Source organism: Charadrius vociferus, unplaced genomic scaffold (assembly GCF_000708025.1).
Source record: "Charadrius vociferus isolate BGI_N301 unplaced genomic scaffold, ASM70802v2 scaffold188, whole genome shotgun sequence".
In the NCBI taxonomy this organism is placed as follows: Eukaryota; Metazoa; Chordata; class Aves; order Charadriiformes; family Charadriidae; genus Charadrius; species Charadrius vociferus.
Genome location: NW_009649706.1, coordinates 85213 through 157301, shown reverse-complemented (window position 1 = coordinate 157301; position 72089 = coordinate 85213). Strand labels below are relative to the sequence as shown.

The 72089-nt window shown below is 37.2% G+C and overlaps 1 protein-coding gene across 1 annotated transcript; it reads right to left on the bottom strand.

Annotated features, from left to right (window-relative positions):
• Positions 1–11633: 11633 nt before the first annotated feature.
• JAK2 (Janus kinase 2) lies at positions 11634–62019 on the bottom strand. The gene is made up of 24 exons (XM_009890655.1): positions 61947–62019; positions 57242–57492; positions 48194–48317; positions 47289–47406; positions 46343–46488; positions 44651–44972; positions 42159–42278; positions 38734–38891; positions 36756–36867; positions 34841–35027; positions 33260–33387; positions 32611–32745; positions 30963–31050; positions 28729–28856; positions 27782–27920; positions 26305–26456; positions 25082–25232; positions 24221–24357; positions 22834–23023; positions 21785–21909; positions 17335–17507; positions 15984–16101; positions 14088–14201; positions 11634–11855 (listed from the first exon to the last, which is right to left on the bottom strand). The coding sequence occupies exons 2-24, from the start codon at positions 57459–57461 to the stop codon at positions 11748–11750; spliced, it is 3393 nt and encodes a 1130-aa protein (XP_009888957.1). The 5' UTR covers positions 57462–57492; positions 61947–62019; the 3' UTR covers positions 11634–11747.
• Between the last annotated feature and the right edge of the window lie 10070 nt (positions 62020–72089).

The following is a 72089-nucleotide window of genomic DNA, read 5'->3' as shown; positions in this document are numbered from 1 at the left end:
AGTTGGGCCCATCCTGACGGTGATATTTATAGGGTGAAGTAGTTGGCTGCTAGTCAATAATAGCGGTGAGATAGATGTCTTCATTTTAGCTCTGGTATCTTGCTCTGTACATTGGTTATCTTGCACATTCAGGTTTCAAAAACCACCTTTCAAAACATTTTGCTGAGGCATCTTCACCCACTTGTATGTGAGCCAGGAGCTTTCCAGCTCGCAGGTTCACCACAGGGCATGAGGCCGGTTGCTCCTCAGTCAGCCTGAACCAAAGTACAGCTGGGGGTCGAGCGTGTCTGTAACAGCTAAACAAGGAATGATTCAGAGCGGGCTTGCTAAGCTGTGTGTTTCCACCCCCCAAGCCGAGACTGCAGGATCGATAGTTACCTGTGGGAATTCAAAGAGGACATAAGAATTTTCACGTAGTAGGAAAAAAATATAGAAACCCTTTAAAAAGTGGATGGAGAATTACAGATCAGCCAGTCTGACTGTAATTCAGGGGGCAAGAGGAAATGCAGCAAACAGTCGAATAAACAGCATGCAGGTACTCAGAAGATGATGAAGAATAACCCTCACAGATTTAAAAATAAAAAATAAAAATAAAATCTTGTGGTTAGGTAAAGGTGTTATGTATCTCGGCATCAAAATTGACAATCCTTGCAAATAACCCAGAGTAACACAAACTGAACTAAACTATTAATAAGAGGAGTACTGTCAGACCCTCTCAGTATGATATTCCAGCCATTTATCAAAGGTGTGCTGTGAAGGAGGAAAGACAGACCAGAGTTCAGAGCATCCTCTCCTTAGTCTAGTACTGTTTGACATTTTCATTAATTGCTTGCAGGAAGGAAGAGAGACAAGGAAGATGCAGAAAGAACTAGAGAAAAGATGCAGAAGAATTCACAGATGGTATTAAGGAGGAAGGGACTGGAATTATGTTGGAAGAGTTCAGGATGATCTTAAAATCTACAGAAATTATTTCCAAAGTTAAGGAATAATCAAAAGCATAAATACAGGGAATGTCCGGCTATACAGAAGACTCTGGGGTTGTAGATGATCACAGAATGAGTTAACAATATCATGTTGTAAAAACAGGCAAATATCATACAGGGATCTATAAATGAGAAATTTAACTGCAAGATAGGTGAAATATTTCTTCTGCTGGGAATAAATAAGGCCTGCAGTACTACGCCCAGTTTTGCACACCACAATTCAGGAAGGAGGAAGTCTGTAAAACAGTAACAAGAATGATCAAAGATACAGAAAAAAGGGCTTATAAAGAAAGAATGCAGAAATAGTGGTTCTTTTATATAGAGCAAAGGCTGAGGCAAGAACTTGCTAAAGTCTTCAGCTATGTGAAGGTAGTAGTAAAGTTGAAAAAAAGAAATTTTACTCAACCAGCATATGACAAAGAGCAATGTGTTTAGACTATACAAATGTATTTTAGAATCTGAAAAGATTTCTTAAGAGTAAGGAAAAGTAATCACTGGAATAGACTTCCCGTAGAGGTTGTGGGATCCTCACTGCATATTAGATAAATATTTATCAAGAATAACTTCAATATGGCAGGAGACGTAGATCTGCAAAGACTTAAAAAAGCCTCTAGTCCATTTTACAGGATCTCATAATGATGACGTCTTTATAAATAGCAGAAAACTATCATTTCGGGGCACCTAGTAAGTGGTATGTGGTATGATAAAAGGACCTGATTATGATCATCTGTTTCAATCTCTCTGTCTGTTAGTCTAAACTATACATTTATATTGAAAAGGTACTTATGTCAGTTCCTTTAAAAGCCACTTGACAGCCCTCACATCTAAGGAATTTTATATTCTCTCACTTTGGGAACTGTCCTGTGATTTCTGAAAGATTTGAGAAAATTTTCTCTCCTATCCCCCATTTAGGAATTCATTTTGCAGTGGGCTTGCAACCTGTTTGGTCCTTAATGCAGAGGTTCTTTTAGCCTTTGGAAACCTTTTTTTTTTTTTCATTTGCTATCAAAAGCATCCTTTTAAATAGCATCCTTTTAAATAGCAGGATCTTTGACTAAGTGAATAGAGGGATTCATGTCCTTACATCAGATGCTCTTCTGTCGAAGGCTGAAGCCAAGCTTATGTTTAACCTTAAATTTTATTCAAGGCCTTTTCAGAGGTCCATTAAGAGGTAAGAGCCTGCATGTACTTATTTGTAAGCTCCACACTCCCCATATAGAAGCTGCTGTACATGGACTAGATTTTAAGTTTGATTTACCTTTTTAATTGATAGATCAGTATTTCTGAGGAGAAGCCACTTCTAATAGTGACCTGACTCAGAGTTTTTAATGACATAGTTAGAAAAGCCCATTGATCTGATTAGAGCTCAATCAGCTGTAGCTCAGGCAACGCGTCTAGCATCCAGATTTAATAGCTGTTCTTTTCAACTCCTCTTGACATGATTGTTTGGCTTTTGTTGTGCTTACCAACCGAGCACACTAGTGGGAGACGCTGATTGACCAGCCCTGGAGCCCCCGGGCCCCAAGGGCCCAACAGTCCCAATACAGGAGGCTGAAGTTCCTCTACGGCAGCCTCTTTTTTTTTTGTTGTTTCATCGTTCAAGTTAGATATACTCAATAATACACTAGATGAGTGCTAACTGGAGTTCTTGTTGCGGGGGAAATTACTGCAATTTTAAATGAATTGCAATACATTTGAACTATATACTCAGTTATACTTAACTAATTTAAATATCTGATTTATTAGTATTTAATTTCTCAATGAAGTTTTACAAAAGCTCTGTAAAAATTGTCATATATATAAATATAGAGACTAAAGATAAAATGAGTTGTCTAGGTTCAGTAAAACAGTAGACAAGATTATACTGGCAAAGCAAAATCACTAATAGCTATTAGATTTGTAGAATTTTTTTTTGTTTTTAAGAAATCAGTAATATGAGGGCAGCTATATTACAGAGCAAATGAAATATGATGTTAATTCTCTCCTACCCTGCAGCATTCAATCACACTACCCAGCTAAAATTGACTGTATGTACCTAAAATACATACTGAGCACACACTTCGAACTTGAATGGAATTTTTTTGCTATCCTTGTTTAGGTAGTCTGACTTGCAGCAATTCTGATACAACTCTGCAATAATATCCTTTTTTCCTTCTGACATACTTAATCCAGCTTTTGTTTCTCTTTTTTGGGAGTTGGACTAGATGATCTCCAGAGGTCCCTTCCAACCCCGACCATTGTGTGATTCTGTGATTCTCCTCACATTTCCAGTTCTTCTGAGAGCCTTCTACAAGGTGGCAGGTGTATTTATTTAAGTCATCTGACATAATTACATTCTTATTATTGCTTATTATTACAAAGAAATAAATTATTTGAGAGATCTTGTTTATATAATCAGATTTACTCCACAGATGCACTAGTTCAAGACCCAAGCTTGACTGAAAATTTTAAGTTTTCCATTCCATTATCTGTGATGCAAGCAAAGTATGTTTGACATTTTCCTCTCTGTTCAACCATGCAATTTGAAGATCTGAAAATACAGACAAAAGAAAGCGAGGTAAAGATGGTAATTTGAATAAAAAGGTCTTTTGGAGAGACCAAAAATTTTGCCTAGGTGCTTAAGGGAAAAGTACAGATAAAGATTGTTGGAGTTTTCATTCTAAACTTAAAATCCTTAAAACTGGTCCTTAGGTGAATCTTAGTTTTAAAGCAATCTCAGTTTCATAGACGTCCTTATTTCTCAAGTGCCTATGCACTCCTGTGGCTTTTGTTGGTGCCCCAAAGCCTTTTTTTATTAGCGAAAGGCTTGATGGCTGGTTCAGGTGGCAAAGCCTGATTCAATACCAGGAAAGTGTTCGTTTTCCTCCACAGCACCTGATGGCTCTGCCCTCAGTCTGGTGAATGAGGTTGGTGATGGAAAGCACGCACAGAAATAACAGTATACTTCTGTTTGGGTGGGGGTAGGTAACATCAGACCATTTGACGTTGCTAAGCTTAATGTATTCCATAAACCGAACATGGGACAAGATTTTCACTCACTCATCTCGCACACCCGTATGCAATCACCTGGGGCCAGCCCCAGGTATCACCCCTGTGCGCCAGCAGAGTTGAGCCCAGGGGATCACCTCGCTCCTTCCCACCTGCCTCACTGTAGGGCTCCTAAGTGGCAACCGAGGTCCAACCTGGAGCAGCTCCACCTCAGCCACATCCTGCCTCTGCGCGGTGCTGGGTTTCCATGTTCCCTTTCACGTGCCTGGGCGCCGGATGGCACCACAGCACGCTCATGCGCTGCTCCCCTCACACCCTAAAGCAAGGCTTCGCCTTTGCCAGCACAGTCACAATCCTGGTTGGCCTGCTCCAGATCTTTGTGTGCTTACCAACCGAGCACACTAGTGGGAGACGCTGATTGACCAGCTCTGGAGCCACAGGGCCCCAAGGGCCCAACAGTCCCAATACAGGAGGCTGAAGTTCCTCTACGGCAGCCTCTTTTTTCTATATCATGTTGTTCCTGTAACAGCATGGCTGCCCAGACACCTGCAACGTGGGATGGCTTGTGTAAGGCGGTTGTGATACCCCCACATCAACTTCCTTGTAGCCTTAGAGCTATACACCTTACAACAAAGTAATAAAATCTTGATTAGTCCTGAGAAATTAAGAGTATAACCAGCACCTTGCTGACGTGCAAGTGTTCTTTATTCAGAGCTTCTCGCAGATTTGAAATTTAATTTGCATCTCATAAAGACTTTTCAATATTGGATACCATTCTGCTTTCCATTTATCATTCATTTCTTCTGCTAAGAAAGTAATATTAGTGAATAGTATGGCTGCAAAAAGTAGGGAAGCACGATTCCAGCTATCCATCATCAAACTATATGCTGTTGTTCTGAATACAGTCTCACAGGCCTGAACTCTAGCTTATGCTCCCATAATCTGCAGTTTTGGGTCAGAGGCTCAGATATGCTCTCTATAGCTTTTGCTGATGTTCCCTAGCAATTCCAATTCAGCTCTATTAGTTCATCTTTTTTAATGATAGCATTACAAAAAAATGAATTACCTGTGCCACCTGCCACAACCTTCACTGCAGTCACGGTGTAGAAGGATGCACTGCAGAGGCTGAGCCCAGTGCTCACAAAAGGCCTCTCAGAAACGTCCCCTCCTCGATGCTCCTGCAGATGCCCGGTTGTCACGCAGCTGCTCAGAGACTCAGGGACCCTCTTCCCCTTACACCTCCAGTCGTGCCCAACAGATACAGCAAGCCTTGCTCCCAGAGCTCCAGATTGTAGGTGCCTTGGGATCTGTGTGTGCATTGACCCGACAGCAACAACCGTGAGCCAGAATTACTGCGTGCGCAAACTCCCTCCGAAACCCCCTTGCAGCACGCAGCTCTTGTTTTCGCCTGCTGTGACAGCCAGCACTTCTGCCACCGCGGGGACTCCCCACGCAGAGCATCCTGCCCACTCTCGGGTGGACGCTGGGCAGAGGCAGACCCTGGCTGCCCTGGGCACCGGCCTCCAGCCGGCACCAGCAACTCTGGCACGACGAGGCAGCACCGGCAATTACCGAACGGCCCAGACATCCTCCGTTCAACTTCGTGTTTCTTCTGTTACGTGCTGTAAAGCTTCTGGATTAGCATTACTCCAAATGTAGCTCAAACACTTTTTTAAAGGCATTTAAGCAGCACTACAGGTCAACAGATACTCCAGGACGTAGGAGTTTAAAAAAATGACCTCGTTTACAACTATGTCTGGTCTTTAACATCTTAGCTGCTTATTCCAGATTTAATTCTTAATAACAGCTCCATTACCACCCAGACTTTCAGCAGCGATCTTACTTTGTTGCAGAGACCACTATTTGACTTTTTTTAGTAAGCTTACATGGATGTGAGCTTCTTTTTTTATAAGTTCACTAAAAGCTTCACATCTTTGTAACACAAAAGGGAAAAATACTCAGAGGAAACGTTAAGTGATACAGAGTTGTTTCTAGACATGCATTGCTTTGGTTTTTTGACCAATATTCAATGAGCTGAAGTTTTATGGCACAGATCCATATGGAAAATGCAACTGAATACACAGAAAAAGAGATACACAGCCAATTAACTACTGCAGTCTTGCAGAAGTTTAAGGTAATAACTAAGTTTAGTATGTTATTCAGTATTTCTTGTTCCCTGAAAAAACCCCAACCAACAAACCCAACCCAACAGTTCATCAGAATTCAATACTTGCTGTGCTGCAGTATTAATTTAGCTAAAAGTTCTTCAATCCTTTCCACTCCTGGATGTTTCTGCTCTGCTCAAAATAATTAGCATTTTAAGCTTTACCTTGTTGTTCTGCTTTTATTAGTATTACTTAGCTATAACCTTAGTATTTAATGTTTCTGCACTTGCTCATAGTGATTGGCATTATGAGAATATCTATTCGTTTGTCTGCATTTCTAGGGCAGACTTAACTGTGTCAGTACTCTATAATAGACAAATACCTGAAATAGTATCTGCTGTCTCAGTTGCTTTATACAACTAACGTAATTAGTTTCTATTTGTTTTTTCTTTTAAATGCCTCCCCGAAACCTTCCTGAAATTATGACGTAATATTTTGGGGAAATCTTTGCAAATACTGGACATTCTTATTTCTTTCTTTATTACTATCCACAAAGAAAGTTTCACTTAGTCTGATTGCAGTTTGATGAGTTTCTAAACCTATTTCAGAATTCGTTAAAATCACTATGAATATTTATCAGAAAGTACAAGTGGAACATTACACTATCGCATAACATGAAAATTAATTGAAGGCTATCTCGTCCCATACTTCATGACATAGGAAAAACATGATTCCTCACATTACTACATCTCCTACAGTATTTTCTTCTTCAAAATTTCTCATTTTCCAGAAATCTCTTCTCTAGAATGATTAAAGATCGCCAATTGTCAGTAGGTGTTGGGAGGAACAGCAGGAACACTACCTATGATAACCTTTAAACTTCATTGGGATGGTATTTTGTTACATAAAAGAAAAAAATACCTTCAGGCAACCATCTCTGAGAATAAGATGCCCTTTACGTCTGGGAAAGGGTAACAGAACTAGCTTAATTTTTACTTCCAGCACAGTAGAGTAGCATAAGTATATATTTGCATCCTTATATTCATATGCATATTTTCCATTTTGCCATCATCATTTTAAAAATTTAACAACATTCAACTCTGTTCCAAGGTAAGTGGTGGCAATTTTCATGTAAAATTCCAGGAAAGTCATATGAAAGGATGACAAAGTAATGCAAATCAAGAAGTGGCTTCATAAGAGATTGTGTCAGAAATTCTAAAGAAGTCTGGTAACAGGCAACCTGTTAGCGGTCCCTGTCTTACAGACTCACTTTCAGTATTTAGAGAGAAGCAAAGGGAAATTTTTAATCCCAAAATAATTAGCTTAATGAAATTTTTTTAAAAAATAATAAATTTTAAAAAACCCCAGCCTTGTTGTTAGGGAGCACCTAATATACCACCTTTACTTTGGTACGTGCAAGTTCCTTCCAAAAGATAAACACTACATACAGGTACTGTGGGAAGGTCACACAGCTGTATGTGCTGTATTCTACCCCTTTAAACAGACCAGCTCTCTTCAGCAGCGATTTAAACACCAGAAACTAATTTTAGGTATTATATAAAAGAATTTTTTAGGTATATATATAAAAGAAAATCTTGGCAGGTAAGTGCCATTCATTGTATTTAGTTATTTTATTTTCACTATCCAAACTCAAAAGAAATGCACAGTTAAGTTTCAGGTATTGATACACAATTTTCTAAAAAATACCCCTTTCATGTTCTCTTCAGTAAAGCATGAGTTCAAATATTTGCAGTCCATCCATAAGTAGCAGGTCTTTTCTCCCCCTCACCCCCATCCCGCCCCCACCAAAGGGACTTTTCCAACTTTAATATAAAGTATTGTAAACTTCTTATTCAAAAAGCAAAATCCAAAATAAACTTCTTAGCCAAAAACCTTTTCAAAATTGCTGTCTGGCATGGTACAACCTTAAGCAGTTTCTTTTGGTATAGTAATTCTTGTATTTTTCGGTCAGGTTAGGTCTCTGAGTATTTTAGATTTAAGGCAGACAATGCACAGCTTAGAAATGGATTAGCACATATTTGTCATGGTATGACATTTTCAATAGACATCAGTTTTTCATAAATCATTGTGCATTTCACATTTCAGAAAGCTTCTTCACTGTCGAACATCAGCCTCTTTCCGTCAGTCCTGTTGTTCTTCTATGTTTGCTCTCAGAACTCTATCCTCCAGGAGTTTGGGATCACACATTCCTGAAAAGCTTGCTTTCTTTACAAGAGATACATATCTTCATACTTCAAACAGTAACGTCTTTTCCCATACATGTTAAGGAAGTTAGTTGGTCAACACCTCAACTAAATGCAACAATGAAAAATCTTAAAATCCGGAAAAGAATTAAAATAATTTTTATGTATCTTTTTACAGTTGTATTAATCTGTGCATTTAGTAACAATTATCTCAACTACGGAAGCTTGTAATCAGTACTAGGATTTGACAAGAATATGGGTTTCTGAATTTTCATTCCTCCTCTGGCTTATTACATGACTGTTGCAAGGCTGTGGAATATATTTAAAAACTGATTTTGAAGCTTAACATATTCATACTGATAGACAACAAGCCAATATACTACACAATACTCGTTTGCAGAGATAAGATACGTTGTGCACTTACAGAAAAATTCTTTCACTTCAAATATAAGTGCAAAGTAGTTAATATTTTAATTCTACATCATAGCAGCAGTCAGGTATGCATAAACCATCACTTTTTCTACAAGAAAAATCACAGCATTTGGGGTAGCATAATGATTACACTGAAGTATGATAAATGCAATGCCAACTGAAGAAAGTTTCTAAAACAAAGAACTGAGTCTGTTAATACAAAGGCTATATAAAAATACAGCATTATATAACACTACTATAGATCTGAGAGCTTTCAAAATGCAGTGTTTGGTTTTTTTTTTTTTTTTTTTTTTTTTTTTTTTCTTAAAAGGCTACTACAATTAGCAGTAGCAAATTCAGCAAAATCACTGCATTTACATCCTTAACAGCTTTTTGAGAAAACCATCTGGTCTGCTCCAGGACCTAAACATTGACACTGTAGATGATTACACATCCTCTGAGAGTCCTAAGCACTACTTGGTCCTATTCACCCAGCTAAGAACACTCATCCCCAGTGATCAAGCCCTTTGCACGGACAGACTTGTTACAAAAGACTGTATGTTCCTGACCAACAGCACAAAATTATACCGCAGTGTAAAGGTATGGCTTCCTCTAAAAATTATAAAGTATTAAAGTAAATAAAAAATAATTCCATAAGACACTTAAAAATTATCCTTGAGTTCAACACTATATTTATGCAATCAAATAGACTAGGTAATCAGTCATACTGTAGTAGAACAAGAAAAAGACTTTTTATTCACTTGAAAAAATAGCAGACTGGAAGATCTCTTCATTGCATTACACAAACTTCCCTGAGATTTTTACATAAATTATGTTTAGTCTACTATATATTGGAAACCAGTTAGCTACTGAGTGTCATACACTGCAAATTTTATATAATTCCTGCATATCTTATCCCAGCTAAAATGCTGCTTCAATGCTTTAAAGCTTTATCTTCTTTTGTTACAAAAAATACACACACACAACTGAGACTACAAATGCAAAGACATCTTTTGCACAAAATTTTAAATCTTCAAAGCAATGTATAGAAACACAGAAAAATAGATGTTAAATTGAACAAAGCACTTCAAAGTTCTTTGCAGCTTAAAAACTGATTGTGAAATTAGTTTAAAAAATTAACTATGCAAGTGCTCGGTGGCAAGAAATCCAACAGAATTATTATTAAATGCAGTGAGCAGAAAGAGGGCTGATGCTGCCCTCCCTATTTAGCAATCTCCCATATTATAAAAATCATAGTTTTGTATGAGTCATTGTGGGAGAGAAACATCATAGTGGTACAAAACATTGCTATACTGGCACTATGTTACACCAAGTAAAGATTTTTTTTTATTTTTTAATTTTTTTCAGTTGAGGTACTTAAACTTCTGATAAGATGGATGTAGTTCACCACAAATCTTAAGGAGGCCCCACAGTGAAAGCAACTCCTCTGTTTCACTGCGTCACTGCCCCAAATTTTAAAGATGAACACTTCATTTTAAATACAAATCTGGATGTCAGGTCAGTTTGCCAAGATGTATATCCCCATAAATGAACTTCTCTCAGCAAAAGTCCCAGAAGAACAAGCATTGTATTTTGCAAACAATAATGCTTAAGTAAAAACACAAAAAAGATTATATGAACTAAAAATAAACAAAACCTGCAACTTTACTGCTTTATGAGATTATCCCCATGTATTACGCCTGAAGGCAAAACCGAAGAGTTGTCTTGTCCATAAATTTTTGTTAGACTTATTTCAAAAGTCGAATTATACAGCATAAGTAATCTATTCAGGTAGCTCTGATCTCCTTCCAGTTCTCAGTAACTGGGACCACGTCCTTCTCCCCTGCTGAGCGTGGAGCAATTGTAATTCCTCCTTCCAAATGGCCTTATGTTGGGTATCACCACAGAAAGAAATAGGAGGTAACTCAGGCCACTTCATTACAAAATAGCCTAGATGTGGTTGTGACTGGCCGTATCAGATACTGGGCCATAAGCATTCTTTTTTCTGCCCTGGAAGGAAGGTATAAGGTGATCATCTTAACAGCAAAGCCAGGAACTGTGAAATGGAGGGCATTTTCTAGATTTTTAATTCTGCTTGAAAAAGTTTCCAATTTATACACTTATGACTGCATGAAAATTACAAAGATGGAAAGAATAAAAGAGCAGCATTTAAAAGCAGTATGTTTAGCTTTTTCATGTTCAGAAACAAACTGAAGACACTGCCTTGTATAAGATGGCTTCATTTCTACTTGTTATCACTGTATCTTCAATTATATAAAGGGAATCTAATACTTACTCAACAGGGAAAAGAAGAGTAAGAAAAACTGGATAACATGTTTGTGTTTTCATTTTAAATTAAAATTTTCACATCAATGAGTAGGTTTTCTGGCTCTCCAAATTAAGAACAATTTGCTCCCTTCCCCTCAAAATACATACAGTACGTCACACAGCCTAGTATATCTCTTTGCATATATTGCTGGCTGAGAACTGATTCAGACAGGCACGTTAAAAGTTTCTGGGTTACATAACCACTTCTGTTGTGTTATACAGAGAAGCCATTTCTGCATCAACAATGAAAAAATAAAACTGTATTAACAAACACAAGCCCTTGTGCAACACACAAAACAGGGTGCCAAGTCACTATATACTCAGTGTGAAAAGACTAGAAGTCTTTTCTGTGCATCTCCGTTTCAACAAGGAAATACACTGTCTTTTCAACTCTTAATCTCAACACATTTTAAGTCACCTCTTTTTTGCATTGCCAAGTAAGGCAAATAATGGTGTTGTAGACTGACCATATATTAGGTTATTTTACTTAGAAAAATAATTTCTCTCCCTATTGAAAATTTCAACATGTTCTCATAGTAACAAATATATCCTGATAAAGAAAACCAGCAGGATTCCTCAGTATGCAGATTGAGATAGGGTATTTGCCACACAGATTTTACTTCCAGCAAAGGTAAGATGCACATGTGTACATATGTCAATTATACACAGCAGATCAAGTACATTTTGTTCTGCAATCCAATACATCCTCTGAAGGTGGGACAGTTTTCTCATCCACCCATGTTGTCCCTTATATGATCCACTCGCTGAGCAAGATCCCTAAAATTGGGGCGCTGGGTAACATTATTGTTCCAGCATTCTTTCATGATAGCATAAATCTGGAGAAGAAACAAAGAAAATCAGTATTAGGTAAACATATGCTACAAACAGTTAATAGTTACTTTGAACTGGTCCAAAGAATACCCAACTTAACTTCAGGCTTCCAAACAACAGTAGCATAAGACTGTGCCTGAGGTGTTGCTAAACCGATCAGTCTATCTGCTTGATCCCAATGACAGCAAGAAGTGAGGACAGATAGCTCTGCAAAAGCCCTTACTACAAACAGAGATATATTTTTTTAAAGCTAGGATGGAAATTCACTCAGCTAGTTTTTGAAACTTTTAAGAGTCTTGCATTATTTTGTCAAGTTTTTATCTTCTTGCTTGCTCTTATTTTTTGGAAAGCTCAGAAATGTTTAAAATTACAAATGCTTTACAAGTCTGATTAAAAATCAGATTTACAAAGATAGCAACTCTAAATTAAGCTTTCCTTGCAACATTAACATACATTTCTCCACATTTGTATACTAAATTCTGAATTATTCTTGATACATTATCAGAAATAAGCCAGAAAAGTTACTGTGAAAACTGACCCCACTTCTAGAAGTAGATTTAAGTGATTTTTGGAAGAGATTTCCATTACAATAGGCGTTTGACAAAAGTTCACTCTTTTTCCAAACATGTACCTGATATCTGGTCACAAAACAACTTGCCAAGCTCTTCACCCATACTCTGCTCACTAATTTAACCCAGACCATTATTACTAACTTCTCATACTTCCAACTATTTTTTACATGTTGCTTAAGAACAATCTGCACAGCTCTGAGGAAAAAAGCATCATCAGTTCCTTACTTCTCAGCAAATCGCAACTTCCTGCGTTGGCTAAGCTGCTTTAGACCCAAGTCTCAAGCAGCTTGTAAGCTACAGACATCTAGAAGATTTAGTGTCTGCGATAACTGGCCTTTTAGGATCAAAACGGGAAGAGCACAGTTTCTGACAAGAGAGAGACATTTCCATCTTGCTTTGATATCTGAAGAAATGTCAGACATTAAAAGCTTTGCATAAGTTTGGATACAGTTACAGTAAAAGAGATTACGTGTTATCTTATACATTTGACATTCAGGTTATCTACAAAAAGCCAAACCTTTGCAATTCAACAACTGCTGTACTCACACATATAATGCAATAAAGGTTACTTCAGAGACTTTTCTTCTGATTCTCTACAGACTATTTCTTCCCCCATGGCTTCCCTGGCTCACCTGTACCATTCTTTCTCTTCTCTGCTAGACCACTTAACCCTAATCTCTACTCTGTCTCCAATTCTGAATGGATTATTTCTTGAATTATTGCCAAGTGTGCTTGATTTGAAAGGGATGCAGCAATTGATCTGAGCTGCAAGTTATACATGTTAAAAAGCATACCTATTTTACTTAATTCTTTCCCTGGTGATTCACCTACCAAGCCCCGCCAGCATGACTCAAGATGAAGTGCACCCTACTCTGAAGAATACAGAACTACAAGACCTAGAAGTAGTATGAAAGTATTTTTTAAAACATCTGGAGGATTAGCAAAAACAAAAGAACACTGAACTACTTTGTGTGCTCTGAGGATGGCTTTACATATATATACACACTTCAGCATCTATGAAGAACATGAATACAAATCTGAAGGCCCTGAACATACAAATCTGATTCATATACTTAAGCGGGCTTACAGTCTGCAGGTAGCTATTGGCTGACAATGCTTGACAGTGAATAATATGCATGATAAATGTGGGTACTCCTATGTTTGAGGAAGGAAGAACAAGAGAAGGAAAATAATCAAGATAAGGAGTTCTTTAAATCTTGGATTAAATGTGAAAAACCTTACATAGATATTAAGATACTTCTGCTAAATGTTACAGACTTCAAAAGAATTCGCACTTCACAGCTTTGAACAATAAATCTCTATATGGGACTTCCATGGAAAAAGTCCTATATACTAATCTCATTGCCTTAATAAGTTTGTATTTTTCAAATAGAAGCCTGAGCGCCCCAGTATAGCAGTCAGTCAGAATAGTCCTACTATAAATACTTAGAAAGACTACATTCTAGGCTCCTGAGGGAATGCAATCTAAAGAATCCAAAAAGAAATGTGATTATACTCACCATGCAACTAATAAAATAACAGCACGGCCATTCCACTTGTATAAAAACTTCAATAATCGAAGCAGAACGAAACACAAATTTACGAGGTACTCATCCTGACTGAGCACCTTCCAGACTACAGTAACATATTAATACAATACTTCACCTCATCGGGGCATCCATCCGGTCTTGGAAGTCGTCCATTATTCTTCAAAAGCTCAATCAAATGAAATACAATCATCTGCCCCTGTTTATCATTGCCAATCATGCGCATGAATTCCTGAAAAAGAAGGCCAACTGGCATAAATAATTTTTAAAGGAAAAGAAAAGATGCTGCAATATTCTTACCAAGGGAAAATTCTTATGAGAAGAATAAACAATAATAAGAATAAATACAATAGTATATAACAATGATAAACCTATAAATTACAAGTCCAGAGAATATATCAATAATCAGATTTTTTTTGTGTGTGGATACATACACAACTTCAAAGTAATAGGTGAAAAATCTTCTTAAAAAAAACGCTGATCATCAGCTGATGATTAACTAGTTTTAAAAGAATAAACCAGGCAGCTAATTCTAAAGAGCTCTCTGAAACATTAAAACAAGATCCCAATCCTTTGAAAAGTCCCAGTCAAACAGAAAACAGACAATACCATACTTTTGTATAAAAAAAGGTTAACAGGATTAATCAGTAAATACAGGCCAGAAACAGTAATATAATTAAAGCCAACAAAAATGCCTTCGATAAATCTTGCTATCCAAAAATCAACATAAACCAAAAAGTAGATTAAAATCTCACTCAGATTACCAGAGATCAAAAGTAAAAGAGGAAGTACTCTTAACAGAAAATAATTTCTAAGCACAACATAAGGGAATTATTTTCCTCCAATGCTACAGAAATTTCTTTAATGATCATGAAAATGTGCAACAACTGTTGGTAGAATGTGAAAATGGCCAAAGTTGGGGAAACGATGTATAATTAAAAACACTATGACAGTTAAACAGACCACTTGAGCTAATCTGTAAAATTAATTTTTCTTGATGCGTACCAATAGGATAACCAACCTGATGAAGTAGTGAGGGCACATGTAGAGTTGATTTATTCAAAGTATATTCCACTTGAGTGCATGATTGAACTCTACCACTTTCCATGTCATAATCCTTCTGAAGAACTCCAGGAGTTTGCAATGTTTATGTTATTACACAGGAAGAGCTGCCCCTCCCTTTAGAGTTCTTCCTTGATAGCTTAATCACTGTATCAAAGGACTAACAGGTCCACTGAGGTCAATGCAGAGATCCTCCAAGTGCATTTTTGCCTGTCATAATTGTTCTCAAAACCACATTTGCCAGGACTGAGACACCGGCCAAGGGTGAGGACAGCTCCAGTAAATATGTAAGGCTCAACTCTCCTCTGTTATGCTTGCAGAGGACTGCTAGGTATAAATAAGAACACGAATCTCATTTCCAACTGCAGAACTGTTATTCAGCAGTCAAGTAGTATTTTTCTCCATCCACTGTAAATTTGTCTTCAAAGGTGCCTTTAAAAAGTCTGCAAAAAGCCACTCCCTTCCTTTCTTGAACTTCAATAACTTACTAACTTGGGTTTTGGTAACATAACAAAATAACTTTAAGTTACCCTATTTAAATCAACTTAACGTTAATGTATTTGATTCAGCCTTGATTTGGAATGGCATTAAAAATACACATCATGTTGCAATGAAACAGTTGCATCTGGGATTACTCTCCACAAATGACAAGAAAGAAAATCTATAATGAGAGATTCTAAAATCTTTTCCAAACAGTAAGGAGTTACAGGATGGATAAGATCTGTACAGACTATAAGGTAACTTTCAGATCTCATTTCCTTCTTATAGCTTGATACTAATACTTTTTAGCATGTTGCTTTTTCTGATTGGATGCTGCCTCATAAACACTAAGGCATCTCTAGAAAAGGATCCATAAATATCAACCTATTTAGGTATAGGAACACTCTATATATTTTCAAAAATTTAAATAAACAAATAAAAAAACTCTGAGAACCATTAACTATGTACTTACAGCTGGTGGGCTTTTGCTCTTGTCAATATACGTGAAGAGTTCATACAGGACCACACCAAAACTCCACACATCTGAGGCCACAGAAAATTTGCTTTCTGTCAGAGACTCTGGAGCATACCTGCAACACATGGTAAAAGCAATGTTGTTCTGTGTAACGTGTCTTTTTGGTTTTGAAGATACTTGTTTTAATAAGACTGATTTTTTTTCAGCAGTAAGTGTTCTTTGTTCAGAAGCATTAGCACATTCTAATTTCCTTCCACTATCTTCACTACTAACTATTCTTTTAATAATAGTTAATTGACATTGAAAACACAAACCACTTTAAACAAACACAGTTAGTTATAACTATATCCTAGTTTGTTTGCTGTCCAATGAAGCTGTAGATATTTTTCTTATCTGTAATTCAAGTAAACATGATTTTGATGTGATAAAGCCTGGAAAGAAAGCCGATTATAGCCAGTAAGCATCTTTCCATCACTTTCAGTAAGCCTTGAACGGTGTACCAGGTACTTCTGGACTTAAATTTTACAGCTCCCAATAACACCTACTAAGACACCATTTTATATTTATTCTTTAAAGATGACATTTCTACAGTGCCTAAGGCAGACTAAAATAGAGACTAAAATCACATGTATGGAAAGGCATTTTCTTTTGCTACCAAGATATAAAATGCTTTTTATCACAGTTATCTGCCAGCGTATTTTCTAAGGTATTTCTACGTCTTTACAGTACAAAACTGAAGTACATATTTTGTATTCTGAATACAGTCTACCAATTTCCATTTCATAATCCTTCAGTCTCTCACAGGGTACACAAAGTATTCTTTTCCTTTCCGAGCTAAGTGCATCTCGTTGGGAGCATCACTGTTGTCTTGGAGTAACTTAGGTCTTCGCTGGAAGCTCAATGCCCACATACAGACATCTATCCAAATATTCATTGCTAATTACAGTCTGTGGGATTTAACTCCACTTGGTCAACAGAGGGTCTATCCAACAGATCTCAGCTAGAAAATATGAATGACCAATGTTTAGGGAACTGAAAGGTCCAAAATTTTGAAAGCATCCAGGGTAATCGTCCCTTTCAGATTTCTTTTATCTTTGAATATCTTTCCTGTTGCATTCTATTTCTTTTAAATATTCTGGTAATATTTAGGGGGGTGTTGGAAAATATGTGCAGAAGTCCTATAGTTAGATGCTGTTCTGTAAAGTCAAACACCATGCATGTGACTTTGACAATGTTGGGCAACTGACTTGGAGTTTGCACTTAAAAATTCCACAATATGCAAAACAATTGGCTGAAACTGCAAAAACTGAAAATATGTCATGATTTCATATACCAAAGTAAGACTTACCAAAATATAGGGCTTTCACCAGGTTCTTTTACTTTGTAGTATTCCTTGTCTTGTGGCAAGACTTTTGTTAATCCAAAATCTCCAATTTTAACTCTGTTCTCATTCTCCACTAAGATATTTCTGGTTGCTAAATCTCGGTGAACATATCTTTTTGTACCCAGATACTCCATGCCCTAGGTGAAAAGTTCACAAACACAATAGGAAAATACCATTAAGCAGCTGGACTTTTCCTAAAGAGATGAATTAATCTCAAAGTTAAAACCAAACACAGATTGTTACCAAAAATCAGTGTGCTTGAACATTTGTAATTCTCTAAGCAGTTACTTTTTCCCACGCGCAGGGACTTCCCTTAACTGAAGGGAGATAGACTGAACATCTCTCAGAGCCAAGTGTTTTTTAACATAGCTGGATAGCTGTTACATCTCATTTCTGTGGCTAAATGCAGTTTGACAGTGACAGACAGAAGGAAAACAAAATTTGGGCTAAACCACACAACCCAGATGAGAAGACTCTCATATCTAATAATTTAATCTTTTTTTTTTTTTTTTGCACTTCGTACGTCTGCTTTCCTGACTTCTTTATGAAACTTTATGTCATAATTCCTTGAATTTCACAACTATTCTCTGACTGTATTCCCACCTGTCCTATTTGTCTGTCTTATTTCTCTTCTGTATGGACCACTATTCACCAACACAGTTCTGCTTAACGTTGTATTTCCATCAGTTGCTGTAACAAAACATTGGTTGAAAGCCATGTCCTCTTTTGCTACTTATTTCTTACCTATGCACGTAATTTTTTTTTTTTTGCTAACAATGAAATGTAGAAGCAGCCGGTGTGTGCAATGGCATTACTAAAAAAAGGTGGTCCTGCTTACACAGCAATAAATGGTGGACAAAAGTTGACACTACACAATGTCAAGAGATACCCAACTCATACATGAAAGGAAAAACAAAGCAAGCTGTCAGTTTCAGAGTTTCATAAGAAAGCATCTCACACAAATTATGCTAAGAGCATTGTTGAACTCAAAAGTGTTGAACGTCGACATACTATTACTGCCAAAAGGATCTCCTTCTCTCTTTAAATGAGAAATCTCAGAAATAGTTTGACTCCAAAGTCTAACCTTCCTCTTAGACTCATTACCTCCTAGCACCGCGAGGTGGCATTGCTGTTTACTTGCATCCTGTTCCAAAACCGTTCAAAAATTCCCAGTTTGTCATTACCGACTTATCCACTGCTATCCCGAAAAATACCAAACCTAGCTTTTTCAAAGTGACACTCCTGGGTTTCTGATACAACCAGTCTATGTAAACACTAAGTTTTTCTTACTACTATATACTGTACTGAAAACAGTCCTAAGGTTTCTCCTATCATAGTAATTTTTCTGTTAAACAGGTATTTTCCAGGCTAAGAGAAATACTTAATTGGAATCATGCAAATTCTTAGTGGAAATCATAATCCGGTGGCACTGCTCTAACAATGGAGTTGAGTATAACTATGTGATTCCAAATGTTTCTATCATTAAGGTTGGGCTCTCCAGTAAGGACACTTGAAGCACTTTAAGCATTTAGAAGTGGAAAAATAAATATATTCTTAGCCTGTTCTCCTATCAGCCAGCATTAATAAAATGCAGGGCCAAAAAAGCAAAAAAGAACATCCCAAAAATCAGATGCTAAGAGAAGTTAAGTTACTTATTTGCCGTTCTATTGTCAGGATTCTTTAAAGTTGAATGTAGAGTCCTATTGCCTCTCACCAGACAAGCTATATTAATGGCACAAACTGCACCAGACGACAGCTGCACTAATTTGCATCTACAGAAACATCACCAGTAGCAAATGCCATCTCGAAAATGCTGCTTCTCACAGTACGAGATACACACGCAAAATATCCTTCAAGTCAGGAACCCTTTCCCAGTATAGTAGCAAGGAACCAAAACACAGCAAGCAAGCAAACACAATCTTAAACCTCAGTTGCAGGCACGCCTTCATTTCACTCTCATACATTTGAGAAAAGAGCAGCAAGGCAGAGGGAGAAAGCTTTTATATTAAAACCCCCAAAATAACAGTGATAGAAATGCACAGCAGAGAGAAGGGATGTGACATGCTGAAAGAGAAAACATTGCAAGAGCAGCAAAAACGGCTAAAGGAAAGCGGGAAATGTGATCAGCTAAAGCAGAAGGAAAAGCATTCAGATTTCATTTTTGTAATATTAAGTACTCACTATGTTTTTAACTAAGTTCTCTTAAAGAATGCTGCAGATTGGAGCAAAATCTTAAAAGTGATCAATATAACCTCTGCTTTGCAGGTTGCACAGCAACACCAGAGCAAAGCGAGACACATACACTATAATTCTTAGACTTTGCTTCCCTTAGAAGTGATACTGTATGTACCCATGCTTTGTCACATGAAAGCAGGATGTTTTCCCGCTTAAGTATCTGCAGGAGATATATTCTAAGCTCCCTTCCTCTTGGTTGGTGCTAGGTAGTTAGGAAGCAGTCAGTCATTTCATCTGCTACTTTGATTTTTCATCACCATCCTGAAGATCTGTAATACCTCAATGCTTCTTTTATATATGTGCACGTACACACACATAAGCATTAAGAACCTTTTCTTTGTACCTTCTGAATACAATTCCTTTCCCAAAGTTTCCTTCTATACTTGCGCTCCCCGCAAAGGTGCAAATCCACCTTCCAGTCCTTCTATGTTAGACCCCTCTGTCTCAGAAACCAGGGTCCTGAGATATGTTGCTGCTATTGTTCCTTCAGGCTTTGGATAAAGTTTTGGATAAGGCCTGAAGACTTATATGCAAGTTTCATAGCTTCTTACGAAAGTGAACAGGGCAGGCACATTACAACCCTTCAGGAAGCAGGCTGAGATGGCAACAGAATAAAACAGGTAAGTGGTTGCAGCCTTTTCATGTTCAAAAATCCCTGTTGCTTCTTTACTCTATGAAAGATTCACTGCCACCATCCTCCTAGGTGGCTTAGATGCTTCCAGCTCTTTGTTTGAAGAATGATTGTGTTCAGTGACTTACCAGCACTGATAACTGTTACTTTGTTGCAGAAATAATACTGAGAAAACTTCTTATGCCTACTACCAGAGATCGACTTCTTGTTTTGGCAACACAGATCAGAGAACTTTTGAACCCCCTCTGACTGGGTGGTCACAGGTTCAATCCTTCCTCTCTGTGAAAAGACTGACACTTGCCACAGACTTGTGAACATTTTCTGTTTTGCAACCTCATTGCACGTTGTTTGCCCATCACAGAGCTTTTGCTGGAGACCACCCACATAGCCTTGCCCCAGTGAAGCACACGAAGAGGTGAGATCAGCTGCTAAAGGTGCATGCAGCATCCTTCTGTACGTGCCCCAGGCTCAGCAGCTAAAAGGTTTACTGAGTCAGCCCAGTTTCAAGCAGGGAACTATCAAGCTCTGTTCACCACGGTAAAGTCTGAACGCCTGGAGAAGACCTCAGCTCTTGCAGGGACTCTCCTGACCGATTCTTGCGAGGCCTTTTCTGCAGATATTGTAGAAGGAAAGTCTTCTGGTCTGAATGCGTCAGGGCACAATTACCAAACATAGTAAGTGCCGGTTACAGACCCTGAAGAGTCCTCATTAATCTGATGTAACCTGCTGTTTACACATCTTTGATGAGGGTATTCGGGAAATGAATTTAAACCCCCCCCTTTTTTTTTTCTTTCTTTCCTGAAACTACCAAACATGCAATGAAATCTAAAGCATCCACAGTTTCTTTTATCTAAAGTATAATAACAGAATTAAACTAGGGTAGGCATAATCTCTGTTTCTGAGGAAATGACATATCACAATAAAGGTTACACGTTTGCTCCCCTTTTCACAATTTTATGAAAGATGTTCAGTACAAACCACTGAGACTAGCAAATAATTTATTACAGCTATGGCCATTTCTATGGCCTCTAGCTCTTCATACAGAAATTGGGTATCTTTGCTGTTTCAGCTAAATAAGCTAATATTATTTACATTTTAAAGTAAATTTCTTAAACATACACATGCTGTTACAGTACTTTTAGAGTTGAATGTCCAAGTTCTGAAAAGTCAGTTACAGTATGTCAAGAACAGTTTGCTTGGGTGACTGTATTTTGTTTCAGCCTTCATTAGGGAGAAATGAGGTTTTGATTCTTCTGAACGAAATACAAAGCTAAGAAAACTATAAAATAAACAAAAATAAATGCAGTATATTCTGCCTCAGCCAGTAGATCAGCCAGTCTCAGCACCCTGTATGAAGATACTCAGAAGTTTGTCCAGTTCTTGATCACATGAAAACGTATTGCTACTTTTTTTAGGGTTATGTGCTGCTAGCAACCCAACAGTATTATAAAAGATACACCAAAACGACCAGTGATGGCTGTTTTGAGATAAATGAGACCAAAGAGACAAAATTTTGTTGAAAAATATTAATCATCTGAAATTTCCTACCTTGCATATCTGAGATGCATACAGCAAAAGCTTCTTGTGGTCCAGCCTCTCCTTATGTTTCTGCAGATAATCTCGTAGACTTCCATATGGTAAATATTCCATAATTAATCTCAGATTCCTACGACCTTTAACAGCAACAAAAAATACACAATATTTCTGTCATCTTCCAATGACAGGTTTTGAAATGTAAGTATTTATGAATGTCTATGAATAAAGTAACAGAAAATAGTCTTAACAGCAAAAAAATAATTTATTATATGTACAACACTATGCAATTTTTCATATATTAGTTAACTTAATTTGTTCAGGAAATGCCATTTATTTAAACAAAACGATAATGTGGATATGCTTGATATATGGAGCATCACTAATCAGGATCATCTCATCAATACTTTAGCTACTATTGCTAAAGCAAAGCAAAAGTGCCACACGTGTATATCTGTGCTTCTGTAATTCCCCCTCATCGCTGAAATGAAACTCAGAATGGCAACTGATATCAACTGGTCAGCAATTTTACCATCTTTAAAAACTTAGGCTGATTTTGAACCCAATAGTCTTCTTTTTACAACAAGGCCAGGCTGAACCCACGCTTTCATTCATGAACTTAACAGAATCAACAATTCACTCAAATCCGTCTCTGGAACTTTTTCCTGTTCAGTCTTTTACCAATTCTTGTACAGCCTATACAGTAATATCCACTCTGGGACATTACATTAAGCAAACAACAACAGTTACAAAATGGTTGCATTTTACTACTTAACCCTAAGTGCTTTCCTAGGAAGACTTTTATTCTTTAAGATAAAGAAACTGGGTAACTAGTCAAAATGTTACTTTCTCTAAATCAATCAAATTATGCAGTGAGCTGACTGAATAAAATGTCCACCTTGTAGTGAGTTGTATACAACAGACACTACCTTCCTTTGGCTTGTACTCTCTAAGCTCTGGTAAAGTTAGGACAAATCAGTGACTTTTGTGAACACTTACCTCTGAATTTCTCAGTATGCACTACCTCAATGTATACCTGAAAGTGTATTCAATATAGCACATACCTGCGCTGTAGCATACTCCTTTGTATTTAACAATGTTATCATGTTGCAGAGACTTAAGTATTTCAATTTCTCTTTCAAAGTCCCTAAGGTGCTCTTCAGTGCTATGCTGCAGCTTTTTCACAGCCACCACCTCCCCAGTATTATCCTGCAGGGGGTCATACCGGCACATCTCAACACTGCCAAAATTTCCCTAGATCAGAAATGGAAATACTTGAATTAAAAACAAGTCCACAACATTGTCTCTTTCTTAGTACTTGTTGATATTGCTTCAGTGCTCACTGTATCAGCATTAAGGTGACCACAATTAATTATTTTAGGGAAAAGGCACAAAACATCCTTGAGAGAAAACGTGCAGGATCACAGGTAGCAGTTCTATAAGGAAGTGAACAGCACGGAAGTAAAGGAGGACAAGGAGAGGGGGTGATGTCCATTCATTTTCTCCCCCTTCTTCACAAATTTCTTCTTGTAATTCTAAGCTGTCAGTTGGGATAATACTTTACCTGCACTTACAAAACCCCCTACTTTTAGGTTCCTCTTGGTTCTTAATTCTCCTCTGTTTCTTGGTGGTTCTTCCTCCGTTTGTTTCCATGTTCTACCTTCTTCCCTGTCTCTGCTTATATTTTCTTTATCTTCCTTTATGCAGCCATCACCTACCACTCTGTTCCTCTCCCTGTGCTATGCTTCCATTTATAGTCAACAAACAACCATCTGCAAAGAGAAGTAGTTTTGCTACTTCACTTTCAGGCTTGCTTTCACTAGTACTTGGAGTCCAAATATAGCTATCACGTCAATAAAAACCAGCAAGGAACCATTCTGAAAAAGTGGTACTTGGGTGAAGATCTGCTAGCTGCACTTGGTCATCTGTCTAGGCATGCTTTCACACAGCCAGGCTGCAATGACTTGCAAAACTAGTAACCAAATGTTGACTTCTAAAGCCTAAACAGTTCAAAGCCTACATATATCTCAAAGACATTACTGAATTTAGGGACTACATATTCCGACTTCTCAGAAAATGCATGCACAAAAAAGCCAACCCCACTAGTTCTACACAAGACTGCTCTGGAGCATTTTAAAATGTTTGTTTAGTACGTGGTATTCAAACGAACAAAAACGATTATGTCAGATGCAGCTCTGCATTACTGAAAAAGATTTTAGCCTTTTGTTGTGACTGGATTCATTGTAGATGTCAGCTACCTTTCTTGCATGTAATGTTATTGTGAAACTGAAAAAAGATCCCAAAGGAACTGCATATTGTGGTCAGATATAACTGAAATTATTAATTTCTGTAACAGAAGTTTCAATGTAAATAATGTGCACGGGGTCATCAGAAGACAACTGAAAAAGATAGTTCTTTCCGACACAATTAAAGAATGTCAAAACACCTTACCTTGCCAAGTTGTTGTAAAAACTTAAGATGCCTTTCTTCAAATTGTGTTGGGTCCCGATCTTCAAAAGCACCAGAAAATCCAAGTGCTCCAATTCTCATATTTGGCAACATATCACTTTCCGTCAATAGTTCGTAATCTGAGGGGCAGAAGGAAGAAGGGAAAAGACAAAGGGAACAGGAGGCACAGAGAAGTAGAGAGGAGAACGAAGACACTTATTACAATCACAGCATGTTCTACCTTTGCTTGGCATATCCCAAGTTCAGTAGCATATTAAGCACTTCAATTTCTATATAGGAATTTGCAGTCAAAAACACAGATGTATTACAAAAAAGCCAAATGACTTGTCTTGACTTAAAGCCAGCCTTGCTTTAAGTTCCCCATTTTCTTTTTTGCAGGCCTATTGTGCTTCAAATTTAGGAACTATCGTGCAATAACTCCACTATTGCAGTGGGGAGAAATGTAAAATTCACAAGGGTTTGTGATAACATGCATCTTCCACTTGGAAAAAAGAAAGAAACCTGTTTATTTTATTGAGAGAAAAAAGAAAGACAGTCATGACAGTCACAACAGTCTGACTGAATAGACAGAAACATAACGTAATTGGTTAAAAGACTGCAATGTTTGGGATAGACATTAATCAAAACCAGAAAACTGCTTTTAACAATAATGTTATTTTTGTTCTCTTTTAGAACAAACTAAAAAAGCAGTAACATAGTGTTCTTACAAACTTAGATTTCTGGGGCTGCTTTGGAGGGTGGTTGTGGGTCAATGTACCAAAAAGCAAGGCACCATGTGAAAATGAACCAAGAGGAATCGGGGTTCTTTTCATCTAGTGTGTTCTTGTCATATCACAGACTCACCTGGAGTGAACAAACTATTCAAGTCACGTATAATTGCTCTAAATGAAGGCCTGAAATCTGGCTCATAATCCATACAGTTGTTTATAAGGTTTGCTAGTTCTGTCCAGTTGGGGGCAGGAAGCTGGTGCCTATCTTCATAAAACTGTAGTTTCTGGAATTAAATAGATAAAAACCATTTTAACATACAAGCACAAAGAGGTGCAGAAGCATTAACATTCTCACCAGAGCAACCAAGAAATACAGCTCTCAACCTAGGCCTGTTATCCCACCGAACATACATCTGACCAATTTATATCAAAAGCCAAGGCTGACAATGTAGCAAGACTAGAGTAATTTACAGTAATCAGTTCAGAAATTCCCAGTCAGTTACTGGTGGAAGATAAGAAAATAGAAAAAGATAATGGGAAAGATGGTGTCTCCTTTGTTGGTAATTTCATAAATCCTCAGCTGGATTGGTCCAGCAGAAAATTCTATCCACCTGTGAGCGGGCTGAGCTCCTCCAGTTGTAAAAAGCTTCATGAGTATTACGAAAGAATGTGGACTAGTACTGGAGAGGAGGCCAACTTCTGAAATACCTAGGCATCTATAAGCTAGGTCTAGTTAGACCTTGGGGCTTATAGTAAGAAATGATCACAATACCTGAGAAATCAGATCAGGCTTTGTGAGAAGGTAACAGTCCATTTATAAAAATACTACTACAAATCTTTTTGTAGCATAGTAAAGGAAATAATCTTTATGCTTCCACCTAAGACAGCAAATACATAAGAAATAATATTTTTATGGAATGTGTTTCCCTTCCAACCCCTGCCCCTAGGTGAGACAAAGTTAACATTTCTGGTTTAGCTAAAATAGCAGAATTGTCTGCAACACACAAAGCCTTACTGTATTTAACATGTTTAATTACTAGATTAATGCCAATTAAAATCCATATACATTGTGAGGAACACTTTTTGTTTAAAGTGATACACTTGCAACAAAGCAACAGAAACATGAACAAGATAATACTGGCAAAGCTGTACTTTGTCCTTATAAAAATCAAAACAAACAACATAAAATCAAAGCTCAAATCATCACTTCTGATCATTATCTACCAGTAAAAGTGTCCTTTTCCTACAGTGGTAATAGGCCACACCACTTTACGTGCTTATATATTTACAACAACAGATGTTTTAAATTAGAAGTGTCCAAAGAACTGTTATGACTGCAGACCCAGTAATACTTACTCTTGAAGAATCCAGTGCGCTCAGAGGTTTGTCTCCTCCACTGCAGATTTCCCACAAAGTAGTACCAAAACTCCATTTGTCTGTGGCCAAGCTTAGTTGTTTGGGATTCTCAACACATTCAGGTGGAACCCATGGTATTCTCTCAAGAAGAACTGTACAATCACACAAAGGAAACATCATGTTAAGACGAATAATAAAACCAGAAAATTCCGTAACATATTTGATTTAGCCAAAATTACATAGGTATTTCACTCTGTAATGGGCTTTTAATACCTTTCCAAGTTTCTGTTCCTGCCTAAAAAAACCACCCCAAAACAACAGAATATGTACAGAAATAATATTTATGAATCAGAGTGGAGGACCATTAGTTTTATTGTAAAATGAGTGTACTGTTATAAAACTTCCTTAACATCATTTCCACATTATATTTTTGCTCCAACTTCTGTATTTCCCCCGATGTTACCAAGATTTAGTTGCTGCCACAAAGGAATTAGATGGCAAAGAGTAAAAAGTACTTTACTCATGGTTGGCACATTATGGCACAGCAAAAGGCGCCATAACAAGGAATTTCAAAATATTTGATTTTTAAACATTTTGATACTAATTGTAATAACAAGTTAAAAGATGGTATTGTACTGATGTAGATTCAGAGCTCCTTAAAATGAGAACTCAAGATTAATGTAGGCTTCTCATTTAAAAAGGGAACGTTTAAGCAGTTTATTGGAAAATAACGACACTGCATTGCTTATAGTCTCTTTGATGCATTATTACTTTGTCATGTATAAAATTACCAAGTATAAAGTGTGTTCATTTTTCCAAAATGATTAAAAACACTGTATAAAGACTAGTAAGGTTACTTCAGTTTCATTAGCATAACAATCTTGCACACACTTTTCATTTCGTTTCATTTAATTAATCTTGCTGTTTATAAAGGATTAGAACAGCCCCAATGGCAGATGATAGTCCAGTATTTTTAGCAACATCAAGTGGCGATGCTTCAAGTATTCACCAAGAAATGCATTGAAGATCATTTTCAACTGCCAGGCAGCATTTTCAAAAGCGCATTTACTTTCAACTCTGAAAGCTTCTTCAAGCTATAAAATACAACAATTTAATTTCAATCAATAATAGGATACAAAGTCCAGCAGCTAGCTGCAAATGCAACACTTACTCATGGTACATTAAAGCATCCTAATAGTCCTACCAGTGAAAAAAAGAGAGTTGAAAATGAGAACAGGAGGAAAAAACCCAACTCACACAATGGAGAACTGTGGCTTTATTTCCTGTAGCTATTTGCTGATAAAGAAGATACACTCAAAACTGCTGACTGGGACTGCAGAGATTATTTTAAAGTGACAGATGGATGCAGGAACTTACTATAACAGAAGTACCTTAGATGGTGGTCAGAAAAAAAACCAACCCAAATTTATTTTTCAAGTCAGAAGCATTAAAGAAGAAAGCTGACACCAACACTTACTGTCTCTTGGCAAAACTGTAATACTGATGCCAGGATCACTTAGTTTTATAAATGGAAGGTTTCCAGACTTCCTGTCTTCCTCTCTGATAAGCAAGATATTTTTTGCACAGACATTCCCATGAACAAGGCCTTTATCCTCCTATGAACAGAAATGTATCTTTTACATACTGACATTATGGTTGAAGAGGTATCTAAAAAGTATTAAAACCCCAGTACTTTACAGCATGAGGGAGACATCAACAAAGAAAATAACGATCGTAAGTTAAGTTGATCAAATCTCAGACATTTCATCAGTTTCTCTCAGAGTTACGGTTTCTAGCCAATTTTCATTCATTTTAATTATCTACCTACAATTTCAAGTTTAAAACTATTTGATGTACATTAACTCAGAATAATACTGATCCATCAGTATGATCTATTTAAAATGAATACAAGAACATTTAAACTCTGCTAAAGGGAAGCTTCATCTCATCACATAGCCCATCTCAAACAACGGCCTTTATGTTGAATTTAACAAACTTTAATGTTGGTATCTAATGCACAAAAAGAATATACTAGCAGTTTGAACAGTACAATGTTCTCCCTTTCCAGTGGTTAACTACTAACACTACTAGGAAATAGTTTACGTTCAGCATGATGAGCTGAGGTGGGAAAACCAGGAAGGATTGATTCCTGGGGTGAGTAGGGGAAGAATTTTTCCTGGAAATAAGTTTTTATTTCACACTAAAACATAAAGCATTAAAAAAGAATGGGAAGTTAAATTATAATTTGTGCAAGATACAAAGGTCTGTCCTTGGCTATCCACTAATTATCTGATATATGCCCAGCCTATTTTCAAATACCCTCCAGCATTTCAAGTAGTAGGGTAACAGCTCAGCCATTCTATATGTATTAACCTGAAACACTTGAATTCAGCCATTAACAAAACTGACGAATAAACTACTTACCAGAAAATGCATGGCTAATGCCAACTGTTTGGCTACTTCGAGCTTCCACAAGATATTGATAACATTTTTGTTCTTTTTCAAGTATGTGTCCAAGGATCCAAATTTTACATATTCTTGTACAAGGATGTCTGATTGAAAATGGTAAACAGAGTAATAATTAAAACCAACACCAAATAATGGAATTTCAGGACAGATTCACTACTCCAGTACTACTCATCTCTTTCTTTGATAACTTGTTGGTGAGCTAACTATAAATTTGAAGCTATATGACATGAGTACTGCCACAAATACTCTACGTTCTTCATACTTCTTCAGGGTGTGGAAGTTCACCTAATTTCTTCTCAAATGCAAAATTACTGGATTTAATAGTTTTTTAGCAAACAGGTTTCCACCTTAAATCCAGTGAGCATCCTTCTACGCTCACTTGAAAGGCACAATAAATAATGTAAGTTCTAATAAAGCATAGCTGTGTGCAGCAACATCAATGTAGTGAGGCGAATAACAGTCAGGTCATTTACTTCACAGTTGTTTAAAACCTATATTCTTAGTGAAAAAAGATGATGTTTTGTTGACAAAACATGCTATTCTTGGAAACAGACTAATATTTGCTCTAAAATATTGGTGTATATATACGACATATGCCTCCATACAGTCATCCAGTGAATAACCCGAGAAACAAGATCCATTTCATAGTACTGCACAGTCTTCATCAGTTTCAATAAAACAACTTCAAATTGCGCGACTGAATGCTTGTCTTCAGCTGCAAGATGCTCACAGTGCAGTGCTTCTCATTTAGACTCTAAAGACACTGGAAATTACTGGTATTATATTTGGTTGTAACAAACCCCCCAATTTTTATAGCAAATTCATTTTATAGACAGCACACTTCTTTTTTTATTAAAATTATGTGAAGCAATTTTCATCAAATCTGTACATCAAGTGTGTAACTCAGGAAAAAAAAAAACAGCCCCTCTTCCTTTTTCATAGTAACTGCCTCTTACTAAACTGTAGTAAGTCTCTTGCCTTCAGAAACAGAACTGTCTACAGAGGGCAACTGTGATCTAAAGGAGAAATAAGTAACCATATACATATTTGGATAATTTTTTTTTTTAATTATACACATGATCTCCCTGAAATTTTCTATTTAGTCACTGTGCATGGCACAACAAATAAACTAGAAAAAACACTTGTGGGCATTTTTGCAAAGAAACTGGTGTAACAAGTTCTTGGCCAAACATGGTGCTGTGCCTTTTCCAGCCTCCTAAGAGAAGCAACTCCTGACACAGAACCCACCCTCCCTTTTGCAAATTCCTTCTCTCTTAATGCAGGCAACTGTCTATACAATATGCTTATACAATTATTATAAAATGCTTCCTTTTTGTTACAAATTTCTAATCATGGGAAAGAAAAACGGTTTTAGGGCATTCTGACATTTCTGTCCAAAGACTGAATGAAAAGGAAAAACTGCCACAGTAAGACCCAGCAGTATATATTTGAAGATAGCACACACAAGCATATGACAACCATCCAAAATTAAGATTTCATTACAAGATGTTATAAATCTATTTCAGGTATTCTAAAAAAAAAATCCTTATTGATACATAGTCACAGTGCAGTAAGCTAAACTGAAACCCATTTTATTTCTGTAGACAATGCAAAGATTTTACATCTGTTAACATTTTGTAGCGCTTCTGTTGAAATAATGGGACCTTATGCTTTCAGAATGGGTTCCCTAAGCCAAACTTCCCAAAGCTATATGTGCTCACAATCTCAGTATATAGGTGGGACAAGGTGGCAGTTTCTGTGCTCCTGATCATAGTAAATGGAGACTCTCTTGGGTAGGCAAGCACTTCCCTTTCTAGCTAACCGCAGCTGATACAATGTAGGGGTGCAATTTTTCTGCCATTTCAAAAGCTCATTTCAGAAGTTCTGCAAAACTTCTCAGAAGTGAGATTTTCAGACAGAACAGACTTGACTGCAAGTCATTTACAGAGGTTACTATTCACACTGACTGTATTTACGTGATTTTTACCATTTTCTTTGTTATCACCATACTAACTAGTTCTCAGACACCAAGACTAATATTACTGCAATGTGAATATGTATTGGTTGACCAGCTGGTGCAATGGGTTGTTTTGTTTTGGGTTTTTCCCTTGCTTTTATCCAGAACCAATGGCAAACTCTAATGACAGCTTTATGAAATTAGTACAAAAGGATAATTAATTTCTACTTACTCTCGTCTCCACATACGCAGACTCCATAATTTAACACCAAATGTTTGTAAGAAAGCTGGCTCATCATACTTGCTGCCTCAAAGAAAGACTTTGAGGAAGCGGAGAGAGAGATTGAGAGACAATAAATATCAGTGAAAACAAAACCCCAAAACATTACATGATTTCTACGAAATTTATTAAAACACACATGCATTTTTTTAAAAACATTCCAACTTCCCTCTCACTGCAAATACTCTGTGTAACATATTTTATATTGTTTGTGGTTGGTTTAGGTTTGGGTTTTTTTTTTTTAAATAACTGATAAACCACATTCCAGAGAGGTCAGCAATCTCTTTTTCTGCAGGCAGGTGTATCTCCACATTTTAAAAAGAATCTTTTCTTCCATGTGAGTTAACTAAGTAAAGTAAACCACAGACAAATTGATGACGCGCTATTCAGTTTCCAATTTATTCTTTCATAATGCACTATTCAGTTTCCAATTTATTTCTTCATAGCACATTATTAAGTTGAAAGACACGAAGTATTACATCACTCATCCACTACTGGGAGACCTTACCTAACCTTGTCAGGGAGGTTTCAGGTACTTTTATTTCTTTAGACTTTTTTTTATTCTCTTCAGTGTCATCTCCAACTGCACTTGCTTATGCACTGATTATTCACCCAACAAAACAAGGTCAAAATTAGCACATTTTTCTTCAGGTATCCTTTTAACAACTGATTTTCACCCAACTTTAGAATGTAAGTATATTACCCAACTTACTAAAATTAAAATGTGGGTTATAGTTTCTTTATTGTTTTCAGTTGTCCAAAGCGTATGCCTACATTGCTTATGAATATTAGCTATCTGAAATATCTTTTCCTTTTTTCCTTACATTTTCATATATAATTAAGTAATTGAAAAGTTCAGTAAACAATGAACTGATTCTCTTGGCTTGCTGTAAATACAGCTAGATTAATTAGGAATTTGATACAATTATATAATAAAAATGAAAAACAAACAGCTATATAAAGTTACACTAATATATTAAACACTGCCATATCTTGTTAGTCTTCAAAATTAAACTCTCACATTCACAGTCTTGGGCTCAATTACATTACCAGTGTATTAGGTTTTGCACAAGGGCATTTCAGGTTTGCTCACAGCTTCAAACAGTGAAAAGTAAGTGAATATGGATGATTCTACATAGAGCAAGTTTCTCATACATAAATACTTCTCATTTTTAATGACTTGATGTGAAATGTTGATTTTACTGGAGAATCACTATGACTCAAAAACATTGAAGATAGTCTACCAAAAGAAAGTAATTTTCCGTAAATGTTGGTGCCTCTTCTGTACATAATGAATTTATGGTTAATATGGTGGCTATACCACCCCTCCTGTTGTACTTATATCGTACAAAGAAACTATTCTCTGGCTTTCAGTGGGTAGCTCTGAATTCTCTGATGGATGATGGGGAGAGGGGAAATACAGTACACAGGCGTACTTCCCAAAGCCAGTCTCAAATCTATCCTCCCAGTGTCACAAGGCCAAAAATGAGCTTGGTTCAACATAGAGCTCTCTACCATATAACAAATACTTGGTTACTATAAGAAAAGTCATGCTCAATATAGCATGGTCCAACATATAGCAGTCAACAATCACACCTACCTCAGAGTAGTTTCTATGCACTTTATCCAGCACCTTCAAAAGAACTTCAGTTTGATGGAGCTGGCCATAGTCTCCCACTTCTTTCCTTACACCTTTGAAAATCTTAGTAAATGTGCCCTGTCCAAGACTCTCCTCCTAAAAGACAGGAAGGATACAGATGGGAAAAAATCAGAAATCTCTGCCTGTTTTGCAAAAGATCTCTTAAACAACCACTCTAAACAATGCGTATGCAAATATTTACAGCTAGCACACCTCTGGAGTCAGACTGAGGGGACGAGGAAGCAACTATATCAGAAACAGCTTAAATCTTTGATCATTTTTTATTTGACTCCTCAAGGATCTCAGAAAATAACTTGCTGCAAGAGCCAAAGAGGAAGAAATTGCTGTTATTAAGATGCATTTAGACATCCCTAGAAGTAAAGAAAACAACGGCTATTGCAGTCAAAAGGACACTTCTTAGTTAAAAAAACCCAAACTAATTATTTGTATTTAATTTTTTAAATATCCTTTTCTCTCACAACTCTGAGTAAAGATTACAGCAAAACCACCTAGCTCAGATACAGATCTTTTAAACACATACTGAGGTTTTTAAAACTTAGTGTGTATGAAACCAGCCATCTGCAGTGGAAGAAGCAACTAACGGACTTACGAATATCAAGTCCTCATTCCGGATTTTGTGAAAGACCATCTGGTTGACATTATTGTGTCTCTGTAGTGTAGGTGATGAAGGTACATCAGAAACACTATTGCTTCTGAAGACTAGGAGATTCGATTTATCTGGGAGAAGAAAGCGTAGGGAAAAGAAAAGCAAAGTAAATTTGTAAAATATAAAATTAAGACAATATTATTTCAGATGGAATATTAATAAGAAGCTGTTAATCCAACAAAAAGAAGAGATCACATTGAGATCAGTTTATTCAAAAAGCCACACAGTATTTCATTAAGCAAATTCTAAGTCTGATTTTACTAATCAGCAAAAACTTTCAGGTTCACTCAGCTATTTTAAGTTTCTTAACTACTCCTACTTTTGACAAACACTGAAAATATTCCTGCCTCCTTTCACATTTTAACTTCTACCATATTTGTAATAATAATCAGGGATGGGAAAAGGGGATGTAAGTCACCACCTTCTTTTATATTATGAGGTCATTGTGTTAAAGACATCCATAACTTTCTGATGCCTCTTTAAAACTTGTACATATTTTTGCTTAAAATCACTTAAGTGATCCTCATTGCCTTATGTTTACTAGGGTAATTATTCTTCCAGTGGTTTTGAAAAAAAGGCTCTCCACAAAGCAGAGCAGGTCTGTTAGTAAAACTAATGCTGATAGGTACATATTTGTGGGTATATGGGTGCATGCATGTGCGTTTATATTAATTCAATAATTTATAATTCTGATGCATATACATTTTTGGTTTTGTTGGAAATAAGGTTACAAAATTATTCTCAGTAATGTGCATATGTATAACTGTCAAATCCTTTCTATGCTTTTGAATATGTTGGCTAACTTCAATCAAATTTAAGAAAGTTAAAAGTGACACCAAATAGTCTGTTCTCTCAAGTTTTTCTTTAAATAGGGACTTGGATAGAGACAAAGACTAACTAATATTAACTGTAAGTAGAAAAAAGGCAGACCTTATCAGAATTCATAAAAGAGAAAGATATTATGAATATCAAAGCTAGGCAAAAACCTTTAATGTAAATTAAAGCAAAATCCACTCCTCAGGCAGGAAGTCTATTCCATGTGTATTTTTTAGCGTTAAAAAGGAGTTGAAATCACACTGCAGCCTTAGCATAATTCAGTTAATATGTCAACAAACAATGAAAGAAATTCACTGGCATTGTTGGTTCCATTGCTTATGGAACTATCCTCAGTGAGGAATGATACATTTAGTAGCTCTTTCCTTCTCAAGACATCAAAGCACTTGATTGAAGAAGAAATGCTGCTGCACACAATCCACTGCAATTTAAGAAACCAGTTTTGCTTCTAATCATGAAAGTGGCTACCATGACTCTTTCTGGAAGACCATCTTATAACAAAGTAAAATTTGGCAGACACTAGGACTCAAAACTATGACTAAGATGGTGAACAAATAGGTCAATGAAATTTAAAAAACCCACACAAACATATATGTCTACATACCTGAGTGTCATTTAATGTTAACTTATCTTTAAATCTTTAATCTAAAAGTTGGAAACCCTTCTCCTTAGAAGTAATCTTTCTCTTACCTTTTGGTTTTGGAGGACAGCATTTGATGAACTGGAAAATTATGCTGTCTGAACGGACAGTTTCTGTCTGGTAACAGGTCAACAGATCCTTAAGATTACCAAAACTTCTCTTGGTTCCACTAAGGTTATATTCTCCATTCTCATTCTTTGTAATTAAGCAGTGCTTATAATCAGTCGTATTCTCACGCTGCAGAGTTTTTTTCCATTAAAAATAAAATTGATCAATATTTAGCATTTGAAAGCTTATTTAAATGTATAGCACTCTACTAATTAAAGAAAGAATGCTTCAGCAAAATATTACCATAATTTGTTATTCTGTTCTCACTACGTAATATTGATTCTGAGAAAACATGATTCTACTCCCATCACTGGAATTAGCATGCTGATGCTAAGAAAAACAAATGTCACAAAATCTGAAAAGATGGAGCTGAGAAAACAGGTAATGAATCCTAGGAAAAAAATCCTTCAGAGCTAGTAATGAAAACTTCTTCACCGTTACATGGGGTAATACCAAAACAAAATGTTGTTGGAAGCAATAGCCCAAGTCCTCATGCTCTGTGTTGTTTTGGCAAGCATTTGACGATCTCAGCTGTATTTCTATTTTTCTGTCGTCTACAGTACAGTTCTAAGCAATTAGTTCCTGGCACAGATTTTCAATATGCACTGAATTATTTTTACAATGAGTCTTGAAAAGATCCCATTAAACATTTTTAAACAAGACAAGCTCTTAATAGTGCTTTCATGGTCCTTCACATCAACATTGCGGAAAACGTTCCAACAAATTCTGAACCTCAAAAGCCTTCTAACGGCTTACTCAGAAAGACTCAGAACAAGAGAAAAAAAAATTGACTAGGTCATTTAGTGGCAGGCTTAACTCACAAGCTTGACTCTCTCACTTTGACTTTCTATGCTTGCTTGGGGACTGATCTCTTAGTCTAAAAAATTCCATGTCAAATGCACTTCACTGAGTGGACATAAAGTTTTTGTGAAACTGATCTTAAAATGGATGTTTACTTCTCCATCAACATTATTTTGTCATTTTCAGAGATGTATTCATATCTGTGACAATATTTTGTGAAACTGCTAGCTTGCTGCAAACCAGCAGGAAAACCCATGTATTACCTTCCCTAGTTAAAAACCCAAAGGTAGCTCTGTTAATTTAATTAAGGAGAAGCCCATCCTTGGAACAAAATCATGCAATTATGTAACAGCAATATTAAAGTACCGTACTATCACTAACTGCAACCTCAGAGCAGAGGTACGTATGGTTCTTTAGCTGCATGAGAATTGCAGGCATTTCAAGGGTTGTTCCCACTCTAGCTAACACCAGATATCCAGGAGGAGATCTGCATTGACGTAACAGCTGCCAAATAATCTGGCTGGCCCAGCACTGGGGATGGGGACAGGACCCAAACACAGAAGAAGGGAGAAACACTCTCAGATCACCAAGGGCTGTATACTTAGTCTAACTAAGGCCTATTCAGGAGGGGGGAGGACAGGAGTGGGTAGAAATCCCAGGAAAAAATCCATCTAAAAAAACCCAAACCTTAAAAAAAACCCAAAACAACCCAAACCAAAACAAACGAAACAAAGCAAACTGCTCCACCACCCCAAAATTTAATACAGTCCTAAAAGGCATGTCACCAGCCCCACAACTCTCAAGCTCTCTTCCCTCCATGTGTGTTGTTCTCCTAGGCACATGGTATGTGTCATTCGTGGTTCTTTACTGTACAAGTATTCTGATGTTTCTCACAAGACCCTGAAAGTTGGCCAATCTGACAGAAGCAGCTATAGAATATACACAGCAGACAAACATTATGAAGAGAAAATTCAGAATCATTTCCTGAACATCCCAGGATCATTATTATAACACAATAAAGATTATACAGGTACTATCTTAAGGCAGAATACAAACCTCTATAGCAAAGGTGAGGAAGTATTTTTTAAAGTCTTTAGGACTGCAACGAAGAACGTAGAAACCAGTCTGATTACCCGCTTTCTTCAGTTTACTGATAGCAAAGTCCATGCTATAGTAAAAAGACAATGTTTAATATTGTATAATTTCAAAATCCAGGAACATGAGCACTATTATCAGATATCTAATACAACAACAATTCAAACTCTCAATTTTCTACAGCTTCCTTTAAGTTCAAATTTTGTTCCTTTATTTTCCAATATTCAGGATGGCTTCTTATGTAGAGAGCAGTATATTAAAAATTCATAATATTGAAAACACCACAATTATTTATTTGATGAGAAATCTTACAGTCTAAAAAAGTATATGCCCCTATGCTTATGATACGACTTTCAACACCCATTATGGAAGAGGCTGTAATAAAACTCCCTAATATATAAGCTAAAATTGACAAAATATTTGTGTGGGTGAAAAAGGTGGCTTTAACTTGGGAAAGGGCTAACAAGAAAGAGGAGCTGAAATAAAACATCATTTGTTACTACAAGATCCAATTTCCCCTTAAACAAGCCTCGCTAACTGACTTATTTCTATTCATCTCAGGGAATGAGGAATCGAACAGCTTTGAAAGGTCTAGACTCATTGCGCATTCTTCTAAACAGCCCTAAACAAACATCAATACACAGCACTAGTCATTAGTGCAAGAAATGTGATTAGAAATGTATAGGTCTCCATCCCTCTCCTTCATCTCTTCTAAAGAGAACCTACCTCTTTCTGTCACTGGGAAGTTTACAGAACTACTCTCTATTAGCTGAGTAGACAGTGCTAGTTTCACAGAATCACAGAGTCTTCAGAGTTGGAAGGGACTTCTAGAGATCATCCAGTCCAACTCCCCTGCTAAAGCAGGATTGCCCAGAGCACATTACTCAGGACTGCATCCAGGCGGGTTTTGAAAATCTCCAGAGAAGGGGACTCCACAACCTCCCTGGGCAGCCTGTGCCAGTGCTCTGTCACTCAAACCGTAAAGAAGTTTTTCTGTGTGTTGGAACGGAACTTCCTATGTTCCAGCTTGTGCCCATTGCCCCTCGTCCTGTCACTGGGAACCACTGAGAAGAGTCTAGCTCCATCCTCCTTCAACCCACATTTTAGATATTTGTAAGCAATAATAAGGTCTCCCCTCAGCCTTCTCTTCTCCAGGCTGAAGAGTCCCAGCTCTCTCAGCCTTTCCTCATAAGGGAGATGCTCCAATCCCTCAATCATCTTGGCTGCCCTTCATGCAACATATCTTGCTTTTATCAGCTTTCAAGTTGCCTGTAGCTAAAGCAAATACCCATTTTATTCTGCCTAACAAAACATTTCTAAGCTCCCATGTGTGCTTCTGCAAACAATAAACAATATTATATGAACTATTAAAAAAAGTTTAAGAAAATTCAATGGAGGTACTAAATTATTCCCCTAAAAAAAAAACCAAAACAACAAAGCAAGCAAACAAGGAGACATTATTCCTTAAAAACAAACTAAACTTCCAATTTATATGGCTAGCGGTTTACTGCAATCCTTGCTCAAATACTGAGGAGAGTGTTATCTGAATTTGCGTTTTTCCCCTTGGCAACTCAGATAATATAACTGCTAGAGGCTGCAGTGAAAACATGAGATCCTCTGTGTATGACACTGTATGTTGCTGCTATGGTAGTAAATTCTGTAAAATCAGCATCATGACTTTGCTGCCTGTCTCAGTTGAAGAGAAAAAGAATTCTAAGGGAAGAAAATTAAAAACAGAATCTTTCAATTTATTTTTTATAATATGTCAAGGAGGCATTGTATTTTGCAAAGTGAAAAATAAGAGGGAAAATGTAAAGCATTTTATGTAACATAAATGTAGTAGATACACATTTCAAGATGTTCATCATGGTCCACAGTCAACTAAAGTTCATCTTTCAAAAACAGTATCACCTTGTTATATTGCTAAAAAAAAGCTTACAAAATTGGTCCATGGCAGTTGCTTTGGATATTTTCAAGGACTGACGGTGGTGCTACTTCTTTGCAGAGATAATGGTGGGCATCCGCAGTTAATCTGTAATATCCATCAATTAATGATACAAAGGAGAGAGCTTCTCTTAATGACTGAAATTCAGCCTCCTGTTAAATTGTGAGGGAAGAATAAGGGGGAGCGCGGGGGGAGAGAAAGAGAATTTCATTTTTTAATAGGCAACACAAAATTTCTGGATATGGTAACGGCATAAAAGATACAAATATATGCATACGTTAAAGATATCCCAACTGTTTTCAACGACTGTTTGTACAGTTCTACCTTCCTGGTGCCACCCAAAACTCATTAGCAATTTTCAATGTTCGAAAGTAAACACAACCAAACCGATCTGCCATAAACAAAACCCTCACTCTAAATAGATGGAACAGCAGAGGAAGGCTGCAAGAGGGAACATTTGAAAGGGAAAAACTAAGCAGATACAACTCAGCATGGCAGACACCTACTGCAGTGGCTACACTGTTATTTTTTTTCCTTAAGGAAAGCCTTTGCTTATCAAAGATGTACGGAGCTGCCTTCAAGTAGCAAAGAAAGGTCTCTAGAAAAGTAACTGCCTGAAAATTTAAATAGTAGTCAGCAAAAACAGACATCCTGAGCTGGATCACAGATAGAAGCTGACCTTTAACTACTATAAAGAGAGGTGCAATGGATGGAAGAAGGGAGAAGTATAATGTTGTCAAAGGAAAATGGGGTGTAGAAAAGGTCTATGCAGAATATGTTGAACAGGTACAAGCAGGGCCAAATTAAACCCATCTGTAACTACATATTTATTACTGCCTATGAAGGAAAATCGTCTATTTTTATATAACAATCTATATTTTTTTCTGAAACATTTTGACAGTTGTAGGAGAGCATTAAAGGCTGTCTTTACTTCAACAGAGGAGTGTTACTCTAACATCTACAGAGTCACACTAGATTCCATTTAGTTGCATAGCCCAAGGGAACAGGCTTTAGTACGTGCTGCACAAGTTCGCCCATGACTCTGGGGACACAGTGGCTGAGCACAAATCCGTGGCAAATTCTTTGCTAGAGAGCAATAAAAAAAGCTGGTGCTCTTGATTATGTTCCAAGAATTTGTTTGGAAGTCTTCAAACTCCTTTTTAAAAGAGGAACTGGAAACAACTATCTTTCCAGTTGTTTCAACATGATTAGAAAACCCACACAAACAACAGACCTAGAAATCCAGGGATTTTTATCAATTCATGTATCCTAAAACTGTGTAAAGTACATTTCTATAATGAATTCTACTAGCTGTGTGACAGGTTAAACTAAATAATGAATTCTAATTTATGCGCACTAGAATTAGCTGATGTGAAGTGTCCACACAAAAATCATAAACAAAGCAGCAGCTACTGTAGTTTTTCCAACTCTGCCTTACTCTTCAGTAGCCTTTTTAGACAAGCTCTTAAAAAGTCACTTTTACCCTCAGAAGCATATGCAGTCAAGTACCTAACTACTGCTATTGAGAATTTTTAAACAGAATTTTAATGGCTTGAGATTAAGGTAGTCTCCTCCACCAATTTGAAATACTGTTATGCTCTCAGTATCACAGACACAAATCACAGGTATTCCAGCTATTCTTATGTTCCAATAAAAAGTCTTGAAAAAATTTCAAATTCTTAACAGGTCATAAATTCTGTGCCATTAATGCAGGAAATGAATGTGAATCGCAATTCTGCTATAAATGGAAGTAAACCATATGCCTTTTTTGGATTTTTTTTTAATTATTTTTACAGAAAATAAGTACGTAAGCTGTACACAGCTTTTTCATACACAGAGAAGGAAGTTCTCTGGTCACACAAATGCCTGAGACAGGGAGCCCCTAAAGGCCCACAGTTCAGTCATGGAGAGAAAGAAAGAAATAACTTGTATTGGGTTTATGTGGTAAGGTTTTGGTAGTGGGGAGAACTACAGGGGTGGCTTCTGTGAGAAGCTGCTACAAGCTTCCCCCATGCCTGACAGAGCCAATGCCAGCCGGCTCCAAGACGGACCTGCCACTGGCCAAGGCTGAGTCCATCAGCGACAGTGGTAGCACCTCTGGGATAACATATTTAAGAAGGGGAAGAAGTTGCTGTACAACAGCAGCTGGAGGAGGGGAGTACGAATATGTGAGAGAAACAACTCTGCAGACACCAAGGTCAGTGAAGGAGGGGAAGGAGGTGCTGCAGGCACTGCAGAATCCCCTGCCACCCGTGGTGAAGACTATGGTGAGGCAGGTTGTTCCCAGGCAGCCCATGGAGGTCTATGCTGCAGCAGATATCCACCTCCAGCCTGTGGAGGACTCCATGCCAGAACAGGTGTATGCCAAATGGAGGCTGTGACCCCATGGACAGCCCCTGCTGGAGCAGGCTCCTGGCAGGACCTGTGACCCCTTGGAGAGAGGAGCCCACACTGAGGCACAGGAAGAGTGTGAGGAAGAACGAGTGGCAGAGGTAACATGTGATGAACTGACTGCAACCCCCATTCCCTGTCCCCCTGAACTGCTGGCAGGGGAAGAGGTAGAGAAAATCAGGAGTGAAGCTGAGCCCAGAAAGAAGGGAGGGGTGGGGGAAAAGTGTTTTTAAGATTTAGTTTCATTTCTCATTACCCTACCCTGATTTGACTGGCAATAAATTAAATTAATTTCCCCACATTGGGTCTGTTTTGCTTGTGACGTTAATTGGCGAGTGATCTCTCCTCATCCTTATCTCAACCTACGAGCCTTTTGTCATATCCTCCTCCCCCTATACTGAGAAGGGGAGCGATATAGCGGTATGGTGGGCACCGGGTGTCCAGCCCAGGTCAACCCACCACACAACTATGTGACAGTTATATCTGCTGGAAAGCCTGACTCAACTGCAATACTGGAGTTCAAACTGAAACAATTTAAATTTTTACATTCATGTATAAAATACTTTAAGATGTTCTTCAAAGAATTTTGAACAGTAAAAGCAATGACATTAATTTTGTCCCAATACTCATTTTCTGTGTATCATCATTCCTTCAGAGCATTTGAAGCCTTTTTCAATGTGTTGGTCACTGGCAGACAGCTTACCATGACAGCATGGAAACAGTATGCTTGATAGCTAAAACCAGACTCAAGTTTAAGGCTCTGATAAAGAAAAGGATCAATCTACGTATCAGAAATTACCCTCAGCTATAAACATCTATTTGTATTTCAAGTCCATGCACAGAGCTTTGAATGCTGAAGACCTTTGGTGTTCTGGCACACTGCTTATACTGCTGGAATGCATTTAGTTTTACCTCATGCTTAATTAACACGGTAATTGGGCATACAATACTATAAATACCACAGCAATCACAGAGTCTGCTCAAAGCAACGTCTATTTGAAAAAACACAGCAAGCAAAGTAAACAGACCAGATTCTTGCTGTCTTGTTTGTGAATGGTGACAATTCTTCTCTCACTGGAGCCTTCTTGGCTTGCTTGCTTAATGCTGACATCAATGATATCAGGAAAATCACAGTATGTTTGTAAATCCTGCAATAAATATCGGTTATAAAATAACATAAAGAGCAAGCAGAAAAACCCCACTTATTTGCAGCATTAGAATTCCTACAACTCTGAAGGTGTAAGCCAGCAACAAAGACGATCATAAAACCTTAAATATGCCATTGCAAATAAAGAAAGGAGTTTTGTGTTTACAGCACTACCACTAGGAGCAAAAATGCATAAAGATCCAGGAAGCATGAACAAAAATAACCATATATGGGTTGGTTTGGGTTTTTTTACTGTAGATATTTCTTTGCTCTGCAGTATTTTGTGTGGGGATTAACAATGGAACATTTTGATTAATCTTTGGGGGGGGTCTTTTTTTTTTTTTTTTTGAGAACTTATTATTAGCAACCTGATTAAAGAGCTTTAGAGAGCCTGTTACCAATCCAAAATGTCACGGTTTTAGAGTGATGCAAGCTGCAAAAGCTGCTACAAGAGATAGATGTAGTATGAATGAAGAAAGGGTGCAAGAGAAGGTTCTCCCCTCAGCCATGGTCATCAATGACTAGGTAAATTGAAGCACTAATCCTAATTACATGGGAAATCCAAGACACATTTTCCTTTGATAGCAAGTTCAGGTAGTTTTTGATACTATGATATTCTGTACCACTTCTTTCAGTCTTTCACAAGTCAAATTACAATGTCATATAAATCATACTTTTTTTTGTTTGCAGTAGAACTTCAGATGCTAAGTAACATCCTTAAATAAAGGTAGATTTATCCATCTAAAATTATTCTTTCAAAGCAAATAGATTTTATTCAAGTCAGAATACCCCATTTATATGGCTGCAAGCATATCCCAATACACAAATAGGTGTAATAATCAAGGCTGTAAGATTCAGTGGATATCAGCGAGAATAAATCAGCTTAAATGCATTGAAGTCCCTGAAGCTGTATTTGTTCATCTGATTGTTGGAAATGTGAACTGGCAAAACAAATTTCTTCACAATCTACTACAGATATGTCATTCCTGCCTTCAAAAAAATAAAAAATTTGTTTCAATTCAGTATCTTAATAAAGGTTCATCAGTATAGTTTGCTGAAACAAGAGTAATGATAACATTTACAAGCAGCCTTATTCATTTACTAAGTTTTCATCACCAATTTTATAAACAGTTTCTGTACCAGTGAAAATATACGTAGCATACACTGTGTTTCTGTCAGTAAGTGGGATAATATTATTAATTATGTAAAAATAATTTGCCAGTCTCCATAGGAAACATGATCAGTTTAAACACTACTCTTAGTAAAGGCTTGGTTGCCAGGCCCAAACAGCATAGTATGTATAAATTTTGTACACCTAAAACTAGAAATTGCAAAACCTGACATTTAGGTTAGCTCCTGCCATAGGGATTGGCAATTACAGGCGACTTAGGAAAGGCAGAAGGCTGAGACATAACAACTACGAATGAGGTAACTGAACCTAACGTCAACTTAGAAATATTCTAAGAAAAGCACACTTGAAAAAATCTGGGTAGGTAATTAGATTATTTTTTTTGTTAAGTATTACAAAAAAAAAAAAAGTATTTTTACAAATTATTATAGCACCCTGAAAAATACACCCTTCTGTAGTTTGGATTTGACTGCTACATATTATGCATCAAAACTACCAAACTAACAGCTGGAATTATTTTGGAAAACTGACACATGCTCCACTTTGCCTTTGATATTACCTTTGGAAAATTCCCATACTCTTAATGTATACTGCTATGAGTTTGTAACAGATTCTGATAACTTAGACAAAATGAATATTTATGCTGGGAAATCCCACACAGAAGAAATACTACTGATAAATAAAAATGCAACAGCACATGATTACTAGCTCTTACTGGAACCATTTAGCATCTAATTCCTTAACAAAGAGTATGTGGACTCTGCAGTCACAGAAATCTCATTTTAAATTTGCCAGCTTACACTTTGGTAGGAGTCTAACTGCAACAGGAAAGAGATATAGGTAAATTTACCTGGTTTCTGCACTCCTTAAAACCCTGCTTTCAAAGAGAATTTGAGGAATTTGTGCATTTTACCTACACCTGAGGGCAGGGTCATTATTTTCGTCATTAATTTTTTTACAGTAACGAAAGTATAATACTGAATTTTTCATTTTTCAAGCACATAAGTATTATATGTTCAAGTATTGACTTTCTTCTAATACTTCAATAAAAACTTATTTTTAAAATCCTGCACTGTTTAAGTCAATACATTTCTGTGAGCCTCAGCCAAACAGACATTGTATCATCATTGTGAAGTGAAATTTACCTACCAAATTTACCTGGGGTAAGTCAGTACTTCTAACATAAGATAATCACTCTGTTACATAACAAACTGCACAATTATTAAAATAATAAAAGAAATTACCTGCTCTGCCAGTGTCTCACAGTCTTTAAGTTTTCCTCTTGAGCACTGAATTCCACCATTTCCAGTTATTACAATGGTTGCAAAACTTTCCTCTCCAGAAGGATCTCCACCAGGTTCTTTTACTTCAAAAACCTCTGAATAGAAGGCAGACTGAAGGGTTTCCAGATTTATAAGATACTTAAGTTTCAAGTTTCTGGCAGTAGCTTTGCATTGGCCAAACTGTTGTATAAATTTGCGGAACCTGTACCTTATTCTTTTTCGTGTCAAAATGTGGTAGTCTTGGATTTTTGCTCGCACACACTTAGGCAAAAACATTTTGTAGCTGTGAAAACATAACCAGCAAAAAAATATACTAATTTTATCCATTAAATCCAGCAAAGATAACTAGTTCTGTGCTAAACAAGTCAACATGAAAATATCTTTTCCTCTAAATGTAACCTTGTTCTTTAAAGTCTAGAATAACAAAGACAAGATCTTTTGTTCAATCTGTAGTACGTTCTTTCAGATACAGCCCTGTCTCTTCTTCCATTTTCAATATTTTCCCCTCGCTCTGTTTCAACATATATTACATAATGCATTTTCCATAAATCAAGACATGTCTGTTTCAGTCACTACTGAAGTTTTGAGACAAAGCAGCAGAAGTTACACTGTTACTTTGTTTGACATAGAAGTTGGAAAGAAGATACTGCACAGATCAAGGCAACTACATGGACAGAGGACAGATTTCCTGGCTGAAAATACAGGTGGTAGAATGACAACACTGTGGTTGGTTCTTACTGAAGTCCCTATACCACAGTCCATATTCTATATGAAGGGGCAAAAGAGTAGTTTGTCACCTGCAATGGCCTGGACAATTCATTATTCCATTCTGCTAGGTTTTATTAAAAGGCAAACATCAAACATCAAGTGCTAAGCAGAGACAGAATAAACTCAGCTGGAGTGGAAACAGATTAGATTGATAAACCAAAGTGGATTGAGAAACTCAAGCAACTAGGAGAGAGCTGCCCAAGATGGTAATGAGCCTGGAGCATGTTGTGACATGACAGAAGAGGCGTAAGGGAGCTTGATTTGTTCACCCTGGAGAAAAGAAGGATCAAGTAGGGTGTTCTACCAATTGTCTTCAACTGACAGATGGTTTTAGAGAAGACTGAATTAGACTTTTATCACACATGCACAGTGAAATGACAAGAGGCAACAGAGGATAACCAGTATCGCAGAAGATCTTGATTAGAAATGGAGAAAATCGTTCTCAACAAGGGTGGTCATACACAGGACAAAGCTGCCAGAGATATGGTGGAATCTCCACCCTGGACATTTTCAGAACTTGACTGGACAAGGCCCCAAGTAACTTCACCTAACTTTGAAGTTGGACCTGATCTGAACAGGGGGTGGATCTGAGGACTTCTAGAAATCTCTCCCAACTCGAGTTATTGCTTGCATCCTTTCCCACACAGGTAGCTGCTGCCTTATCTCTTATTAATACAACCAAATCCATGTACCCAATAACATGAATGGCCATCATGATACAAGCTATTAATTTCTAGTTTACACTATAGGTAAGTTTATGGAATCATTATGCTAGAATAAAGCAATAGCCAACAGCTGAACATCTACTCCCAGATGCCAACGTGCAAAAATACTAGTTTTAGATATCAGGTAAGTGTGATACAGTTACGGTAAGTATGAAGTCACCTGACTGAATTGTAAATAGCCAGTGGGGTTTGGTCCTTTTCTTTGGCCACTCTCATCATATCCAGCACAGCCATTCCGAGGCATTCCTCTTGTGTTTCGTGAGTAACAGGCATTTGTATCCATCCATCCAAAAAATCATCTCGCCACTGAGAAAGAAGAATGTAAGAAAGCAAATAAAAACTGTAGCACTGCTGCTCATCAATAGAAGTTTTTTGCAGTGTAGCGTTGGGGGTTTTGTCTGTTTGGGGGTTTTGTCTGTTTGTTTTTAAAGACTGCATTCTTCTGAATGAATTGTGGGGTAATGGGCATAAACTTGAACATAGGAAGTTCCATCTTAACATGAGAAGGAACTTCTTTACTTTGAGGGTAGTGGAGCACTGGAACAGGCTGCCCAGAGAGGTGGTGGAGTCTCCCACTCTGGAGACATTCAAAACCCGCCTGGACGCTGTCCTGTGTAACGTGCTGTAGGTGACCCTGCTCTGGCAGGAGGGTTGGACTAGATGATCTCCAGAGGTCCCTTCCAACCCTAACAATTCTGTGAATTCTGTGAATTCTGTGAACCCGTTCACTGCAAAAAGCTGCACATCTTCATAATAGATACCAGTTACCATCATGCAAAAAACTGTTTTCAAAATATTTTTGTTTCAAATCACAAAAAGGTCCATATGGGGACACACTGTGTCAGTCCAAAACGAAAGTCACACTGAAAGACTTCCACGTGACAGTGGCACAAGAAAGGAGCTACACACTCTCACTGCTCCCCCCACAACTGCCATTTGAGCTTCATCTCTCCAAATACACAATACGACATGGAACTCAATTTTCATCTTGGGTGGGCTTCAAGCTGTTGAAAGAGTCTACACAGTTACCATCAGAAGACGTGAAAGGGAATAAATATTAACAACATTTACCAATATGCATTAAAAAATAATCAAGCAAATCATACCTGCGCAAATAGGTAAGACATGACAAGATCATCAAGAACAGGGCTTTCTGCACCTCGAATAATGCCATATCGATATGCTCTGCTGGTGCCATTGCAATACCAGTGGGGAAAATAAAACCTGTTGGGAAATATTTAAACAAACGTCAATGAACAGATACTTTCACTTACCAACACCAGGCATTATCACTTTCATAGGCATGTAATTAGTGCTGGCTGGTTTGGAGGACCAATATGAAGCCCCAGTTAGTCATTGGAAGGCTTTGGATCCAGTTCTTGGTGTCTTAAAGTACTACAAGACCTAAGCAGGGTGATAAGCTGTGCTGGCAGAAACAAAGAGCTCTGCAAAGTTATCCTCACTAATCAGGATATAGAAAATTGTGTTACTGTCTTCCAGTTTCCTTTGAGACAGTTCCTAAGAAAACCCATTCAGGTCACATTATGCAATGTAAATAAACAAAATCTTTTACACAAGAAAAACTGTGAGTGTAGCTTTAGACATCCACATTCAACAATCAGGTTAGAGAAAAACGGTTCCATTGCAGATATCTGTCTGACTACACAGGATAATTACTCTGCATTTCAGAACTGCCACTAATTTCAAACAGGCAGAGGAGATGAGATGTATCGTTATTACGAAGAATATTATTTCTACTTCCGCTATATTTTTTACTGTTTGTTTCTTCAATCTGACATGGCAAACATACGGTATATAGACAAGCGATAAAATATGTTATTCAAACATACTCCAGTAATTTTTATTCTTTTATCTATCTCTTACCCCCATATCACCAACAATCTGTCCATAACTTCTTAGAGGACCTATGGTTCAACTAAATATCTTATTCCTTGTGTTTTCTCACCTAGTTTTGTTTTACTATGAAAACATAACATTTGCTTTTGATTACCTTATTCGGTAAATTAGGACGAGTCTGGTTGTTTCATCTACATGGAAGATGTGATTTGGGGGATACCACATTCTCTCTGCTTCACTCATGAGTGCAAACATGTTATGATACACTGGCATGATACCTAAAAACAAAGAACAGAGAAGCAAACTTTTATAGGAAACTGTTTTCACAGAGAATCAATCTTACTTAAAAAAAAAAAAGTATTGTTGGTTAAAAGTAGCAAATTGGCACATGTTTTCCAACTATTCATTGCACTGCTCTATCACTGTCAACAGCATTGCAATCATCAGCCCATAACCTGCAAACAGGTTTTGCTGGTTTATTTTCTCATTTTTCCTTTAGGTTCTCTGACTTCACACTGTGTTCACTTGTTATCCTGTACTTCACTGTTAGAGTACAAGATTTTCACTGTATGGCATTTAATACAATGGCTTCTTAGCCTCTCAGTTTAGTAACAGCTAACAACAGTACATTACTTCTTTCTTTACCTTTTCCAAACACAGATCTAGGCACTGATTTTAAGATTCTAGATCAATGAAAAATTAGAATTAAAGCAATACTAAGAAAGTCATCATGACTAGGACAACCTGACACGTACATTTCAGTAGCTCAGTTGAGAACAAACCCAAACATATATTGTTAATTAAACAAAACTGGAAAATATTTTTTCCCCCTCAGCAATTCAGGATTATTTTAATGAGAATTGACAAACAATCCTACTTAATCAGAAACAATGGAAATCAGTTGAGCACCAACTCTTCAGCATAAGCAGAACTTTAATTGGGCTTTGGGGCTCCCAACTGAAAGTACAGCCTAACAGAAGACATATATCACAGCATTGTACTATGCTGCAGTGTAATGCATCTATGCAATACCTGTGCTACCATTTGAAAACCAGGTTAGATGCCCAAGAATTGACAGCACACCCTGACAAATACATTTTGAAGACAGGAAGAGATACAGGTCTAGAGGTCAGAGAGTAGGATGAAAATTACAGTGTGAAAGTAACAGTAGGTCATAATGAAAGGAAACTACATTTACATTAATGCAAGCACTTTGGGGGAAGAAAGCATAAAATATTGAAAAAATAACAGATAAAGACAACAAAAGCAACTTAAAATGACATTAAGAGACTAAAAAATTCTGTGAAAAGGCAAAGTACCCACAACTCCGCCCAAAGACTTAGAATGAAATAATTTAAATTCACACAAGAAAAAATCCCTTGTTTATTTCATTACCCCTTGTCCTATCACCACACGCCCCTGTAAAAATTCCCTCCCCATCTTTCCTGTGGGCCCCCCTTAGGTACTGGAAGGCTGCTATAAGGTCTCCCTGGAGCCCTCTCTTCTCCAGGATGAACAACCCCAACTCTCTCAGCCTCTTTTCATAGGAGAGGTGCTCCAGCCCTCTGATCATCTTTTCATGGCTCTCCTCTGGACCCGCTCCAACAGATCCATGTCCTTCTTGTGCTGAGGACTCCAGAGCCGGATGCAGTACTCCAGGTGGGGCCTCACCAGAGCGGAGTAGAGGGGCAGAATCACTTCCCTCAAATGACTGGCCACACTGCTTCTGATGCAGTCCATGATGTGGCTGGCCTTCTGGGCTGCGATCGTCCATTGCCGGCTCATGCAGAGATTCTCATCATCCAACACCCCCAGGTCCTTCTCCTCAGGGCTGCTCTCAATTCATTCTCTGCGCAGCCTGTGTTTGTGCTTGGGATTGCTGTGACCCAGGTGCAGGACCTTGCACCTTAAATAGATCATATGTGTTTTTCAAGAAAAGAAGTTGCACTTTTATTCTTTTTCTCTTTTTTTTTTTTTTTTTTTGTTTCTCCCCCTTAAGAATTATGCATTTGTGCCAGAATACTGCTACACCTGAAAAAGTTCAACAGCTATATAAATAGAGCAAATCCCCTTAGTAGAGTCTGGAAAATTGCCCACAAAAGTCTGACAAATGCAGAAAAGCCAGAAACGTCATTTTTCATGTAATTCATACCAGCACCATTAATTGCAGAGACTTTTCAAGGGAATGCTAACTGCTGTATCTAAGTGTTTTCTCCAGAAACAATGAAAACCAGAAGACTGGGGTTGAGGGTGGAGGTGTGAGGGGGTGGGGAATCAAAGTCTTCTGATGAAGCCCAGACATGTCAACAATAGTGAAAACTTCTGAGAAATGTATTTACAACACAAGTAAAATCAGAAAAGCTGTTCACAACAGGTACTAAAAATCCTGCCCTGGATTTCTGCACTGCACTAACCATGCTATCAAATCAATAAATGATTAATTAGGAGAGGAGACAGTGACTCAGACATAATAAAGCAGAATTGTTCTCCACTTCGCTTCTCCAGCAAGAGCTATTAGATAAATTGTCCGGACTACTACAAAGACAAAAACACTACTATCTCTTGGCAGTATTTATTTAGTATGTAAGGCCAAATAAAGGACCCTCATTGTGCTATACAGACTGTCAAGTAACATCTTGAAAGGCTATAACACAGCAGAAGTTTATCCCTTAAATTTCTATGTCAAGCCTAAAAAAAGAATGATTTGCATAGTAGTTTCTTCCTTTCCTCATTATGATTTTGGAGCTCCATATCCAGACAAGTCATACTACTTCATTTACCCTGAAGCAGCCAAGGAAATACAGTTTTTCTATATTTCCTCCTTTGTTGGCATTAGGTACTCTTTCATCCATACAGCGTTTTCATTAGGTAATACCCTCTGTAAAGAAAAAATAAATCCCAGAAACTGTGTATCACAAAAAACTATGACACCACTATGAAATGTGGAAGCCATGTGTAGCCTGTAGTAGAAATAGTGTCTTACGAAACTGTCAATCCAAGCATACAGTCAGTTCAAGTCACTAGACATATACAGATGAAAGCAATTAGTTGCATGGAGTTTCCAATACAAACATTAGTCAGTTCTCACACACAACTGTCAAGTAAACTATCTAAAACTTACAAAGTCTTGAACAAACCAGATGGAAAATTGCTTGGCTTTTCTTACATAAAAATAGTATCTTGCCCTCATCTTTCATACAAACTGGAAGCTTTCCGAACTCTGACACCACAGTCACTGTCGCTATCCTGTCAACAAAATGTTTTCTGAATACTTAATCAAAACACATGTTTCCTTTCCTGGCAAAACAGAATTACCCAGAGTTCTGACTAATTCATTCCTCCCCTTGGGAAGAACAGGGAGGGGCGGGGGATGGGTGATGTGTTGTGTGCAGATTTTCAGGAAAGGCTATCACTTCAGAAAAACACAAAACAACTCCAAAAAATGAAAAAACCCAAACCCAAACAACCAAAAAGAAAACCACAACCCAAACCAGGCAATTATAATCAGTAACTCTGAGCCATGCGAATTCTGGAAATACAGCATGTTAAGGATAAACCTGCTTAGAATTCTCTAGTTACTAACAAGGAATCTCCCCTGAACCATACAAAAAAGATGTTCTACAGATCATCACAATGGGCAACACAGTTGCTGCCTTGAAAACGTTTAATGACTACAGCCACTGTCAGTGATTAGTCACATTAAATGTTTTGAAACAGTGTTTTTACTTTGGTATAATTAAAAATTCTCTGCTATCCTAATGGCTTTCCAGCAGGCACCAGCAGTTTTCAAGGAAAGTACCAGGGAACTTCCAATCACTTCAAATCAGAGTGGTGAGAATAAAAAGGCTCCTAGGTGGAGTTTCAACATTAAAAAAAAACAACCAAAAACAAACAAACAAAAAAAACCCACAACCCCCAAAACAAAACCTCAAACACAGAAGCCAACAAATTCAAGGTCTGTTGTCAACTGCTAGCTGCCTGTAGCTCAGCAACCCCATCAGGATTATCAAGCTGCTTCCCTCTTGGGATTCTAGTTCCATTAAGAAGTTAAGATTTCAGGGTTTCATGATCCTAACAGGAGCGGAGGGAGAAATCAGAACAAAAGCCAGTCAGAAAGTAGATAAAGTCAGATGTCCTACAGAAATGTAGCGTTCATATATACCAGGGGGACAGGCTATTACAGAAATGCAAGATGCTAAACAAAACTATGCTCCTGGGTTGACTTTGACAAACCATTTTTCAGTGTGCTATTTAAATGTCATAGTTAACATTTAAAGTCACTAGCTCTGCATACTTTGCTACTAATTTATGAATAATTTCAAGAACATGGCACGAATTTATTTGGCTAACACCAAAGCAATGCTTTGCTTATAATTGTAATTGTTTAAACTGTGATTTACAAACTCACTTACCCAGTGTAATATAAAAATAATTTCACTTTGTTAACTTCAATTCAGTAACAATTTGGCTTATACACACAAGTGATGCATATATTTTTCACTCACATTATTCAGCCGATGGAATAAATCAACAAATTGATAGTTTAAAAATGAAAAGAAAATTATTTTTCCATGTAATACTGGTCTTGTGTATAATGTATTATTCTGGTAAGTTACAATGCACAGCCCACAGTTGTTTGGGGTTTTGTTTGTTTTTTGGTGGTTTTTTTTTTTCTAAATTACTTTGTCTCAGGATAAAAACTCTTAAAGCCACTTACAAGAGACTGGAGTATCTTATTGCAAAATTATTGGTACAGCATATTTACACTAATATAATACAAAAACCCCATCCTTCTTTCTGTATACAAATAGATACATCAGATGTTCGTAGTAGTCTGTATCTGATTTACCTACACCACAACAAAATTCAGTTCATGTTATTTTTAATTACAGCTGCTAATTTTAAACACAGCTCTCCAGATTTTTTCATAATTTACACTTGGTGTGAAACAAAAAATATTACAAAAAAGTGTGTAGTTATTCTGTAAACAATCACATTTATTTATTCTGTAAAATTTCACATCAAGATTGAGTTATCACACTCTCGCATTAGCTCTGGTGCCTTTCCTGAACCATTACTGCTGCTTGTGTTTGAATGGCCTTGGCTGCTCGACAGTTTTATAAACAGGTTGTAAACACATTAAAGACAGCTTAAAAGAGAAATTTCATTTAAGATTATTTGAGAGAGTAGAGAAAATTAAAGTTTAAGATCATGATTCGGGAAAGCAAGTCTTTGATACTGAATTTAGAAGACACATCTAACACAACGATTCTGTAACCTATAGAACAATTTCTCCATCATATTTCATTTCCACCATCAGTTAGTTCCTCTAATACCACTTTCTCTCTTAGGCTGAGAGCAAAGAACTCCTTGGTTTTGTAATTTTTTACATGGCAATTAACATAGCAGTTAACATACAGGAGCTGAACCACAACACTGACCAGTCAATTTAAACCTAATTTCAAGACACTTCACTTATTCTTGCATTTCTGGCTAGAAAATGTGATATTCAGTTTCACATTCAGATAAGTTTTCCACATAAAAATACAGATCTACAAAAAGTTTCATTTTTATTATATTTTTTAAAAAATGGAAAGTTGTTTTTAAATAAAATTAGGAAATGCTTAGCTTCTGCATGCATGCCTCAAACTGTCATGCAACTACAGAATAATATTTAGACAGAATAATATTTATATAGTCAATACATGCCATGTACAACAGACCTAAAGTCAAGTCAGCACAGGCTGGAAAACCTTCAATTGTTTGAACTGTGTGAAAGGTACATAACAAAGCTGTCTCTGTGATTGCTGATGTTTGCCTAGATCCAGTCCTACTTGCCACCAATAACAGCCATACCAGCTCTGCTATCAAGAGATCTAACAATTGTTTAGATCCCAGTGAAAGTTTATTAACAGTTACCAAGTTTGTTATATTTTGGACATGCCTACTACCTGAACCACTCTCTTCTTTATGAAGTATTCTGATTCACAGCTAACTCCCAAAAGATGAGTCTTGCCAACAGAAACATTATTTGGCTGTACAGGCATTGCAGACCTATGTGTTCTGCTGTACAACCACAAAACCTCCTAGAAAAAACGGAAAATAGTAATGAGTGGTACCTCACAATTTAAGCACTAATAACTGCTGTGAAACAGAACAAAAACCTGCAGCCATTTCAGCCTTTTCCAATAATTTAGAAAGAAATGAAGTTATAAATTCCTTTGAGAAAATGGTTGTATAATACTGTCATAGCAGCTGCCAGGCAGAAGCGACTCTTCAGAGGACTTTGTCTACCTCAGCTCTACAAGGATAAAGGCTCAACACGATAAAACATTTTATTTATACATGTAAGTATAAATCACTACTGACATACTTTAGAAACTACGGTGAAGAACGCTGAAACAATAGGAAAATATAAAAACAACTTGATAAGGAGTACTGTTCATAAAAATTACTTTTAGAACAGTCAAGTATAAAAGGATATATCTAGGAGCTACGTACTAGCCATACCAGCAAAACAGAAACTGTTACCCTAAAAAGCTAGAAGCCTTGAGAAAGATTGGCGAGGTCTGACAAAACTGGTAGTAGAGTATGAAGTCTTCCAATGATGTCATGGGAAACAAGACTAACTGGATTTGTGGATTAACAAGAACTGGATTTTTTACATTTGTGATGTGGGTGAGAGGAATATCATACACAGCCTGGGCTGCACATTTTCCTGGTAAACTGGAGATAGTGCAGAATACAGCCTAAAAAATTAAAACAGTTACAACATTCAAGCTAAACAAATCAATCAATTTAAGTTTTATCAAAAAGGAGACCTAAAGATAATTTGATTATTGCACGTAAGTATCTCCCTAGGCTGGTGACGAGAAAAGGAGAAGAAAAACATAACTTGAACAAACATCTGAAAACTGAAGCAAGGAAAACTCAAACCAAAGAAAATGGAAGAAAATACCAGCAATAACAGTAAAAATGGCTAATTAAACTACCAAGATAGTTACTATTCCAGTGATTTCAGACTAGGTTGGGAGATTTCATAGAATCATAAAATGGTTTAGGTTGGAAAGGACCTTGAAGATCATCGAGTTACAACCTCCATGCCATGGGCAGGGACACCTCCCACTAGACTTCCCACTAGATTTCCTGCAAGGTGAGCTTTAACTAACTGATTCACTAGAAAAGTAATGGAAAAATTTGTGTTCAGGTGACTCATTATTCCCCTATCACAAAAAACCCACAATCTAGCCAGATAAGAAACAAAGGAAGCAAGGCACCTCATGTCAGCGTGGATGATACAGTATATTCTTTCAAAGACCATGTTATTTTGAACATACTGAATTTGACAGACACAAGCCCTTATCCGTTTAATATTCTGGCAAGTTGGTACGTGGATATCGAAGTTAAACAAAGAAGCATTTTTTCCTACCACTATCTAGTAAAATTGTTCACTATTTCACTCACTCAGCAATACCCTCAGTGACTACAACGGTATTTATTTCTATTTAAAAAATTAACTATCACCTACTGTAAAAATTCATTATCACTTTAACACTCAAAGTGAAGAACCCCTCCCTCTCCCCACTAGCCTTGTACACCTTTAGATGCTGTACCTGAGGGTCTGAACTAAGCTGACAAACCTAACAGAGGTAAAACTGAAGCCCAAAAAACATGGGCTCCAGTGCTAAGAAATCTATCCTTATTACAGAAATGAGTATGGGAATATTTTCTAAAGCGGGAAGACAATACCTTCTCTTTTTCTTCAACTGGAGGAAAGAGACTACAGTACCTTGGGAAGTGGAAGATAATCTGGAAGCTCTTGATTTGAGTCACCATCAAAAAGACACTTTGATTTGTCAACACTCCCAGGTCAATCTGTCAAACTTAGACCTATGTGATCATTTGACCAGCAGAATCTCACACAGCTAAAACTTCACAAACCTCTGAATACCGCCTTCATGGTGTCCCAGAATGAATCCCAGGCAGTGCTTCTGCTAAACTCATTATATGTGCTTATCTGCCTAAAGCTCTCATACTACATGAAGAGCAACTCTACAAACTTGGATCTTTGTCAGACTCTGCCACACCTAAAGAATTCCAAGGAACAATGGGGCTCAAGCTGCAAAGAATCTTTGTGAAACTAGCATATACAGGCAAATTACCAACTCACAGCATGCAACTCAGTCAGTACAAGACATTCAACAGCACAGAAAACACTGATGTATAAGATGTTTGGAGGTAATAAAATATACAGTCAAGAGTCAGCAGCTTTATATCTGTGATCCATTGGAAAAGATAGATTTGGAAATATGAGCCTATCTTTTAATTCATTTGCACCTGAAATACAACACTTGGGAAGCTTAAAGAAATCCAGCCTTGTACCACTGAACAGCCCAAAAGAACATAGAGAGAGACTCTGTGTACGTGTGTGTGTGTGTGTGCACACATGTGCATGAGGAACAAAAAGACAGTCACTGTAATATATGTAGTTTATTGGAATTAATTTTTTATTCACAAATTCGGTGTACCTCTGCAATGAAAGAAAGATGCATGCACAAAATGCACGCTTGAATTATTTTACTGTGGGTCTCAGCACCTGTTCATGTTAAACTCTGGGTAAACAATTCAAAGGCAATCTTAGACATAAACATGTTTTATTTATTTATTTATTTCAAATATACTACCCTGTCATTTACTCAATTTATTCCCTAAACAATTATGAAAAATATTAACCACACACAGAGACAGTCATGTTATATCTAATACAACAGTTTCCATCTGCAAAGTGATTAAGGACATATAATAGAAAATATATGCATAACTTCCATGACCAATCTGTTCTGCAGGGTTGCATAAGAAAGTAATTAAAGCTTTTTCCAGCTCCTGTTGTGATTTAATTTTCTAAACTATATCTCAGCTCAAAGCAAGAAGACTTCCAGGTAAAGGATAGTATACCCTCAAATTACTTTTAAAAATGGTGGCAGTCACCCAATTATAACGTCAATTTCACAACCATTCTGACAGGAATGGTTTTGCAGCCTTGCACTAATTACTTCTGATACTGATTACTTTTGAAAGAACAGAGAGATCAGCATTTGAGTTAAAATGCCACCTTTTTGATGAGCTCTGGATCATTAAAAACTTTCTTGCATTAAGCTGAATCTTGCTCCTTCATTAGGAAAACTGTTATGGATATACTTACCACAGGCTTTACAGGCAACAGCGCAAATCTCTTCTGCAATGTATTCTCCAGCTGGAAATTGAAGGTAATCTCCACCTGTCTTCCCAGGAGAATGATAGAGGTACACTTGAAGCAATGATTCTGTCTGCTTGGGTGCACTGGTATTCCCATGGATGTCACCATTCTGGTGGACAGTAGAAGTTGCTGTGCCTTCCATATTTGTCATTGTAAGACAGGCCATTGTTCGTTTTGGTTCTGTTCAGAGCATTTGCCTAAAAGAAATGTAAGGAGTACTTCTTGACTAACTGTATTTGGTTTTGCTTGTAATACTCCTATTTAATGGTAGTACGTTCTGACACAGGAAAAACATTAATAGCTGAGGACAAGAGAGTGGCTTAGAAGGTTTAGTAAAAGTTGCGTTACTCCTTGATTTACTACATAGCCCTTGTATGAAAAGTAGCAGACACGGTGACAAGAAAAACAAAGATATTAATTGGCAGCCAAACCAGAGGATTTATTACCCCTCAGTGGATTTTAGACAGTGTGTTCATCTATCCAATCAAAACATGCTAGTTACACCTGAAAGCCAAAATAATCCCTTTAATGACATTTGTGTGACTCATTATATTCCCAGTTTAAGGGCAAAGATTACATTGAGAACTTACAAGACAAAACCACTAGTTAGGTCACAAACTGGTACTGATGAAGAGCAAGATAGGAATAGCACCTTTCAGCTAAGTTTTAGTCACAAGGATACACTTAAAACAAGATGTCCTAACTGAGGTGAGACTAAGTAAGCAGAATTGTTTTTTAATCTACCAATGGGAAGACTTCTAAGACCTCCTCCTTTCAGACTAATCATTTAAGTCTGTTCATAAGGAACTCAAGCTAAAATTCCTCTCTAATAAATGTAATCGAAGAACAGAGACTAACAACTCAATGTAGTTATATTTGATAGTGCAAAAAAAACCCTGAAGTTTAAAAAAAGAGTGAGATCAATGGCCCATTCCAAAACCCAGTTGAAGAAGGTCTTTGCTCGTCCGTGACTCCTTCATAATTTTAATGAGTATAATCCATGCTTATGAGAAAAGCTTTGACCACAGTCTATAAAGCTTGCTTTTATTAAAATTGATTCCAAGTAACTACCACCTGGAATTCAGCATTTCATATTTTGAAAATGCAGAATAGGTCTTAACAATACATCAGTTATAAAGATTTGACTTTTTTATAATCATAGAATGGTTTGGGCTGCAATAAGGTCTCCCTGAGCCTTCTTTTCTCCAGGCAGAACAACTCCAACTGTCTCAGCCTGTCTTCATAGGAGAGGAGTTCCAGTCCTCTGATCATTTTTGTGGCCCTCCCTCTGGACTCACTCCAACAGGTCTATGTCTTCCTTGTGCTGGATACCCAAGAGCTCAACACAGTACTCCAAGTGGGGTCTCATTTGAGCTGAGTAGAGGGGGAGAATCACCTCCCTCGACCTGCTGGCACACTTCTTTTTATATGATGAAATTGGCTTTCTGGGCTGCAAGAGTACATTGCCAGCTGGTGTCTCATTTTTCATCTACCAATATCCCCCAGTCCTTCTCTGCAGGGCTACTTTCAATCCATTCATCCCCCAGTCTGTACTGATACTGGCGATTGCTCCAAGCCAGGTGCAGACCTTGCACTTGGCATTGCTGAGCTTCACAAGGTTCACATGGGCCCACTTCTCAAGCCTGTCAAGGTCCCTCTGGATGGCATCCCATCCCTCAAGCGTACCAGCTGCACTACTCAGCTTGGTGTCATTCCCAAACTGACACTGGAATTGAGTGAAGCCTCAGCATGTTGTTGATGAAGATACTGAACAGTTAATAAAGATACTGAACATGAAAATGTTGCTGTTTAACTTAAAAATATGCTTTTTTTTTTTGCATAGGCAGATAGGTGTCACATTCTTAAAGTTCAATTTTCAACAGCTTCTGTTTATATTGAACTATGTTGCTTCATCATAAAAGAGTAGTTTTGAACAATTTTTTTTTCTGCTCCTAACTACAATTACTGAGGAAATGATGAGCATACAACTATACATTTATGTGGGCTAAAGATGACTTGTGCTACAGCAATAGATTACAACAGTTAAGTCAGCAGAAAAAAAGGCTAAACACCTTAAAGGAGGAAAAATTAACTTCACAAGCTATGTGACAGACAAAAATATTGAATTACACATAGGGGAGGATAAAACTATGCTACCATGATGGTAATTCTGGGAAAAAGAAAAAAAAGACACCATCACCAAGGGAAAAGTGCACCATTTTATTTCCCAAACTGAGCAACACAAAGCCAGTGTACAACAGACATATAAATCTGAATTTCTAGGTGCAAGTGTCACTCACTACAGTCCTTGGGCCCTGATTTAGGGGGGCGTATAGATCCCCTATGCCTCATTCACAGACCCAGCTACCTTTAAATGAGAGGATTTGTGCCTTCAGCTGCAAAGGCAGCACACAGATAACAATGTTCAATTAAGTACAAAAATGCGTTTCTCTTACCCCATCACAGAATTCATGTTTCTTAGAAGAACATAACTACCACATCACTAGAAACATGATATTTAAAAGATTTCTCCCTACCTGTCACCAAAATGTAAGATTTAACGTTTGTACTCTATCACTTATATAAAACACAACTTTAATCTCCAAAGGAAGCCTTTTTTAATTACCACAGTAATTTTCCTAAAATACTCTAATATTAACCCTCTGTTCAACAAAAACCTTCACCTGAATTGACAGATCCTTTCACTTTGGTCACCTAGCATTATGCCTCTCCAACACTGAATGGAAATATTGTTGATAGAACTAACTGAAAACCTGGCCAATTTCAAAAGTGAACTAAACAAGACATGCTTGTGCCCAGCTCTTCTTCATAAATCTGTGTTTTTATGAACACATTTGCAATTTCAAAAAAAACTCATCATTCCATCCTTGTTTCTATATTAAAAAACTCCATAAACCAAGAAGAGAACCTTACTTAATCACACCTTAGAATGTGAAATATCAACAAAGTGCAGTAAAAAATGCAAAATAAATACTGCAACAGAATACTCTACTCCACTGTTTTTGTTGCACTGACTTCCAAGCTTCCCTGCAACAATGTGAAAAATCTCCAGAGATGCTACTCATATAACTGTGTCACTACTTCAATTTAAATAAGTTTCAAGTTTCAAGTTTGTCTTTTATTTTTATTTTGTCTTTATGTTGAAGTGCTGATGAAACAGGTGAAAGCAAGAAATATCCCTAAATCAGCTTCCAAAACGCATTTTCTTGGCCTTTGCCAAGAAAACATCCAATTAAACTAGTTCTACAGACAGAGCTTCGCATGTGCAGTAATTGAAACACATGGTCACCACTCACCAGGGGTGTGAGAGCGCACACCATTAATGAAACTGCTTTCGCCTGTATTTCTTATCAGACAAGTCTCCAATTCGACACACTTGGTTTTCCCTTCTTTGTTACACCCAGAGACCATTGCAGCATCACAATAGAAATGTTAAACATGGCAAAAAAAAAATTAATTGCTTTTCATCCAGAATATTTGAAATGTCCTATTCTTCTGACCATTGTAAAACTTGAGTAATTTGAGACTAAATATACTGGGAGACATTGATCTACCTGTTTGCAGAACATATGAGTATAATTTTCTGGGGTATACAGAACAGATATATTATCATACTGCAATTAAAAAAAGAATTTCTGTGTTTATGTAAAGAATGTAAATGTTCGTGTAAAGAATTCCCATAGCTGTATAAAAGAATTTAATATATTGAGAATGGGACTTTTGTAGGTAAGTTACTCACAGTACCACAGTGGTATTTGCCAAAAAGGAGCTATGTACCAGGTGAAAGTATGTCTGACACAATCAAGACACAGTGAAACTGAAAAATAGCCTGTCCACTTATTCACGTAACAAGAATATGTAACAAAATCTGGATGGAATATAAACACCTTGATTTGGAGATCAAAGCTACTAACTATAAAAGATCTGATTCTGATACTGATGAACAGAGGATTTGATCCAATAGGATTATTTTAATGTTCCTAATCTGGATAATATTTCAAGTCACAGTTGCTAAAGGATGAGATTAATAACTTCCCATATTGCTCTAATCACAACCACCAGCATCTACAATGCAACATGTTTATATGCAATTCTCTGTTGTCGCCTGCACCTGAAGATTAATTTTACCAGCCACAGTGGGCTGCACTAATTCATATGGTTCTTTTTAAGTCAACGAGAAAGAAATGAAAGAGATTGAAAACCACCACTTATGCAATAAATTTCATTAAAATATGGAGGACATACAAAATCCTCATGATTTAACAACATGCGTCATTCACAACCCCATTAAGAACAACTTTTTTTCTTTTTCCTTCAGACCATTTGAGCTATGGGCTCTCACAGTTTTGCAAAATCTAAACTCTCTTCTTGAAAATAATCCTCCCCCACCTTCACTTTGTGGTTTTGGGTTTTGTTTCTGTTGTTGTTGTGAGTTTCTAGGCAAACCTCCAGGGCTAGGATCTTAAGCCATACCACTTCAAACATACAACTTTGGAGGTTCAAAAATCAGAGCATTCTCTCAGTGCAGGTAAATCTCCTACTGTTAATTACCTTTTATCACTTGATAAATCTCTGTATGAAACATGAGATTGAGAAAGCCGATTAAATAAGCATGTCACGAGTCACCCACTTGCTGCTGGTATCCACAGGAGGTCAGACAAAGCAGGCACACAAGCAGTGGTGGAACATAATGTATCTGCAATAAAAACACACTTAGTATTAAAAAAAGTTAATGGCTGTGAACAATACATAATGCATCATTATTTAAGAATTTCAAATCTGTGTTTATGTACAGAGAGATCCACTCCTATCATTTGACCAAATTCCTGTTGTCTTTGTCAAGGACTTTAAAATTTATGTTTTTTTAAATACAAAGCTTTTTAAACAGTATTTTCAAAACCACATTTTTGGTACTGAGACTGCTCCTCAGCTCTAGCAAGAAACTGGTGTAAGAAACAGACACCTGACTTGAAACATAATTACCAATATTTTTTTTGCACTTACCATGTTTTTCTTTTGTGTGAATGCAGCATCAGTTTAAGAAAACTGTTGATGGTATTATATGGAGAAAAGGGAAGTTTAAAAGGAAAAATAATTACAAAAAGAGACATGGCATGTTCACTTCCTGAAGTAACACTCCCTTTAACTGGAACAACTAATTCTATTTGAAAACTGACAACAGCCACTCACTTCAATTCATGTGGAAGTTAACTCCAAGTGTCTTGTAGCAGGAAGGACAAGGGCACACCCACCCTTACTCTCTTTACACAATGCTTCTGTGGTTGCAAGAAACACCATTTGAAAGCACTTATACTCCATGAAAAAGGAACCCATCTCAATGAACAGTAAATTCAGCTTCTCTCCCCACAGAAGTCAGACTTATGGCAATGATTAGCGTTTCTCCCCTCGCAATACTGGCTTTAGAGATAAGCAGTTTTGCCTTGTTTGGACAGCTGTGTATTTTGTATGCACCTCCAGGGATTCTCCTTCAAATGCTGTCTAGCCAGCCAATTAAGATCTGATCCAAAGTCCAGTACAGTCAATTCAAGTTTTCCAGACCTGTATTAAAGTGCCAGAGGGGGAGAAGAGGGGTTGTTTGGGGCAGAGCAGCCAGTCTGTCACTGACCTGTTGAGCACACATTCCATGCACAATGATCTAAGAGGACCAGCTTCAAAAGAAGCACAGAACCACCGCCTGCTCACGCAAGTTCCAGATTGAGGGGCATTGCTGGGTATTCTGAATTATTTTCTATTTCGAAAGTACCGTTCCATGCTCAGAACTGCATTGCATTCATCAGTCCCCGTCGGGCCCTTGACTTTAAGCAAAACTGCATGAAGATTTACCTGACTGTAGTTAATGATGTCATTTTTCCATAAACTCCTAATCAATTGTGTAACATTAGCTATACGAGACAGCTGCTGCTGCTGAACTGATGGGACACACCAGGTCAAGCTAAGAACTCAAGCCACTTTTACTCTCTGCCTAGCACAGCCCAGTGGAATAAGGGTTGCAACATTTTGAACTAGCTCAGTGACATTGCAGCTTGCTTTTCAAATGAAAAATTGGATAAAGCAGCCTAATATCAAATCTATCCTTCTTCACATGACAAACAGAAAAATGATCGCTTGCTTATGAAAGAGTAGCTCATAGCTCTGGACAAAAAGCAAGGAAATTTGGAGATGTAAAACTCCAAGATGAACAGGCTCATGGTGGTTATAGTAACATACTTTTTTTTTAAAAAAAAAAAGAAAGAGTCAGCCACTTTTTCTTCTACACATTTACAGATGTACCTATTTATAGGACCTGCATCAAGACCTTATAAAACTATTTAGTTTACATACTTTGAGGCTGAGTAAGACTCATCTGACACAACTTGTTCTTTTAGCAGCGGTTGCAAAGAATATTACCTACATTGCTGGCTGTACCAATCTGACAGCGCACCATCTTGCCAGCAACCTTGCTCCCCTGTTTCCTCTTTCTTTTTTTTCCCTCCAATTTGTTCGAGTTTACACCAGCTTACATTTCTGGCAGCTGCAAGGATTTAAATGCCCAATTCCAAAATGAACTTAAGAGTCTAATGAAAGTCAGACAAAATTAGTTAGCACGTCTCCAAGTTGCCATTATCTGCAAAGAACACCATGCAGAATTTATTACACACAGGAGGTTCTGCAACCTGAAACAGTCACTTCTCAGCAAGCCTTCAGAATTCCTATAAATACAGTTAGTGTTTATTGTGCCTGTGTCACCACGTACCTTGAGTACTCAATTTACTAGCAAGAGAGAAGAATCAAAGTAGCATTTTCTATTGACAAGTAAGGCCTTGGAGACAGACGTTGTCTTCAAACAACTCAACATGTTTATTGCCAGTAGACTAGGACATCTTGTGTAAACTGAAGATGATAAAAATGTGTACGCTTTCCATCTGCTTATACACACATCCTTCTTTCAAGGAATTTGGTTGAATATTGTAAACATCAATCACAAAAACCTTCCCAAGTAATGGTAGGTAGGTGGTTAAGAGTGTAGGTAAGAGACTAGAAGTCTCACAAAAAAGCGCCAACAGGTGTTACATTAGTAGGCAGTAACAGGAGAACACCAGGAAGTTCTGAAGAGTATTATGCGTCTTGTTACAAGACCACCAAAATATACTTTTTACCTCTAAAACCAAGATTAGACTAAGAAGAAAAATCACTTTCCCACTTATAATTGTTTTGGTTAGCTTGTTTGGTTTACACTTAATATGCATACTTAATATTTAATTATAGTCTTCACAGTTCAGTTTGAATACACAGACAAATGGAGCACAACTAAACTTTCCCATAACATGCACCCAGCATGGCCTATTAATGCTGTAAATATGTTAATCTTAAAAAGATAACAGTATTCATACTCTGCATACAATATGCATTATTCCTTGCATATCTGGTCTGATTTGCTTTGTGTATGCAGGTTTGTTTTGCTGTTTTTTTTTAAACACAAAAGTATACTAAAGTCATGGAACCAAACATATACACTACTTTGACAGGCAATAAAGCACTGTATTTTAAAACACCAGCGTGTGCAGAAATGCCACTGCTACTTAATGGACCAACAAGAGATTCTTTGTTCAGTCAGAATGCATTACCTCAGCTAGTATTTCACAAAAAATTCATCACAACAGATTCACATCTTTCCAATACATATGCAAAAGAAAACATTCTTCTGACTAACTTTATCAAAGTATTCAACAATACCTCTAAAAACATTAAGCAATCTGGAAAATCTGAGAACTTTTTCCATTGCTTAGACAACAAATGTCAACTTTACATATACAGTTAATCTACGCTTCCAATGCATCATTTTCTGCATTAAGAAAACCCTGTTGTCTTCTCCCAGGTAATATTTGTTCTGACTTTTAAAATAGCTTTCACAAAAATATAAAATATTGTCTTAAAACATATTTAAAGATTTTTTGTAGAGAAAGAGTTTGTCTTCAGTTTTCATGGTCTTTCTCTAACACAATCTGCCTATTGGGGGATCTAAAAGTTGTCCTGCCACAAGGTAAAGCCACTGACACAAGAAAACAACTGCTCATACAAGAAACAAATACAAAAAGTTAAGTGACTCCCACGGAATTTGCCTGTTTTATCAGCTGTACATTAATATCACACAAGGATTTTTAATATATCAAAATTTGAATGCACACGGTAGCAAGCAGATACAGAAGAAAGATGAGAGACTAACATATCAATCACAAAACATATGCTAAAAAAAGTGGAGAAGCAAAGATAACATTTGCTTACAGTTTTCACTTGGCAAACCACTGCCTGTATCAGCAATTCAGCAAGAGTCCATGAACTTTTGCACAAGGAAAGAGTAATGATCCTGGACTGATCCGCTTGCATGACACACAGGGACTAAGTGGACAGAAGCTATCAGTATGAGGATTTTAATCTTTTCATGCTGATTAAGAATTAAAAAAAATAATCATGATTTCTACATTTTTCACAACACAATTAAGCCCTTGCTCTAACTTACCCCAGGAAGAAAGCTAACTGGGGGTGCTGTCAGAAAAGCAGAATGAACAACACATCCTAGAAGCCTCAGCATCACAGTAACCTGCCAAGTAGGTGAGTTACCAGGAAAGCAATCAAATCAAACACCTGACCACAAGCAAGAGCTTCTGCTTAGGTTCCATCAGAACTTTGGCAAGAGTCAGTCCATATCTGCTAAACATTTCAATTTCACCATGCTGATAAATTTCAGCAAAAGACTATTTCATCAGAAAATTTCCAAGCAATTCAAATGGTTGCCCAATTGTTTTGGCAAAGATTATCTCCTGAGACAGTGGCAACTGAGGACCCTTAGTCCATTCAGAGTCACCATTATCTGCACAGCTTTATATGCAAAGAGGACATAGGAAGAGTAGCCGCAATAGGTGAGAAATACCTTTTGTGTGAAGTATATGCAAAAAGTCACCGATTTCCCATGATTCCCTTGTACATATCTCTCAAATTCTTCTAAAGTGATGCAAGAGGAGACGAGAACAGCAAAATTAGGAATAAGTGATATTTTCACAAGTATGCCACAACATACTGGGTTTTGTTTCGTAAACTGTACTGAAAACTGAATTCTGTTTAATAGCTTAGACCATGAAATAAAGGTTAATTAGCAGAGCGTAGGTCTTCCTTAACTGATTTTTTGATTTCTTTGAGAAAGACATAAAAAAGTAATTGCCAATGCTCCTGTGTGCATGGAGCAAATTAACTCAAAGTAAAAAGTGTTTCTGAAGATTGCTCGCTACTAGTCTCATTCTGCTTGGTGGCTTTTGGTTACAATAAATGGAGAACCACTGTCTTACATTGAACAAGCAAAGCAGTGGTTTCTACGTAAAAACAACTACCAGTGAATTACCAAGAAATTAGGAGACAATTTAAAAAGGTTAAAAAAAAATAATCACATTTCAAAGTGGAAAAACTATTCCAATTCACCACCAAAACAGAAAAAAGTATTTTTCTATTAAAAGGCATTTTTGTTGAAAGCACCATCTAAGGGAAAAACCCTTCAACAACCTCTAGATAATACATATGACAGTTATAGCTACACTCAGAAGTTAAAATAAATATTGAAAGTGCAAACAAAACAAAAAGTACAACAGCAGGAGCAGCAAAGTAGTCTGTCAAATTGCTTGGCTTTCTTAAGCATTGCAAGATTGAGATAGCGGTGAGGTGATGCTGGAAGACACTTTTGAAGAAAGCAAGCTATCCTTTTCCAAATGCAATTCTCAGTGTCATAACCGAAGAGGGATTTGTCAAAACACAAACCAACAGTTGTTGCTACAGTACTGCATGGCCAAAGAATAGCATCAACAGCTGCAAAACAGATGCCAGTTTAGCAGATGCTGTCAAGGACGAAACAGGCTACACGAAGCTATCAGAAGTCATACACATTTCATGTTGCAGTCTGAGAGTGCTGAACAGCGGTACAGCAGACACCAGCCATATTGCAATGGAAAAGGTCTCAAAACTGTTGCTCTTCTCTCAGCCTCCAAAGACCTGTCCTTTTTCCTGTGGTAGGCAGGGATTTCTCAGGTAAATGTCTGCTCTCAACAGCTTAACTGTGGAAGAAAGAGAAAAGCCAAGACCCACCACTTGCCGTAGTTTGGTACTTCTGAAGGGCGTCAGACCTTTGACAAAGTTCTTTATCCTCTCCAACTATGGGAGTGCTCTGGATCTCTGAGTTTATAAAGAAAGGTATCTTCTAGGCAAATAACTCAACAGTTTCATCAAGCGGAGTTATATCCTGGAAGAAAATAACAAGGTTCTCTTCCTTCACAGAAGACAAAAGGGTTTCTCACAGCAAACAACTCGGTATGGAAAACCAGTCATAACTCCTTCCAGTTCCCACTAGCTACTAGAATAAATTGCCCAGCTTGAGGTTGTTCTGGGAGCTCTTCCCAAGACTTGGATTTTAAAAAGTTAAACCCTTTTGGACTTTCCTTCTGAATTCTGTCTTCTCCCTTTTCTTGCCGTCTTATCTCACTTCCCCAGTCTGGCAACTTCCCTCCTCGGAGGTTAGTGAAACTACTGCCTCTACAGTAACTGTCATATGTGTTTACACTGTGTGCAGAAACTCACGAGGTCTGAAGAGCTAGAATTTTCTTCCTGTGAACCAAGAGCAGAAGACTATGTGGCGGGGGGAAGGGCAGTGACACCGCCAGTCTCCTGTAGGCAAGTAGGAGGTACACAGAAGGAGGAAGAGCCAAAGTAAAAAGTGTCAAAACAATGTTTAACAACCTTCTTTCCCCTCTGTGTATTAAGCCTCTTTTTTTTTTTTGTAGCTTATTCTTTTCCAACACAGCTTAAATTTAGTAGCATCAAAAAAATGAGGGAAAAAATGAACACAGTACAGAAAGATCCTGATTACTGGCCAAATATCAGAATAGCTTAAATAAAAAACCTCTTACTTGAACCTCAAAGACAGATTAAGGAAATCTGCAGTCACCTTATGTGTAGTGAGAAGTAATTGCACAGAACAATATTGCTACGGCTCTTTGCTATACTGTTCGAAATGAAAAGGAATCTCCAGTTTCAACAACCAGAATACCATGACTGAGAGTTCTCTGTCAAACTTCTAAATCTCTACCTTTAGAGATTAGAAGTACACTTTTACACTTTACCATACCGGGTAAAGTACCATGGAGAATATAATCACAATCCCAGCCACCATTTCTGCCTACAAAAAGAGAAAACAAAAAGACATTCACTACGTTCTTCACAATAAGATGTTCTCACTGCTGCTCCCACTTTTGTGGGTTCTTTGGTTTCTTTCATTTCCCAGTTTTCACCACCTGACAAAAACAAAGGGTAAAGTGGTCTTGGACAAGAACATTGCATAATATGCTACATGATAAAACATGCATGACCTTGTTTCCTGTAGCATTTTTCAGTGAAAAATGTGGGGGAGGGAAAGACTTGTAAATCTGAGACAAAGTCATCAAAAATGTGAAAACATCTGGATGAACAAAGTTATCCCCTTACTTCCATTCCAGCTTTTACACTATCTGAAGAGAATCTGACATGTGCTTCAAGAAATTAGCCCTTTGCAGAAATAATTGTCAGCACGTAAACAGGATAACATTTAAGTCAGAGTGAATCAGCAATCTCTACCGAACAGCCAAGACCAACAGATGCCAGTGTCTTCTTTGGGCTCTCCAGTAAGACTCTCTTCATCTTCAGCCTACTCTGCTTTTTCGGCTTCCATGTAGACCTGATACATATTTCACGTAAAAATTCCCTGCTCAATGTGAGGGGGTTTCCAGGGAATTTTGGTGTTGATTCCCTCTGGCCCCATCACCTTTGGAAAAACGCTTAAAGTTTTGTAGAAGAAACAAAGCTAGTTCTTTACAATGACATATCAGTTACAGTAACCTGGAACACTAATATTATTTAGAAGTGTCTAACTTTGAACTACCTTTTTTTGTAGAAAATGTAATTGCATACAGGGCAATCTATATAAGATGTCTTGTATTTTTATTTAAGGTTTCTTCGGTATTGCAGGAGCAGCTAAAAACCTAAGCAAGATTAGAGCCTGAAGCTCTAAGCCAGCTAATAAAAAATCTGCCTTAAAAAAACAAAAACAAACCTCACAACACTTCCCTCCTTGCTCCCTCTTCAATCCTATACAGATTCAACATGGCTCCAAATGGGCATTGTGCACAAACTAAATCACATTTATAAATCCTTACAGAATCAGGACCTGGTCATACAATGCAGTACAGCAAAACATGAAACAGACCTTCTGAGACATCCAAGCAACAATCTTGTGAGACAGTGAGGCAGAAATATTTGAAATCAAATGATTTTGTTAAATAAAAGTTTAATTAAATACTAGTACTCTAAAAAACAAAACTATATAAAGGCATTCACAAGCCTATCAAATAATGATTTAGAGTTCAATTACAATATATATATATAAAGTATTGCAGTTTCTGTTATTCTTTGGTAGAAGGGTTGAAGTATTTTAAAAAAAGGAAGACATTCTTTTTTTAAACCCTATTTTATTGCTTCATATTGTTGAATAATTTATGATAGCAACGTTGACATTTTATCTTTATAATTCAGGAAAATGTACTTGCTTGATAGTTTACTTTAATGCTTCCTTAATCATCAATGGCCTGAGAGCTCTCCACTTGTTCCCTATCTGAAACACCAGCCAGCTTTTGCAAAGATACAGCACTACATGCTTTGCCAAGATCACGTTATCTCTATAAACACAGATTGTCAGAAAAAAATGGAAGCCAAAAACCCCAGGGCTCTGAAAGTAAACAAAGGTTCGTCATAAAATGTACCATTAGCGGTGATTCTGCAAAACTCTAATGAAAATGACAGGGAAAATAAAAGTTTAGTTGAGACAACCATGTCTTCACAATGTAACATTTCAAATATTCTGTGTTGTCTTTTTTTTTTTTTTTTATGCACAAGAAAGAGACTGGTGCTTCCTCCCCCCTGTAAAAGAGTCAAACTATCATCGTATGTGTCCAGTACTTACAGAACTCTGTTTTGAGGATGATTGTGCAATTCAGTTGTATGCTTTACAATTTACAAGAAAATATTCCCAATTAAGATACACTTACAAAGAACTGCCTGTATTCATATCACTTATTTCCCCAAGTTCTGGAATAAGAATGACCTTTAAAACCTTTTTTCATTATTCTTGATATTATATCCCGAAAAAGCACAAAGAAATTGCAGAAAGCAAGAGCATGAGAATTGTGCTTCAATAGATCCAAAAGCTCCAGCAGACTACCTGACATGGATTCAAAAAAAAAAGAAACCATAATGGAAAATCAAACAATAATTTAAATAGGGGATACAATGGATGTAGAATAAGTACCTATTTAAAATACCACATTTTCTCTCTCTCTCAGAAACAAGAATATGATACCACTGGAACAAACAGTCAAGAAAGCAGTAGATTCTGTATTTCTTGATTTTAAAACGTCAAGAGTAGATGCACTGTTGCAAAACAGGCTTTAGATAAACCCGTGTTACTGAACTTGGTGGAGGAGGAAAGCCGAAATGTAACTGGTCTATAATATAAAGAAGATCAGATAAGAAGATACAGTGTTCTTTTCTGGATTTCAAAATGTGCTGCTGTAGATTGTGCTATTATCAGTTCCTTTTTGTGAAGGCATTATAAAATAAAGATGAAACCTTTATAGCATGACATGATTTTCAAATTGATAAGTTGTTCATAAAAAAGTTACATTACAAAGCTCCCACTGAACAATTATTCAATTATTCTTAAAAGTCTATCTGATAATAGAAAACTAGAAAAAAAAATAATAATCAAGAAAACACTCAAGTGTCCCAGTACATAAGTCAAATTCCAACACTCTAAAGAAAGTTCTGTGGATGTACCCACTCAGTAATGTGAATCAAGCCACACCAGTTCTTCCTGCTAGACCCCACTCCAAATCAGAAATACTGTTTCAGTCTTGCCTAAAGGTGGTATTTTCCCACCCGCTTTTGGATGGAAAATTCAAATCTACTTAAGGCGATCTGTTGAAAGTTTAGGATACTCTATTCTCTAAATAACAGAACAAGATGGGCTTTTCCCTAAATCAATCTTAAACTCACAAACCATTTCAGTTTTCTACAGAACTTTTCAGCATATCACACATACTTATTTACAGCTTGACTGCAGCTCTGCCAAACTAAGAATTTCAGCCCTCTCCGCCAGGATTTGGAACAAACTGCTGCAAAGGAGTAGACTTTCATGAACCTCAAGAACTGTTTCCCAAGGCAAAACAGAAAAAGATTTAGTATTCCACACTACTGGCTAACGAAGAGATAACAAAAACAAGCTATGACCATGATACAATGAAGAACTCAGCTAGCCGCCCCCCCCCCTTCCCCCCCCCCCCCCGCCAATGTCTGTTACAGATACTGCAGGCTCTTTGTCACTTTTTATTTCACTGAATACAATTACTGTTAATTACATAACCTGGAGCTACATCTAGAATACAAGTGAAATACAGTTTATTACAGCCAAGGTTTTTGTAACTTGCGAGCTACACCGAACATCTCCAGCTGAACCAGTCACTCTAAGAGGTTTTTGTGCACAGACTTTCAGGTATAAGACAAACTGCTGAGACCCACTGAAATCAAATAGAATTTTAAAACTATCCACGGTCTCTCCTCTCTTTATGCATGCTTTGAGCTCCTGAAGATATACCCTAAAGAACTACAAATTACTATAAATCTATTAGTTATTGGATTTGTTAAATGT

Excerpts from the sequence above, each read along its gene's own strand:
- JAK2 (XM_009890655.1), bottom strand. The coding sequence starts at position 57,461 with ATGGCCTGTCTTACAATGACAAATATGGAAGGCACAGCAACTTCTACT. Across the intron at positions 14,202-15,983 it reads AGAGCAAAAGCCCACCAGCT|GAATTCATGCGCATGATTGG; the intron begins GTAAGTACATAG and ends CTTCTTTTTCAG. Across the intron at positions 11,856-14,087 it reads CGGATGGATGCCCCGATGAG|ATTTATGCTATCATGAAAGA; the intron begins GTGAAGTATTGT and ends TTTCTTCTCCAG.